Below are 72,089 nucleotides of genomic sequence, written 5' to 3'. Positions count from 1 at the left end.
CCAAGTTCAATCGATCGTACTAAAGGTGCGATTGATCGTAAGGTTACACAAATGATGGAGCTTCCAAGAAGAGCCCAGGTGTGATTGATCGCACTAAGGGTACGATCGATCGTAAGGTGTACGAACGATGGAAATGCCAAAATAACTCAGGTGCGATCGATCGCACCCCAGGTGCGATTGCTATCGATCGTAGACACCTGCGAATGATCACCTGAACCTGAAAATTTTGAAACTCTTTGGGAAGATGAGACTTTTTGGAAAAATTTTGTGAAGAAACCACCCCCCTCTCAAATTTGATCCTTAGATCCCCTATGGTCAATACCAAGAGTGATAAGTTAAATAAAAAGACAAAAATTGTGACGGCCCTGGTTTTTCAAGCCAGTGCATCCTGTGAAGAACTGAAGATTGACCGGATAATAGATCCAGATACGGAAGCAAGAAACAAGACAACGGTCTCCTAAGGCACAACATACCTCTAAGACCCTAAGATGACCTTCCATGAGATCACGGAACCCAAAGGAATAAAGTGCGTACGCAAGACATAAACAAGTCAATAGAGATGTACTTCATCCTTAAGACACAAGAGTGGTCTTTCGAGGAGTCCCGTGACTCAACGGAAGCAAGACCGAAGACAGGCTTTCAAAACCCTCTAAGGAATGGACCAAGGGCAAATGATCATTCCAAACTGAAATGGGTGCCACCGTGCACACCATTAGAAAGACAACGAAAAATGAATGAAGTTAGACTCGAGAATCACCTGATTCAGAGTCCGAAAGAAGATGATAAAGGCAAAAGAAAGAAAGATTCTAAGGCATGGACGAGCGCTTGTCCAATGCCAAAGCACCGAGTGCTCATTCGGCACTCATCAAGGCTGAGCACCAGTTCGGCACTCATCAAAGCTGATCACCCATTAAGAACTCATCAAGGCTGAGCGTTCTGACCTACATGGTCAAGCATTCGGACGGAAGGGTCAAGCATTTTAACCTAATATCAAGCATTCGGACGTACATGGTCAGGCACTCTGACCTACATGGTCAGGCATTCTGACTTATGGCCAAGCATTCGGACTGTCGAGCGACGAAACAGAAAACAACTATTTGCCGAACGATAAAACAAAAACAATAAACCAGCGGAACGACAAAACAGAAAGCAAGGAATCAGCCGAACGACAAGACAGAAACAAGGAAACAGCTGAACGACAAAACAAAAAGCAAGTTTAAGGCTATACATACACATTCCCAATTATCCAGAATAAGTTTAAAACATACTTGTGAACTTTAAAATTAATGGTCCTTGACCTCATGTTATACATACACATAAAATGGATGTCAAAAGGTGTGCTTAGGCACACATTACATACCCGAAATTGAAAAATGACATGTTAAACCAAACATTGCATAATAACTTTAAAAGAGCAGATGAACGTGCTAACACTTGCATGTGAACAAGAGTATAGTTAAAAGAAGTTTAATTCTACTTATCACCCAAGGCAATTGCAAATTCCCAAATCTTGAATCATGTACCTGAAAAATGACCCCGATAACTTTGGGGTGAGTAACATAAAGCTACTTGTAGGAGATGATCATGTATAGAACTAACATTTTACAAGGTTATCACATTTACATGAAGCAATTCAAAAGGATCATGCTACCAAACGTCTATGTCATAAGTGAGACTCAGGAATCATCATAAGCTACTCATGCAATTGAAAAGAACTACAGCATACAAGTATACATGCTCAAGTACACTAAACCGTTTTAAAACATGATACATGACATACAAGCATACATGTTCAACTACCTTAAATCATGTTAAACAAGATAAGCAATATCTAACCTACATACACAAGTATTCGATATATGCAGAGTACTCATAAATCAAGTATACAAGCATAAGTATACTGAGCTAAACGAAATACACATAAGATAAGTATATACGGCACAAGTATACTAAATTACATTTAAACTCATGGAGCAAGTACATAAGTTCAAGTATACTAAACAGGATTCAAATACCCAAAGTAAGCATCAATTCTCATGCGATAAGTAATCCATGATTAACAACTTGAAATTAAATGCGAAAACAAATAGTGGAAAGATTAGGACATGCGATCGCTAAACTAAACAAGTATTTTTGGGTAATTACGACCCACAGGGTACCACCTAGTGCGCACTTATGACTTAGAAGATTCTTGTCTCCGTACTAGAGCCAAACCCTAGCCATTACATAATTTATGTCCTCACAAGCTTTCCAAAATCAATAAGTTCGAAACTTATACAAAATCAAATGCAAGTTACCACATTCCATGCACAAGTAAGGTTGAATCCACACAATTCATGTCCTAGAATTCAAATCTAAATAGCATATGACATGTCATGTCCTCAATATGCAATTTATACACAAAACAAGAATATTTTACAATAATTGAGCCAAATTACCATCCTAAGCCACAAGTACTAAATAAGCTACAATTTAGTAACAAGCTTTCAAGGTAATCAATTGTAATATTCTAAACAAGCTATATACCTACACAAGATATATTTAAACAAGCTTTGCAAGACAATGATATCCTATATCATGCTAAGTCCAATTACCATTTTAAGATGCCACAAGTACTAATTCTACATCTAATTAGTAATATGCTCACAAGTTAATTTATTGTACCACATTTCATGAGATTATTACTTTAACATGAAAAGTCTCTAGATTTCAAATCAATTCCAAATAGGCTCAAATTAATATATGTTAAAGGTCATAACATGGTCTTCGCATATATCATACCCAATATCAATTTAAGTGACTACAACACTTAAAATAAAATTAATTAAGCTAATTAATTAATTTTCTCTAGATTTTCAAATAACTCCAAATGTCCTCAATCTAACATAGGTTAAAGAACATACCATGGCCTCCTTTAATATCACATTACAAGTTGATTTCATGCTTGTTACAACCATGTGAATTAATCTTTCATAAAAGATAAATATTAAATAAAATTTGCAATTCTTATTCAAATGCTCCCAATTTAATATATGTTGATAAACATATCAAGGCCTAATTTACTAGTACGCCACAATTTAATTCTGAGTTATACTCAACCATATGAATTAAATCTTAAACATATAAAATAATTAAATTAAATTCTAAAACTTGTACAAAGGTATGCTCACAAGTTATATATGCTTATAAAACAATCAATATAACTTAAATATAAACCTATGACATCCCCTACCTCAATTTGAGATGAAAATCTCAAAAACCACCAAAATGAAACCGCTCCAAATCCGACGATACTTCGGAGTTTTGTCGGGAACAACACGGTGATCATTAAACCCCAAGGAGGTCTTATCACAATCCAAACTTGGCTTCAAACCCGAACTCAAAAAATAGCCAAAAATGGATTCTAATAAGGGGGAAAGGAAGGCCTAGTCAAGGCCTTCGATAAACGTTAAGGCACGACGGCGAAATACCTAAGGGAAGAAGGTTAAAATGAGAGAAGGAGAGTGGCAGCCCCCCTTGGGCTGCCATGGCAGCTGCTAGTCATCCATGAAGAGAGGAGAAGATCAAAAATGAAATATCTCACCCCTCTTTTTATAGGAAAACCCTAAAAGTGCCCCAAAAGGGCCCCGCTGGATCCGAAAAAGTGGAATTTGAGCAAACGCACTCAAACGGTGAAACTCCATGAACAAAAAAGAACAGATATGAGAAAATAGGAATAACGGAAGAAACGGCATCAAAAAGCGAGTCCCGAGCAAAGAGATATGCCTCTAACAAATTCGGCGGCAACTAGGCCAGAAACCCTAAAACTGGGGGAAAACGACCAGAAGGAAATTCTAAGAGTACGTGACTGTACGAAAAGTGAAAATGAATCCCGTACGAGGATCCAGGCTCAAAAAGAGGCATTTTTGCAATACCTTTCATTAATTACACAATGGCTCCTCTAAAAAGGGTTAACTACACTAATGACCCAGAATGAAAATATCTTCCAAAAATATTTTTTTAAAAACCTCTAAAATAAAATATCTCCAAAAGATATTTACGAAAAACACTCCAAGAAACAAAAATATTTCTAAAGAACTTTACATCCATGCCCCTACGGACACCGGAAGCAACCAGAGTACCTTCCTACAAAAGTAAAGATACGTATTTCGTGGAAACCACTTAGGATGAAGGTACATGAAGTCAAAAACCAACTCCAAACACAGAAAGTGAGGTTGTGCCAAAAAGTGACCAACGGGGAAAAAGACGAAAAGTGAATAGTGTCAAAAAACGAAAAAAAGTGGAAATGACGCGGTCCTTTAAGGAAGTTGTCAATCCAAGGGGAAGAGTCTTAGAAACCATTTTCAAGCACTCGAGATAACACTAAGTGATGAGAAACCGAACTCAGAAAAGAAATTTCAAAGAAAAAAATTCATCCGTAAAATTCTGAGGAAAAATGAAAGGAACGAAATGACCGGGCCATTGCAACCTACCCTCCTTAAAGAGATTTCGTCCCCGAAATCAAGAACATTCCCAAAAGAACCCAACAAGGACCGTATGCAAGGTCACACCAAGGAACAGATTCTAAAGTACCCAAAGATAATTCCAAAGGTCTCAAAATCATCGAAAGGACACGATACCACGAACCGCATGACACCTCTCCAACGAATTGACATACTAACCCAATGTCAACCACCCCAAAGGAGACTAAGGCAACAAGACATCGAAACAAGGAACACAACCAGAAGCGACATGGCGGTACGAATAGTGACAAGAACCCGCCCACAACGTACCGAAGGTACGGTAGCATTGACAACATCAAGTGCCTGCCCACACTCGCATTACTAGCTAGGTAATGCAAGGTAGCATCGACAGCAACTAACACTCACCCACACACAACCTGTACGGTAGCATGACAGTATATAGCCCTAATTCGTCATCTGCACCCAACAAGCTTACCCGTAAAACTTATCGATACAAATGACATCAATGTCGAAATGATCATTACCAAAAGCACCGTAAAAATCAGGCATTCTGTGAGAGTTGCGATATAGTCTAAAATGTCCGGCTAGACCAGTCTGGCCAATCCAAAACTCTGACAATAATGTCATAGGCACCGCTATGCTTAAGGCCTTAAATCCTCAATACTGGAAAAAAAAAACTAACAATCCCAAGTCTCAAAACATCGTTGTCAACCACACCAGTCATGAATCCAAAACCGGACGAGTCTATACCCTCAAGCTAATGGATCGAACTTTAGAAAATCAAACAACATCATCATTGTAATACCCCTAGTTTTATAAAGGATAAAATTGGAATTTAAATTTTATTTTGTGTGAAATTTTAATTTGTTTTTGTGGCTAGGTGCTTATATGTCAAATTGGTTATTTGTTTAATTTTATTTTAATTAATTGTTGGTTTTATTTTATTGGTTGATTTAAATAGATTGTTTTCTTTACTTGTATATTTTTTAATTAAATTAATTGGCTTGTGTGTTTAAATGGATTAATTTAGTAATTATTAATTTTGATATAAATAAGTTAAATGAGTTTTTGGTTATTACATTAGTTAACTAGGGTCTCTAGGAAGACAGTGTGTTTAACCGACATGGATACATCTTGGTTGCTTTATAGGCCGACTTGGGGTAACATTAGGGCTCTGTCTCTATTATTACAAGGATTAGGATTTTAGAATTTAAGTCTATAAATACAACCATTATGCTGTAGTCTATGGTTTACGCTCATAACTCATAGCACAAAAACGGGGAGATAATGCTGTAAAAACAGAGGGTAGAAGGAACAGAACACTGTATGGGTGGCAAAGAGAATAACAGAGGGGACCAAGGTAGGATTTTGGAGGACTATTCCAGAGCACTAGGAGGCTTTACAGAGGTTCGTGTTTCTGGAACAGTGGACACGACGCCGAGATTTTATAATTGAAATCACAGGCAATTTCTATTCTCTTTCTATCCCTTTGTCCTGTGTTCTGTGCATACCTAGATGTCTCTAGGATTTTAATTGAATTTTAATCTAATCTGGCATGCGAAATATATGTCAAGTTGATTATCAGTATGTATATGGTTGTTTAAAACAACTCTTGAATGACTTGTGTTTGGTTTATTTTAAGCTTACAGATTGGTTCTGTTTTAATGAATGATTTAATTCGTATTGTTATAAACAAGGGATTAGGATGTCATGGAATATATATAGGATGGTTAAGATCAGTTTTGATTATCTGTATATGTTCTGGTATTACCTGTAGTTATGTCTGCAAATCGAAGATCAAGTTGTATATTAACGCATAAGGAATCGGTAGAGGTTTTAAATCACTGTAATAAATTTCAATTGTCGAACCAAACCATTGGGATGCTATTTGGTATTACTAAGACCCTTAGGATCAGTTTTAGAAACCAATTGAAGGGTAGAAAGTGGCCGGGGTCAAAGCAGATCATCGGAAACGAAGAAGGAAGCGGACCAGTGGGCTCCCCCTTTTTGGAGGTGGCTCCAAAATGTTTTGGAGCCGGCTCCAAAAGTTTTTGGAGCCGACTTAATGTTGGTTTGAGCCTGCTCTATTTTTTTTTAGAGCAGGCTCTTTCCATTTTGATGCGTATTGTAAGTTTTCAGCTACAGTTTAGGCTCTTGGGGTTTCTGAACAGTTTTAAAAATTTAATGGGGTTTTCAATAATTAATTTAGGATGTAATTAAGGTCTTATATTGCATAAAATACCCTCTTTGTATTAATGAAATTAACAGTGCGCTATTTAACAACTGGTGCGCGGTTAACTGCTGGAAGGAAATTAAATTGTCTAATTTTAATTTGACAATTTAGGGTGCTATAATATGATTCTAAATTAAATTTTAGATGTATGAGGGAGTCTTTTAATTAACAAATTGGACTTGTAGCATAGTTTATGTAACGACCCTGGTTTTTTGGCCAGTGTATCCTGTGATGAACTGAAGGGTGACCCGATAACGGATCCGATATACGGAAGCGAAAACAGAAAACAAGACTCTAAGAAGTCAAAATGACCTTCCATGAGGTCATGGAACTCAATGAGAACTGACGCGGAAGCAAAAGACCAAAAATATGACAAATAAGCCCCCAGGGGCAAAATAGTCATTTTTGAAAATTGTAGATTCGGGTGCCACCGAGCACACCGCTGGAAGGACAACAAAAAACTAATCAAGATGGACTCAAGAATCACATGATTCGGAGTCTGAACGAAGGAGAAACGGCATGACGAAGAAAAACGAGCACTTAAAGCAAAAAGGGTAAACTGGTAATTATCCAGGAAGAACTGGGTGCAACCGAGCACACCGTTGGAAAGACAGCGAAAAATTAGTCAAGTTCAAAAAAAAATTCACTTGAATCGGAGTCCGGACGAAGAAGAAAAGCCCAAAAGAAGAATTGACGTCGCGGCGGCCCGACGAGGGGCCATGGCGCACACGGCGCCCATGCGCGAGCCCACCGGCGTGCATGCCGGCGCCCAAACACATGGCTGGTGGCAGCCCTTGGGTGCTGCTACATTTTTTTTTTTTTGATCTGCCCAGAACTGAGGCTTGAAACGGAGGTCAAGACGAGTTTTTCTAGAAAAACACGAAGAACAAACCCCCCCCCCCCCCCCTAAAATCGAGTTTTCTACCCAACAACGTGAACGGAATCGAAAAAAAATCACTGTAAAATCCCCAAAATGCCCCTAGATCATAACTGAACAAGAGGGTCATAAAGCTGCTAAATCAAAACTGGAAGCTGAAACTTCACGAGGGATTTCCGGTACCAAGACGACAATTTCTGGAAAAACACGAAGAAGAAACCCCCCCTAAAATCATGTTTTCTAAACGACCATATCGAAAGAACAAAATAAAACTAAGGTGAAAGGTCCATAATGCCCCTAGATCAGAATATGCAAAAAAAATGCGAAATGAATTCAGAAGAGGCTCAAAACACAAACGATGAGGTTTTGCCCGGAAACGACTATGCACGCAAACGTAACTTACCTATTTAGACGTGCTACAATGGTCCATGGCTTAAAAATATAGCCGATGCAAAATCCGACCCCCCAACAGGCAAAAAGGCAAAAATGGACTTGGAATGGAAAACATGGAATCCAAAAATGCAAAACGGGATCAAATGACCGTTTGGCCCTTGGCCACACTTCATACAAGATTAATAAGACCCTATAAAAGAATGAAAATGGAATTCCCACACCCGATGTAACCGTGGTAAAGCAATGACTTGCGATTTTTCAAGTTTTTCACAATATTTCATGAAGTTAAAAAGTACATAGAATACAATATACATGTCATTGGCCTCCGGCCTCATCTCATACACATCAAATACATTGGAAGGAGTGTACTTAAGTACACATTACATACATGGAATCAAACATACATATTTTGATATATAAGTCTACAAAATGACATTTCATGCTAACATTTGCATAAAATGGAAACTTGAAAGCTACTCGACATCCAAGGAATGCTAGGCTTCACGAACCAAGTCTCGTACCTGAAATATGCCCTAGTATCGTAGGGGTGAGTAACATAAAGTTACTCGTAGGAGATGAGCATGCATCGACCTAGCATTTTACAAATTTATCACCTTAAGGTGAAACATGTTAAAGGGGCTCATGCCACCTAACGTCTATGTCCAAGTGAGACTCAGGGAGCATCCTAAGCTACCTTAGTTACTAAGCAACAAGAATCATGATCTACATACGTGTATGAAACGAATCATGGTTGGGATAATCTAAAGAACACGACAAGAAGAATGCTTGAGCATATATTAACATGAATTCATTTTCAATACAATTGAACTAGGTCTAGAGTAATCCATACAACATAACAAAAGCATATTTGAATACAAGTTAACAAGAATCACATTATCCATGTAATTCAACAACAAAAGAGCATGTTATACAATGCAACAAGGTTTAAGTTCTCAAAGCCATCAACTTAGAATCTAAAGCACAAAATAACAGTAGTGGTTCATGCCACCTAACGTCTATGTTATAAATGAATCAATATGATCAATCCTAAGCTGTATTAGAACGTCAAAACACGATTTTCAATATCAATGCAATTTAACCAACATTGGAACTTCCAATACAACGCATAAAGCACAATTTCGCAAAGTTAACATCCTGTAACTTAAAATGGAACGACAAATAAGAAACAACAAGTTACAACATCATCTAGTTATCAACTTGAAAATGAAATGCGAAATCAAACAAAGTGGATACTCGGACGTTACGCTGGATCAGACCGACAACAGAGTTACTTTAGGGTTACTAGCCCATGGGTAACCTCCCTATGTGCGCACTAGACTATATATAGAGGGACTATCCCCCGTACTAGAACCACATCCTAGCCATAGTCAAACAACAACATCCCCAAGTTTCCAAAATCAACAAGTAGTGCAACAACGCATATATCAACAGGAATATGCAAGATAATCAACTATCTACTAAGCACAACCAAATTTGGAAACCTATACAACACATGCTCCAAATCCACAACTAATATGGTATGATGAATGTCGAATCTTCAGTGTGCGATTCGTTTCACGCTATGCATGAAAGATGTTAAACATGAAGTGTGCAAATCATTACACAAGGCAACAATATATTCAATAAGGAAAACATATTCTCATGAATACAAACATAGCAACTATGTTATCCAATGTTCAAAACATAACCAAATGAATATACAACAAGTCCAAGTCCATGATTTGAATATAGAAACCACTTCTGAAACACAACTAGATCATGGAGCATATTGATAGAATTTAAATAGATAAACACAATTAAATTCTCTAGATTCTGATTCAATTTCAAATAACCTCAATTTAATACATGTTAAAGGACATGGAATGGTCATCACCTATATCCATTCTAAAACTCAATTAGGTTGTTGGAACAACAAGGTAGAACTTTAATTAAATCATGCTAATTTAATTACCAAGGTTCCAAAGCAACTTCAAATGGTCCACAATTAATATATATATACTAGTAAACAAGTCATGGCCAATACAAATATCAAGTTAAAATCTTAATTAAGCTAATGGGACCACAAAATAGATTTTAATTAATTCTTTTAATTAAAATCTCTAGATTTTCAAACTTAACCAAATGCTCTCAATTTAACATATCTTAGAGAACATGCCAAGAACTAATGTAATATCACATTACAAGCTTATTTCATTCAATTTAAGACCATGTGAATTAAACTTTCACTAAAGTTAAATATAAAACAAAAGTTGCAATTCTCATGCAATAAATCCCAATTTAATACATGTGAACAATCATACCAAAACTTAATTGTCTAGCATGCCCCAATACAACTCCAAGTTGTATATCACCATGAGGATTAAATCTTAAATATGGAATTTAATTAAATAAAAGGTTTCAAAACCTAACCGAATATTCTAAATCAAATATATGTGAAGTTATATGGCATGTAAATCAAGAATATCAAGTCGGAATTTAAATAGAGTGAATAGTGCACTCGGGGCAAATTAATTAATCAAATTAATTAATAATTACTAATTTTCAAAACACCTCCAATCACTTTTAAATTCAACTATGTTGAAGAGCATGCTAAGGCCTAATTTAATATGCTAACACATATTGATTTTAAGCTAGTTAAGGCCATGTGAATTGATCTTTCACCTAAGATAAATATTAAATAAAATCTTTAATACTTATTCAAATGTTCCAATTTTAATACACGACAATGAGCATATCAAGGAGCAATATAAAATCATGCTACATGTTTAAACCAAGTCATGAGCAATTGGAAAAATTAGATCCTGTACAAGAAAAATAAATAATAAAATCTCTAGATTTTATATTTAATCATACAAACAAGTAGTATAAGCATCATAAGCAATATATATAACAAGAATTTAAACCTAAAACATCCCCTACCTCAATTTGAGATGAAAATCTCAAATGCCATCAAAATGGAACGGCTCCGAATCCGACGAAACTACTAGGTTTTGTCGGGGACAACGCCGTGAACATAACCCCCATGAAAGCCCCATCAAAATCATAACTTGACCTCAAAACCAAACTCAAGAAATGGTCAAAACTGAATTCTACTAAGGGGGAAAGGTAGAGCACGGCAAAGGAAACAACAAACGTTAAGGCCAAAGACTTTCCATCAAGGAAAAGTGAACCAAAAGAGGAGAGAGAAGATGGCAGCACCCCTTGGGCTGCCATGGAAGCTCCAGGTCGTGCATGAAGAGGGGAGAAGATGAAAAATGAAATATCTCACCCCCCTTTTATAGAAATCTCAAAAAGTGCCCCGAACGGGCCCCGCCGGGTCCGAAAAAGTAAAATTTGAGCAGACGTGCTCAAATGGCAAAACTTTGTGAATGAAAAAGATTCAAAATGATAAAATCTGAACAACGGAAGAAACGGCATCAAAAACCAAGTCCCGAGGAAAAAGTTATGCCCCGAACAAGTTCGACTGCAATCGGGTCCAAAAACTCTGAAACTGGAGAAAAACGACCAGAACGTAATTCTATGAATTTACAAGTCAACAAAAAGTGAAAATGAATCCCGTACGAGGATCCAGGCTCCAAACAAGACATTTTGCAATAACTTTCATTAATTGCACAATGGCCCCTACAAAAAGGGTTAACTGCGAAACTTCCCCAGAATGAAAATATCTTCCAAAAGATATTTTCTTAAATGCCCCTAAAATTAAATAACTTCAAAAGATATTTATGAAAAACACCCCAAGAAATGAAATTAATTCCAAAGATTTATGCATTCATGCCCCTATGGGCACCGGGAGCAACCAGAGTACTTTCTTGCAAAAGTAAAGATACATATTTCGTGGAAACCACTCACGATAAGGATACGTGAAGTCAAAAACCAACTCCGAGCTTAAAAAGTGAGGTTGTGCCAAAAACTGACAAACAGAGATAAAACGAAATAGGGAAAAGGACGAAATAGCGCATAGTATCGAAAAACGAAAAATGTAAAAATGACTCGGTCCTCAAAGGAAGTTGTCAATTCACATGAAAGAGTCTTAGAAACCAATTCCGAGCACTCGAGATGACACTAAGCGACACGAAACAGAGCTCAAAAAGGAAAATTAAATGAAAAAAATTCATTCGTAAAATTTCAGGAAAAAGGAAAGGAAGGCAAATGACCGGGTCGTTACAGTTTATGGCTCGGTGCTAAAACAATAAAACAGTATGCAAAGATGCAACCTAGCATGCTATTGATGGATAAAAGGAACTGAATTGCTAGAATTAATTTTAGCAATTTCTTGGACAATATTATGATTTTAAAACTTACTTATATGCATGATAAAGTTATTGTTTTATTAAAACTGATATATTCATGCTCTGGATGTTAGTCGTTGAACTGTTAAACAATACATGGTTTAACTCTTGGAATATAGTTTGGACTTAGATTGCTGAACTAATACTTAGGTTCTGTAAATCTAATTGGATGTTGGCCTAGAATTAATTGAAGAATTAATTATATATATTTTCTGTCAATTACTTGGATGGATGATGGATAATTAACTTGATGAACTATTAACCTTGTCTTGTTAGTTACGTGGATGGATTCTAGATTATAGATGATGAACTGTTTAAATTCTGTTTATTATCTATTTGGATTATATGGATGTGTTTGATGTACTGCATAAAATGTTGCATCATTTACGGATCATTTACATGTATGTACCGGTATGGGACGGTGACATACGGAGGGACGGATTAGATCAAAACGCTAATTCCAACCCAATCATACATACGGAATGGATTAACTAAAATAGTTAAATCCTACATGGATGCATGTCCTGTCAACTAAAACAGTTGAACGACATAACGGATGGTTGTTTATATTTTCTGTTAGTAGAATGGATAGGGATTTAATTAAAACATTTAAATCCTAATTTTATGTCGTGTCATGGCAACGAACTGTTGAACGGCACTACATTGGTTTGGATGGAATTTATATATATAAACTATGGTACCACGGTCTGAGCTTGAGTCTCATAGTCGACGGTTAGGGAGCATATATGCAGTAGGATGCGTAGCTAGCTATGCTGGTTGAGGTATACCCTGTTAGGCTTAGGTAGTCATGCCCACTCAGGTGCATTTTTGCTTGTTGCCTTCTATTCAGGTTGAGACCCTCAGCATAGCCTAGTGAGAGTCCTGTGTTGTGGTTATATGTATATATTTATTTACGAACTATATAGATATAGTTGAGACATCTAGGATGTATCTGCGTATCGGGTCTCTGTTTGGATTGTAATTAGGATATAACTTGTTCGTGGGCCTGACCCACTATTATTTTTCAGGTAACGGACGGTATCAGGTCTTAGAGCTTGTTCTTGCTGAGCAAAGACGACTACTCACTCTACCGATGACGCAGGTGGTTCCTGTATGGTTTAGCGTTGGATTCCTTTCCGGTGGTTCATTTCTCAGTGTTGGTTTTATTAGGGGTCCACCAGATGGATTCCCGAGTTGTATTAGAATTGGAGAAATTGGATGTATCAGATTAATACTTTCTTTATAAACATTTTATTATGAGGTTTTCAGTTTTGGGTTTACTATTCTAGTTTCTTTTCAGCAATTTATTTATTCCTGTTTTCTTGATTATATTCTATATTCGTTTATTGCTAATTGTTTGATATCCTCGGGTAATCGGGCGTGGGCCTAGCCAACCCGCATCCGGAAATCCGGGGGTATCACAATCATCGTCCTAATCAGAACGACTCCCAACAAGACAATGCACTCAAAATCTCTATGCCATCTTTAAACTGACTTACATAAGGCTACGCCTAGGAATCAAGACATCGGATCAAGCTCACACACACAATCCCAACAACCAAGGTCATACAACCCCCAGTATAGTACGGAATGATAAAAATGAATGAACTAATAAAGCAATTAGTCATGAAACATATATACATATGTAAGTATACATTCACAAGTATACTAAGAAATATCGAAATGGAAACACAATATATACATGTACAAGTATACATCTACAGGTATACTAAGCAGTACTAACTCCATAGTAGACAAGTATACAGGCTCAAGTATACTAAACCAAAATGAACTGAAATATACAACGCGCAAGCACACTAAGTATAAGTATACTAAACGTAAACGAAAATCCATTCACTAAACAACTAAACACACAGTGTACAAGGGCAATCAAATATGCTACCTATCACATAAGGGTCAAGTATCAGAAACACGCTACACATCACCTATACCATCACATAACTACCAAGCAGTCACATCCCCTAACATATTTCTAAGGCATGCTCAAAACAACAAGGCATATAAACATGTAATGAACACTAAGGTCCCTGAAACTAACCGAAAGTGAATCCCAAAAACGCGGATGAGTCAAATCCCTCACCGGGAGGAAATGAATCATCTCCTAGAATGAACACTAAGGTCCCTGAAACTAAGAGTCTACAAGTCTTTCCCAAGACTGGCTCAAACACAAGGTGGAATCCTAACGCCACACAAAACAAACAACGATGTAATGGATAGTTCTAACATTAACCATTAAAAGACACCAACAAGAGAACTCAACTTAAGATGTAAATGAGTTCAATGAGAACTCTACAGGATCCTATCAGAACCCAAGGCATATAAACATGTAAGAAGGACTATGTAAATAACAATCCCACAAAAACAAAAACAAGAAAGGATGAAATGCCTCTCAAAAAGACAAACTCACCGAAAGTGAATCCCAAAAACCCGGATGAGTCAAATCCCTCACCGGGAGGAAATGAATCATCTCCTAGAATGAACACTAAGGTCCCTGAAACAAAGAGTCTACAAGTCTTTCCCAAGACTGGCTCAAACACAAGGTGGAATCCTAACGCCACACAAAACAAACAACGATGTAATGGATAGTTCTAACACTAACCATTAAGAGACACCAACAAGAGAACTCAACTCAAGATGTCAATGAGTTCGATGAGAACACTACAGGTTCCTATCAGAACCCCAAACACAAAATCCCAAGTCTCCAAGGACGAGGAAGAGTAATTAATTACACCAATGCAATTAATCACACGAAATCACTCACACCCCAACCTTAGCTTGTAACAGCTGTCCAAGGCAAGACAAGAAGAATCCTAGGTCAACGCACCTATCAAATCTCTAACCATCACTCTAAAAAGAAAAAACACGAGGACCTCACCATTGAAGCACACGAAAACAAAACTCCCAATCCCCAGGAAGGACTCGAGTCAATCCGACTCATCGTCTCATAATGCTAGAAACAAGACACCAATGACGTCACCACATCAAGGTCACCACAAAACCCCAAGAGATGATGCCCTTGCATCAATCTCAACCAACCCAATTAGGACAACACACAATGCCTAAACAAGACATAAAAGTAATGTTTTAACAAGGAATATAGCAACAGACTACATACTTAAACAAGTAAAAAAGAATCACATAAGGCATGTTAATGTATATATCATACAATCATGGTAAGAATAACAAGCATATGTAATATGCCAAAGAAAATAAGCATAACCCATATGCTAAGCAGACAAGCGTAAATCAACATGCTAAAACTGTAATGACCCGGATTTTCACGGATTTTTTTTTTTTTTTTTTCCGTTGTCTTTCCTTTCTGAGTTTAGTTCCTCTTCGCTTAGTGTCGTCTCAAGTGCTCTGGAGTGATTTCCAAGACTCTTTTATGTGGATTGACAACTTCCTTTGAGGACCGAGTCGTTTTCACATTTTTCGTTTTTTGACACTATTCACTTTTCGTCCTTTTCCCTATTTCGTCCTTTTCCCTATTTTGTCTTTTCCCCGTTTGAAACTTTGTTGGCATAACCACACTTCCTATGTTCAAAGTTGGTTTTTGACTTCATGTATCTCCATCTTGAGTGGTTTTCACGAAATACGTATCTTTACTTTTGCAAGAAAGTACTTTGGTTGCTCCTGGTGTCCATAGGGGCAAGGATGCAAAGTTCTTTGAAATTATTTTCTTTTCTTAGGGTGTTTTTCATAAATATCTTTTGAAGATATTTTATTTTAGGGGTTTTTAAGAAAAATATTTTTGGAAGATATTTTCATTCTAGGCCATTAGTGTAGTTTTCACTTTTTGGAGGGGCCATTGTGCAATTAATGAAAGTTATTGCTAAATGCCTTGTTTTGAGCCTGGATCCTCGTACGGGATTCATTTTCACTTTTCGTTGAGTCATGTACTCTTAGAAATTCCTTCTGGTCATTGTTTTCCAGTTTCAGGGTTTTTAGCCCCGGTTAGTGCCAAACTTGTTTGGGGCATAACTTTCTGGTCGGGACTCAGTTTTTGACACCATTTCTTCTGTTGTTTATATTTTCTTATTTTAAATCTTTTTTGTTCACAAAGTTTTGTCATTTGAGTGCGTCTGCTCAAATTTCACTTTTTCAGACCAGGCGGGGCCCGTTCGGGGCACTTTTTGAGATTTCTATAAAAGGGGGGTGAGATATTTTATTTTTTCATCTTCCCCACTCTCTTGCACGACCTGACGCTTCCATGGCAGCCCAAGGGAGGCTGCCACCTTCTCTCTCCTCTTGTGAGCTTCATTCCTTCGTCAGAACATAGAAGGGCCTTTGCGTTTAGTGTTCGTGTTGACTACGTGCTTCTTTCACCCTTATTAGAACCCATTTCTGACCATTCTTTGAGTTTGGGTTTGAATTCAAGTTGTGATTTTTATGGGGCTTCCTTAGGGGTTATATGCACGGCGTAGTCCTCGACAAAACCTAGAAGTTTCGTCGGATTCGAAGCGGTTTTCATTTGGTGGCTTTTGAGATTTTCATCTCAAATTGAGGTAGGAGATGTTCTAGGCTTTTGTGTGTGTTGTATTGAGTGCTTAGCATGATTATACAACTTAATTGCATGCCTTGTATCAATTCTAGAAAATTAGTATTAATTATTTCTTTGTATGAAATTTAATTATAAAGGATGTGTATAACTTAGAATGGAATTGTGGCATGCTAGAAAATCATGTTTAAATATGTTTGTTAACATATATTAAATTAAGTCTTAGCATGTTTGTTAACATACTTTAATTTGAGAGTATTTGAACAAGTATGAAAATCTAGAGATTTTAAATTAAATGATTAATTAAAATCTATTTAATGGTTCCCTTGGCCCAATTAAGTTTTTTACTTGATAATCATGATGACTAGGACTTGTGTACTAGTATATATTAAATTGGGACCATTTGAAGTTGCTTTGAAATTTAGAAATTTAATTATCATGATATAATTAAATTCTACTGTGTTGTGCCATTGGCCTAATTGAGATTTTAGTGAATGTATGTATATACTATGCTATATTGTATAATATACATTGATTATGGGCCATTTGATAATACGTTTGAAGCATAATTTTAGACTTGTAATAGATTTATAAATTATGTTTTCAATATTGGATTATATTGTTATAGCGTGTAGCAAATCGCACACTGAAGATTCGAAATGTGATGTTATTATAGCGCGTAACGAATCGCGCTCTGAAGATTCGACATTGTCATCCTATAGTTGTTATGGATTTAGAGCATGTGTTGTGTGGTTACAATCTACTTGTGCACGAAGGTAGTTTCGTGTACTATTTAATACGTATATAAGTTGTTAACTTATTTATTTTGGAGTTGCTTGGGACATTGTTAAGCTATGATGGCTAGGGTTTGGCTCTAGTACGGGGACAAGAGTCCTTTAAGTCAAAAGTTCGCGCATTGGGTAGGCTGCCTGGGGGTTAGTAGCTCCAAATTTGCCTTGTCTCGGTGAAAATCCGAGCTGTGATGTCCAAGTCTTCCACTATTTGATTTCACATTCAATTCCAAGTTGACAACCAATGTTTAATTGTGACTTGTGGTTTTGGTAATTGGCGATTTGATGTTGTTAAGTACATCCATACTAAATTGATATATTTAGTTGATTTCACACTTTTAGATTGCTAGTTGATAACCTAGAGAATCTATGTCTTGATGTGTGGTATTAGATATTCTAATTATGCTAAATTGTTATATTTAGTTGATGTTGCATTTTAGACTTCAAGTTGATAACCTTGAGAACCACTATGTCGTTGCTTTGTGTAAACATGCTCCTATGTTGTTGCTTTGTGTAAGCATGACCCTATGTTGTTAAAATTGTATGAATGAGGTGATTGATGCTAGAAATGATCTTAGATAGCTAGGATGCTCCCTGAGTCTCACCTTGACATAGACGTTAGGTGGAATGAACCACAATAATTAAATCATGCAACTTGTAAAACTTTAGGTCGATGCATGCTCATTTCCTATGAGTAGCTTTATATTACTCACCCCTACGATACTGGGGCATATTTCAAGTACAGGATACAAGATTGGAGATTGCAATTGCTTGGGTGATTTGCTGAGTTGAGCTTCTTTAGAAGCATTCTTGTTCACATGCAAGTGTTAGCATGTTCATGATTTGTCTATGAAATGTAATTTTTCTAACTTGGAGGTTTGACATGTCAAACGTTGTAAATGTATTGTAATGAGGCCATAGGCCATTGTAGCACATCTATTTTATCATATTACATACACTTGTATGCTCACTTTAGCAAACAATACCTTCCTTGATGAAACAAAAACTCTAAGTAGTATTTTTAGGGAGTTTTACCCTATTCTGTTCCAGGGGCATTTCGGGTATTTCACAATGCTTTTTTTTAATTTTTCCACACAAGTCACGTAGAAAACTCAATTTTGAGGGGGGTTTTTTCTTTGTGTTTTTTCAGAAAACATCATCTTGGCCCTCAAAAATCAATATTTTTCTAAAAAATCCTTGGTGCCAGGTTTTTCAAATTTTTAGTACAAATGTAATTGGTACTATTCATCGACTTTTTTTTGAAAATCATCACGACCGATCCGAAACTTCCGGAGGTCTTGTGGGTGAATTTTAAGATTGCATTTTCAATTTAGGCAATTTAAAAACCTCCTGAAGCCCTATTTCCAAAACTTGGGCAGTAGCTCGGATTAGTTTTTTTCCTCCTGACTTGATTTTCTTGGGGACATTCTGGGCATTTTTCAATGCATATTTTTTGTTTCCATCCATTATTGGGGTAGGAAACTTGATTTTAGGGGGGGTTTATTCTTTGAGTTTTTCCAAAAAAGTCCATTTAGATGCCCGTTTTTACTCTCAGTTGCAGCAGTGATGGGTTGTCCTCGTCAGACTGCCACGACATCATTTTTATTTTTAACCTTTCTCCCCCGTCCGAACTCCAAATTGAGTAAAAAAATTTTTGAACTTGACTAATTTGTTATTGTCTTTCCAGCGGTGTGCTCGATAGCACCTAAATCCACTTTTTGTAAAATGACCATTTTGCCCTTAGGTTCTTTTTGTCCGTTTTTGAAACGACACTTCTGCATTTGTTTCCTTTGGGTTCCGTGACCTCATTGAGGGTCACATTGGTGTCTTAGAGACGCATTGTATCTCTAGAAACCGTTGTTTCACCTTTCGCTTCCGCATTTTGGATCTATTATCGGGTCATCTTTTGGTCATCACTGACGTACCGGGTTTACAAAACTTGGGCAATCACAAAAACAGACAAGCATTTACAATGTACTAAAGCTAACAAGCATACACTGCATGCTAAAGCAAGCAAGCATATACAATACGCTAATGCAAATAGACATATACAATGTACTCAGACAGACAAGCACATACAACATGGTAAAGCAATTAAAGCAAACTCCTAAACATACATCCATATAAGCACATAAACATGTTATCAAGAAGTAACTAAACACATAGAGCATGGCAATATAAGCATAATATGCACCCAAAACCCGTCGTCCCGAGTCCATTTTTGCCTTTTCGGCCGTTGGGGGGTCGGATTTTGCATCGGCGGTATTTTTAAGCCATGGACCATTGTAGCATGTCTAAATAGGTAAGTTACGTTTGTGTGCATGGTCATTTCCGGACAAAACTTCATCGTTTGTGTTTTGAGCCTTCTACGGACTCATTTTGCACTTTTGTTGCATATTCTGATCTAGGGGCATTCTAGACTTTGCACTATAGTTTTATTTTCTTATTTCATCATGGTTGAATAGAAAAAATGATTTTAGTGGGGGTTTCTTCTTCGTGTTTTTCCAGAAAATTCCATCTTGGTATCGGAAATCGACCACAAAGTTCAGCTTCTGTTTTTCAATTTAGCAGCTTTTTGGACCTTCATGACCAGATTTCATGGAGGGGCATTTTGGGCATTTTATAGTGGGTTTTTTTCAAATTCTCTTAAAAATAATGTAGAAAACTCAATTTTGAGGGGGGTTTCTTCTTTGTGTTTTTCCAAAAAATGTCATCTAGGGCCTCAAAATCTAATTTTTTTCGGAAAAACCCCTGCTGTTAGGGTTTCTTGCTGTCCATTCTGCCTCCTTCACATCTAAACGGTTAGAAAGGGTTTCGTAACTGGTTAGATGAGTGTGGGCAGTGTCTTGGTCGAGTTTTTTGGCCTTCTAACCTGTTAGATAGGTCATCTAACCGATTAGATGTTCTTGGGTAGGTTCTTTTTTACCGTTTTGCCCCTATTTCTTCCGTTAGCTATATCTTCTTCATCCGGACTCCGAATCAAGTGATTTTTTTGTCTAAATTCATAAATTTTTCGTTTTCTTTCCAATGGTGTGCTCGGTGGCATCCATTTTTAAGCTGGAAATGATGTTTTTGCCCCTAGGTACATTCTTGTCCATTTTTGAAACGTTGTTTCCGCATTTGTTTCCTTTAGGTTCCGTGACCTCATTGAGTGTCACATTGGTGTCTTAGAGTCATGTTATATCTCTAGAGACCGTTGTTTTATCTTTTGCTTCCGCATTCTGGATCCAGTTCGGGTCATCATAGGAGAAACTGGATTGAAAAATCTAGGGTCGTTACAATTTCATCCTTGTATAGTTGCATAGATATTATGCCTTATTCTTGACTTCATGTAAAAATTATTTTCGTGTTTCATAGAATGTCCCATCCTCGTTTAATCGCATAGATTATATGCCTTGTCCTTGATTTCAAGTATACTTCACGTCGTGTTAATTGAAATATCCCAATCTTGTCTACTTGCATAGACATTATGCCTTGTTCTTGATCCCATGCATTATTCTTGTCGTGTTCATTTGAATGTACCCATCTTGTCGTTTGTATAGATATTATGCCTCATTCGTGATTTCAAGTATCCTTCTCATCCTATTTTTGGATTATCCCAATCTTGACTTGTTTCATATATGTATATGTATCATGATTCTTGTTGCTTATGCTCCATGGTAGCTTAGGATGCTCCCTGAGTCTAACCTTTGACATAGACGTTAGGTGACATGATCCCTTTTAGAAATGATTCATGTTGTCTAAAAATCTTAAAGAAATAGAGTCATGCATGCTCATCCCCTACGAATAAACTTGTTAGACTTATTTATTCACCCTGAAGTTACTGGGTGTTTTGCAGGTAAAGAAGCTTTATTGTGGGATACACAACACTCTTAGACATGCTAGAAGTCTTGAAATATTTTTGATGACATTGAATATGCACATGTTAACATATCATGTTTACTTTTGTTTATTTTGATAAAACTTGTATTCTTTAATTCCATATATGTAAAGTGTGCATAAGCACACTCTTTTCATTGTATTCAACATGTATAAGATGAGGTCGGAGGCCAATGTCATATATTATGTATTCATTGCACTCTTTAACTTCAAGAACATTGTGAAAACCTTGAAAAATCAATAGTCTTTGTTTCATAACTTTTGCATCGGGCATGGGAATTGTATTCTTTCTTTTTCACAGGGTTTCTATGATCATGTACGAGGTGTGACCAATGGCCAAACACTATTTCACTCTAGGTCTTGCATAGTAGTTTCATTTATTCAATTTTTAGGCATTTTTGGCCTTTGAGAGGCCATATTTTGCATTCTTGACATTTTGAGGTCGCGGACCATTGGGACGCGTCTTAAATGTCTTTTTACGTTCGCGTGCATGTCCACATTTCACAAAACCCTTAAGTTTCAACTTTTGACCTATTTTTAGGCAATTTTCATCAATTTTCATGAAAATTCATGCATGAGAGTGTCATTTGAAGTTCCACCTTGCCTTGGCATGTCTTAGGTGCTTGAACATGGCTAAAAAGTGTTTTCAATCATGTTTGGATCATGTAGGATGCATGTAGAACCTTAAAAATGGCCCAAGCACCTTGCACACACCTTGTAGCAGCTTTCATAGCAGCAGCAGAGGTGTCGGTCGGCTGATGGAGCTCCATCAGTCGGCTGGCGTTTGTCTCGAGACCATTCCAGTAGCCTTTTTGGTGAAAAAGGGTGTTTCAGTCAGCTGACCACGGGGGTTCGGCCAGCTGACGACGGGGTTTCTGCCGACTGACCATTGCCTTCGGTCGACCGATCCTCCCTGGGACCTTCTCTTCTCAGTTTCTCTTGGGCAACTTTGTTGCATTGACTTCAGAGGGTCATAACTCTCTCATTTCAGATCCAAATTTGATTATTCTTGATTCTAAGTTCAAGAGCTCGAAGTCAACTTTCCAATGGTGCCAACCATTCATCAAAACTCCATTTATTATGAGAGTTATTCCTATTTTAGTAAGATAGGTTCGTGGTAACCTTTAAATGGAGAAGGCCTCTTTGTTTTAAATTCATATCTTTTTAGTCCGGATTCTGAATTAGGCTATTCTTGAGTCTAACTTGGTTCATTTTTTGTTGTCTTTTCAGTGGTGTGCTCAGTGGCACCCATTTTAGTTTGAAATGACCATTTTGTCATTGGTTCATTTCTTTTCGAGTTGGCCTTCTTGCTTCATTTGTTTGGTTCATTGGTGTTCCATGACCTCATGGAAGGTTGTCAAAGTGTCTTATAGGTGGGTTGTGCCTTGAAAGACTGTTGTCTTATTTCTTTTGCTTTCGCATCTTGGATCCAGTTCGGGTCGTCACAAGACACACTGGCTTAAAAAACCAGGGTTGTCATAGGTGGTATCAGATCGTCCGGGTTCGAATACCTTGGATGACGGGTTTTGGGTGCATATCATGCTCATAATGTTTTACTTTGATATATTATTTGTATCTTAATAACATGTTTTGATTTGATAACATGTCTATTTGCTTATGTGGCACCTTGAGTAGATAGTCCATTGCTAGGTTACATGCTAGATGTTTCCTTTCATGTCTAGCCTAAACGTTGTCTTATAGGATCTATCGTATCCCTTGGATGCAGTCTTGTTTTACGAGTTTCTTCCTTGGATAGGAGGAATTCATTCCGTGAGGACCCATGTAGGGAACTTTCTTGTCTATTTTCTTTGGTTGGGTGTTTCGCGACCTTAGTCTGACGGTTGATGCGAGTAAGGCTCATGTGAGTATAGAATCGCAATCCTTGTCTGGTGGAGTGAGACGTGGGCCAGGGAGGCACCGTTTCGATTCCTTTTCCTTCGTGGCTTCTAGATCTAACGCCTTAAGCATACCGGTGCCTATGACATTATTGTTAGAGTTTTGGGATTAGCTACCCCAACTCTCGCAGATGCCTGGTTCCCGTGGTGCTTTTGGTAATGATCATTTTTGACATTGATGTCATCCGTATCAATAAGTTTTTCAGAGTTGACCTGGTTCGGGGCATATTATGAACTAGTGCCTTATACTGTCATGCTACCTTGCTAACGAGTAAGTGTAGGCGGGCTTTGGTTACTGTTCGTACTGCCTTGTCACTCGCTTCTTCTATCATGTTTCAACCTTTCGTTGTCTTAGGATTCTCTCGGTGGTTGACGTTGAGTTAACGTGCCGATTCGTATGAGGTGTTGCCTCAGTCCGTAGTTCCGTATTCCTTCAGTTGATCTTGGACTTCAGGAGTTGTCCTTCAGTGCTTTATGAGCTGTCTTTGGTTCAACCTTTTGTTCGGTCCTTATTTTGTTCTCTTTTCGGTATGTTCCAAATTTCGGGGATGAAATTTCTTTAAGGAGGGTAGGTTGTAAAGACCCAGTCATTTGACTCCATTTCCCTTTTTCTTGAAATTTTTTGGATGGATTTTTTTCCGTTTAGTTCTCTTTTTTGAGATCTGTTTCTCGTCGTTTAGTGTCATCTCGAGTGCTCAGAATTGGCTTCTAAGACTCTTTCGTGTGGATTGACAACTTCCTTCGAGGACCGAGTCATTTTCGCATTTTCACTTTTCGGGATACTATTCACTTTCGTCCTTTTCCCTATTCTATCTTTTCCCCGTTTGCTAATTTTTGGCACAACCTCACTTTTCGTGCTCGGAGTTGGTTTTTGACTTCACATGTCTTCATCTTTTGTGGTTTCCTCGAAATACGTATCTTCACTTTTGCAAGAAAGTACTCTGGTTGCTCCCGGTGTCCATAGGGGCATGGATGCACAATTCTTCAAAATCTTTTTCTTTTCTTGGGGTGTTTTTCATAAATATCTTTTGAAAATATTTTATTTTAGGGGTATCTAAGAAAATAGCTTTTGGAAGATATTTTCATTCTAGGGCAGTTTCGCAGTTAACACTTTTTGTAGGGGCTTTTGTGCAATTAACGAAAGTTATTGCAAAATATCTCGTCTGGAGCCTGGGTCCTCATACAGGATTCATTTTCACTTTTCGTTGACTTGTAAATTCATAGAATTTCCTTCTGGTCGTTTTTCTCCAGTTTCAGAGTTTCTAGACCCGTTGCCGCCGAACTTGTTCGGGGCATAACTTTCTGCTCGGGACTCAGTTTTAGACGCCATTTCTTCCGTTGTTCATATTTTCTCATTTTGAATCTTTTTTGTTCACAAAGTTTTTTCGTTTGAGCATGTTTACTCAAATTCCACTTTTCCGAACCCGGCGGGGCCCATTCGGGGCACTTTTTGAGATTTCTATAAAAGGGGGATGAGATATTTCATTCTTCATCTTCCCACTCCCCTTGCACGACCTGAAGCAGCCATGGATGCCCATGGAGCTGCCACCTTCTCTCTCCTCCTTTGATTTACTTTTCCTAAGTGAAAAGTCTTCGGCTTTCATGTTTTTTGTTCACCTTGATGTGTTCTACCATTCCCCCTTATTAGAATTCATTTTTGACCATTTCTTGAGTTTGGGTTTGAAGTCAAGTTGTGATTTTCATGGGGCTTCCTTCGGATTCATATAGATCGTGTTGTCCCCGACAAAACCCTTCGGTTTCGGCGGATTTGGAACACTTTTTTTTCGGTGGGGATTTGAGATTTCCATCTCAAATTGAGGTAAGGGGTGTTATAATTTACTTTCTTTCTTACTATATTACATGCTTGTGATACTTATACAACTTGATTACATGCTTGGATATAAAATCTAGAGATTTTATTATTTATTTTTCTTGTGAAGGATTTAATTTTCCCGGTTATCCATAACTTTGTTTAATGATATGGCATGATAGAATATTACCCCTTGATATGTTGATTGACATATATTAAATCTAGATCATTTGGACAAGTATTGAAGATTTTATTTAATATTTATCTTGAATAAAATATTAAATCATGTGACCTTAACTAGCTTGAAATCACTATGTTTTAGCATATTATATTAGGCCTAAATACACTCTTCAACATATGTAAATTTGAGAGTAAACGGTGATGTTTTAAAATCTAGAGAATAATTAATTATTTGATTAGTTAATTTATTCCGGGTGTACTATTCAACCCATTGGAATTCTGACTTGACATTCATGATTTACATGTCATATAGTTTCACATATATTAAATCTAGAATATTTGATTAGGTTTTGGAACTTTTCAATTATTATATTTCTAGTATTAAAGTTTAATACTCAAGGTAGTATCTTGCTTAGAACTTGCTTGTATCATGGTTTTAAAATAAGTCTTGACATGTTGTATAGCATACTTTAAATTGAGGTCATTTGGATGACTTTCAAAATCTAAAGATTTTAATTAAATGAAATAATTAAAATCCATTTAATGGTTCTATGCACTTGATTAAGTTTCTAACCTCGTATTCATGATTTTCTTGATAAGTTCCTTCACGTATATTACATTGAGCATAATCGGATAAGTTTTGAAACTTATTTTGAAACTTATATTTATTCATTTCTCTTGTATGGAACTTAACTCACATGGTTGTGTCGTGTATGAAATGAACTTGAAACTTGACATTGAACTTGGCCTTGACATGATCCTTGACATAACTTATTCGTAGAACATTTGGACTTGCCATGTAACCTTGATAATTTAATCCCTTAAGTAGATTAAATTTCCTTTTATGTCTCCCTAGAGTTAATCATGCCTTGATATCATGTATCTAGACTTCTTGTATCTTGGTTTCATTAATGTGCTTAATGAACATGCTCATTTGTTTCGGAATGGTTTATTCACACATGCGTTGTTTAGTATACAATTGAATCATGTATCTTATACTTATGGTATATTTGCTTCGATAGATTCCATGTGCTATTTATCTTGGTTGTGGTCTATATAAATGCACGCGTTGATTTCTTGACATTTCACATGCCATCATAGTTGAGAACTTAGGGCATGACTTATGTATTCCAAAATCTTGGTTGTGCATGATATGTGGTTAATGCATTTCTTGTATTTTGATACAATCTTGACTTGCACAACTTGTTGATTTTGGGACTTGGGATATCAATCAAGAATTGTCATGGCTAGGACTTGGTTCTAGTACCGGGGATTGTCCTCCTACACTATAGTGCGCACTAGGGGAAAGGTACCTATGAGTTAGTAGCCCTAAAGTGATCTCAAGAGTACGGTTTTAATCCGGGCGATATCTGAGTTTCCACGTTGGTTGATTTCACTCTTTAAATTTCAAGTTGTTATTTCTTGAAGATTTAAACTTGTCGTGTATGTGAAATGCTCCAATCTTGTTAAACTGCTAAGATATTATGCCTTGTTCATAGATTCATGTGTTTTCCTTATCGTGTTACTTGGAATGTTCCAATCATGTTAAATTGCATAGATATTATGCCTTGTTCTTGATTTCATGTATAACCTCTTTTCCTGTTATATGAAATATTTCATCCTTGTATAATTGCATAAATATTATGCCTTGTTCTTGACTTCATGTATAATCTCTTTTCGTGTTTCATAGAATGTCCCATCCTCGTTTAATAGCATAAATCATATGCCTTGTCCTTGATTTCAAGTATACTTCACGTCGTGTTAATTGGAATATCCCAATCTTGTTTACTTGCATAGACATTATGCCTTGTTCTTAATCCCATGCGTTATTCTTGTCGTGTTCATTTGAATGTACCCATCTTATCGTTTGTATAGATATTATGCCTCATTCGTGATTTCAAGTATCCTTCTCATCGTGTTTTTGGATTATCTCAATCTTGACTTGTTTCGTATATGTATATGTATCATGATTCTTGTTGCTTATGCTCTATGGTAGCTTAGGATGCTCCCTGAGTCTAACCTTTGACATAGACATTAGGTGACATGATCCCTTTTTGAAATGATTCATGTTGTCTAAAAATCTTAAAGAAATCGAGTCATGCATGCTCATCCCCTACGAATAAACTTGTTAGACTTGTTTATTCACCCCGAAGTTACTGGGTGTTTTGCAGGTAAAAAAGCTTTGTTGTGGGATACACAACACTCTTAGACATGCTAGAAGTCTTGAAATATTTTTGATGACATTGAATATGCACATGTTAACATATCATGTTTACTTTTGTTTATTTTGATAAAACTTGTATTCTTTGATTCCATATATGTAAAGTGTGCATAAGCACACTCTTTTCATTGTATTTAACATGTATAAGATGAGGCCGGAGGACAATGTCATGTATTATGTATTCATTGCACTCTTTAACTTCAAGAACATTGTGAAAACCTTGAAAAATCAATAGTCTTTGTTTTATAACTTTTGCATCGAGCATGGAAATTGCATTCTTTCTTTTTCACAAGGTTTCTATGATCATGTACGAGGTGTGGCCAAGGGCCAAACACCATTTCACTCTAGGTCTTGCATAGTAGTTTCATTTATTCCATTTTTAGGCATTTTTGGCCGTTGAGAGGTCATATTTTGCATTCTTGACATTTTGAGGTCGCGACCCATTGGGAGGCATCTTAAATGTTTTTTTACGTTCGCATGTAATGGCCCGGTCATTTACCTTCCTTTCCTTTTTCTTGAAATTTTACGAATAAATTTTTTTCCATTTAATTCTCTTTTCTAAGATCTGTTTCTCGTCGTTTTGTGCCATCTCGAGTGCTCAGAATTGGCTTCTGAGACTCTTTCGTGTGGATTAACAACTTCCTTTGAGGACCGAGTCATTTCTGCATTTTCAATTTTCGGGACACTATTCTTTTTTGTCCTTTTCCCTATTTCATCCTTTTCCCTATTCTGTCTTTTCACCGTTAGTCATTTTTGGCATAACCTCACTTTTCATGCTCGGAGTTGGTTTTTGACTTCACGTGCCTTCATCTTCAGTGGTTTCCTCGAAATACGTATCCTTACTTTTGCAATAAAGTACTCTGGTTGCTCCCGGTGTCCAAAGGGGTATGGATGCACAATTCGTTATAATTATTTTCTTTTCTTGGGGTGTTTTTTGTAAATATCTTTTAAAGATATTTTATTTCAGGGGCATCTAAGGAAATATCTCTTGGAAGATATTTTCATTCTGGGGCAGTTTCGCAGTTAACCCTTTTTGTAGGGGCTATTGTGCAATTAACAAAAGTTATTGCAAAATATCTCGTCTGGAGCCTGGATCCTCATATGGGATTCATTTTCACTTTTTGTTGACTCGTAAATTCATAGAATTTCCTTCTGGTCGTTTTTCTCCAGTTTCAGAATTTTTGGACCCAATTGCCGCCGAACTTGTTCGGGGCATAACTTTCTGCTCGGGACTCTTTTTTTGACGTCGTTTCTTCCGTTATTCATATTTTCTCATTTTGAATCTTTTTTGTTCACGGAGTTTTGCCATTTGAGCGTGTTTGCTCAAAATCCACTTTTTCGGACCTGGCAGGGCCCGTTCGGGGCACTTTTTGAGATTTCTATAAAAGGGGGATGAGATATTTCATTTTTCATCTCCCCCACTCTCCTTGCACGACCTGAAGCAGCCATGGATGCCCATGGAGCTGCCACCTTCTCTCTCCTCCTTTGATCTACTTTTCCCAACTGAAAAGTCTTCGGCCTTCACATTTTTTGTTCCCCTCGACGTGTTCTACCATTCTCCCTTATTAGAATTCATTTTTGACCATTTCTTGAGTTTGGGTTTGAAGTCAAGTTGTGATTTTCATGGGGCTTCCTTCGGATTCATATAGATCGTGTTGTCCCGGACAAAACCCTTCGGTTTCGGCGGATTCGGAACACTTTTTTTTCGGTGGGGATTTGAGATTTCCATCTCAAATTGAGGTAAGGGGTGTTATAATTTACTTTCTTGCTATATTACATGCTTGTGATACTTATACAACTTGATTACATGCTTGGATATAAAATCTAGAGATTTTATTATTTATTTTTCTTGTGAAAGATTTAATTTTCCTGGTTATCCATAACTTTGTTTAATGATGTGGCATGATAGAATATTACCCCTTGATATGTTGATTGACATATATTAAATCTAGATCATTTGGACAAGTATTGAAGATTTTATTTAATATTTATCTTGAATAAAATATTAAATCATGTGACCTTAACTAGCTTAAAATCAATATGTTTTAGCATATTATATTAGGCCTAAATACACTCTTCAACATATGTAAATTTGAGAGTAAACGGTGATGTTTTAAAATCTAGAGAATAATCAATTATTTGATTAATTAATTTATTCCGGGTGTACTATTCAACCCATTAGAATTCTGACTTGACATTCATAATTTACATGCCATATAGTTTCACATATATTAAATCTAGAATATTTGATTAGGTTTTGGAACTTTTCAATTATTATATTTCTAGTATTAAAGTTTAATACTCAAGGTAGTATCTTGCTTAAAACTTTCTTGTATCATGGTTTTAAAACAAGTCTTGACATGTTGTATAATATACTTTAAATTAAGGTCATTTGGATGACTTTCAAAATCTAGAGATTTTAATTAAATGAAATAATTAAAATCCATTTAATGGTTCTATGCACTTGATTAAGTTTCTAACCTTGTATTCATGATTTCCTTGATAAGTTCCTTCACGTGTATTACATTGACCATAACCGGATAAGTTTTGAAACTTTTATTTATTTATTTCCCTTGTATGGAACTTAGCTCTCATGGTTGCATCTTATATGTAATGGACTTGTAACTTGACATTGAACTTGGCCTTGACATGATCCTTGACATAACTTGTTCGTAGAACATTTGGACTTGCCATGTAACCTCGATAATTTAATCCCTTAAGTAGATTAAATTTCCTTTTATGCCTCCCTCGAGTTAATCATGCCTTGATATCATATATCTAGACTTCTTTTATCTTGGTTTCATCAATGTGTTTAATGAACATGCTCATTTGTTTCGGAATGGTTTATTCACACATGTGTTGTTTAGTATATAATTGAATCATGTATCTTGTACTTATGGTATATTTGCTTCGATAGATTCCATGTGCTATTTATCTTGGTTGTGGTCTATATAAATTCACACATTGATTCCTTGACATTTCACATGCCATCATATTTGAGAAATTAGGGCATGACTTGTGTGTTCCAAAATCTTGGTTGTGCATGATATATGGTTAATGCATTTCTTGTATTTTAATACAATCTTGACTTGCACAACTTGTTGATTTTAGGACTTGGGATATCAATCAAGAATTGTCATGGCTAGGACTTGGTTTTAGTACGAGGAATTGTCCTCCTACACTATAGTGCGCACTAGGGGAAAGGTACCCATGGGTTAGTAGCCCTAAAGTGATCTCAAGAGTACGGTTTTAATCCGGGCAATATCCGAGTTTCCACATTGGTTGATTTCGCTCTTTAAATTTCAAGTTGCTATTCCTTGAGGATTTAAACTTGTCGTGTTATGTGAAATGCACCAATCTTGTTAAATCGCATAGATTTTATGCCTTGTTCTTGATTCTATGTATAATTCATATCTTGTAAGTTGGAATGTTCCAATCTTATTTAATCACATAGATATTATGTCTCGTTCTTGACTTCATGTATTATTCTTATCGTGTTAATTGGAATGCTCCAATCATGTTGAATTGCATAGATATTATGTCTTATTCTTGATCTCATGTATAAATCTTGTCATGTTAATTGGAATGCTCCAATCGTATTACTTGCATTGATAATGTAATTCATGTTAACTTGTATTCAAGCATCCCCCGTGTCGTGTTCTTTGAATTATCCAAATCTTGATTTATTTCATGTGTGTTCAAATATCATGATTCTTGTTGCTTATACTCCATGGTAGCTTAGGGTGATCCCTGAGTCTAATCTTTGACATAGAAGTTAGGTGGCATGATCCATTTTGAATTATATCATGTTAGTCCTAAAAATCTCTAAAAAAATCGAGTCGATGCATGCTCATTCCCTACGAATAAACTTGTTAGACTTGTTTATTCACCCCAAAGTTACTGGGTGTTTTGTAGGTAAAAAAGCTTTGTTGTGGGATACACAACACTCTTAGACATGCTAGAAGTCTTGAAGTATTTTTGATGGCATTGAATATGCACATGTTAGCATATCATGTTTACCTTTGTTTATTTTGATAAAACTTGTATTCTTTGATTCCATATATGTAAAGTGTGCATAAGTACACTCTTTTCATTGTATTCAACATGTATAAGATGAGGCTGGAGGCCAATGTCATGTATTATGTAATCATTGCACCCTTTAACTTCATGAACATTGTGAAAACCTTGAAAAATCAATAGTCTTTGTTTCATAACTTTTGCATCGGGCGTGGGAATTCCATTCTTTCTTTTTCATAGGGTTTCTGTGATCGTGTATGAGGTGTGGCCAAGGGCCAAACACCATTTCATTCTAAGTTTCGCATTATGGTTTCATTTATACCATTTTTAGGCATTTTTGGCCATTGAGAGGTCATATTTTGCATTCTTGGCATTTTAAAGCCACGGGCCATTGGGACGCGTCTTAAATATCTTTTTACGTTTGCGTGCATGTCTACTTTTCACAAAACCCTTAAGTTTCAACTTTTGACTTATTTTTGGATGATTTTTATGAATTTTAATGGAAAATTCCTTCTTAGAGTGTCATTTTAAGTTCCTCCTTGTCTTGGCATGTCTTAGGTGCTTGAACGGGGCTAGAAAGTGTTTTCAATCATGTTCGGATCATGTAGGATGCATGTAGAACCCTAGAATTGGCCTAAGTACCATTTTCACACATTGCAGCAGCTTTTCATAGCTACAGCAGATGTGTCGGCCAGCTGATGGAGCACTATCGGTCAACCGACGATTCTCAGGACTCCATTCCAGTAGGTTTTTTGTTGAAACCTTGTTTTAGCTGGCTGATGATTGAGTTTCGGCCGACCAACGATGGGGTTTCGTCTGGCTGACCATTGCCTTCGGTCGACCGATCCTCCCTGGAACTTCCCATTTCAGTTTTTCCTTGGACAGCCTTGTTATTCCAACTTTGGGAGATCATATCTCTTTCATTTCAAATCCGATTTGGGTCATTCTTGACTTTAAATTCGAGAGCTCGGAGTTAGCTATCCAAAGTTACCAACCACTCATCATAACTCCACCTATAGTGAGAGTTATTCCAGTTTTAATCAGATAGGTTCGTGGTAACCTTTAAACGGAGAAGGCCTCTTTGTTTTAAATTCATATCTTTCTGTCCGGACTCCGAATCAGATGATTCTTAAGTCTAACTTCATTCATTTTTCATTGTCTTTCTAATGGTGTGCACGGTGGCACCCATTTCAGTGTGAAATGACCATTTTGCCCTTGGTTCATTTCTTTTCGAGTTAAGTATTCTTGCTTCATTTCTTAGTCCATTGTGTTCTATAACCCCATGGAAGGTCATCAAAGTGTCCTTGAGGTGTGTTTGTGCCTCGGAAGACCATTGTCTTGTTTCTTTTGCTTCCGTATCTTGGATCCAGTTCGGGTCGTCACAGGACACACTGGCTTAAAAACTAGGGTCATCACACGCGTGCATGTCCACATTTCACAAAACCCTTAAGTTTCAACTTTTGACCTATTTTTAGGTAATTTTCATCAATTTTCATGAAAATTCATGCATGAGAGTGTCATTTGAAGTTCCACCTTGCCTTAGCATGTCTTAGGTACTTGAACGGGGCTAAAAAGTGTTTTCAATCATGTTTGGATCATGTAGGATACATGTAGAACCTTAGAAATGGCCCAAGCACCTTGCACACACCTTGCAGCAGCTTTCATAGCAGCAGCAGAGGTGTCGGTCGGCTGATGGAGCTCCATCAGTTGGCTGACGTTTGTCTCGAGACCATTCCAGTAGCCTTTTTGGTGAAAAAAGGTGTTTCGGTTGGCTAACCATAGGGGTTTGACCGGCTGACGATAGGGTTTAGGCCGGCTGACCATTGCCTTCGGTCGACCGATCCTCCCTGGGACCTTCTCTTCTCAGTTTCTCTTAGGCAGCTTTGTTGCATTAACTTCAGAGGGTCATAACTCTCTCATTTCAGATCCAAATTTGGTCATTCTTGATTCTAAATTCAAGAGCTCGAAGTCAGATTTCCAATGGTGCCAACCATTCATCAAAACTCCACTTATTGTGAGAGTTATTCCAGTTTTAGTAAGATAGGTTCGTGATAACCTTTAAACGAAGAAGGCCTCTTTGTTTTAAATTCATATCTTTTTCGTCCGGACTCTGAATCAGACGATTCTTGAGTCTAACTTGGTTCATTTTTTGTTATCTTTCCAGTGGTGTGCTCAGTGGCACCCATTTCAGTTTGAAATGACCATTTTGTCCTTGGTTCATTTCTTTTTGAGTTGTCATTCTTGCTTCATTTGTTTGGTTCATTGGTGTTCTATGACCTCGTGGAAGGTCATCAAAGTGTCTTATAGGTGGGTTGTGCCTTGAAAAACTGTTCTCTTATTTCTTTTGCTTCTTTATCTTGGATCCAGTTCGGGTCTGTAACGACCCGGATTTCTCAACCCGGTACGTTAGTGATGAACCGGAAGTTAACCCGATAACGGACCCGAAATGCGGAAGCGAAAAAAGCCAAATGACTTCAAGAGATGTACGTCATCCCTGAGGCCCCAAAATGACTCTCCATAAAGCCACAGAACTCAAATAAGCCAAGCAAATGAAGCAAGAATGCCTAACCCGAAAAAAGATGAACTAAGGGCAAAATGGTCATTTCTCACTGAAAAGGGTGCCACCGTGTACACCATTGGAAGGACAACGAAAAATGAACAAAATTAGACTCAAGAATCGTCTGATTCTGAGTCCGGGAAGAAAAGATATGAAATTCCAACACCTGATGCGAAAGTTATGAAGTAATGACTTAACATTTTCCAATATTTTCATAATAAACTTTGAAAACAAAAGTGCATAGAAAACGAGATACATGTCATTGGCCTCCGGCCTCATCTTATACATGTTAAATACATTGAAAAGAGTGCACTTACGTACACTTTACATATACAAATCAACGAATACAAGTTTAAACAAATAGGGCTACAAAGAGGCATCTTATGCTAACACTTGCATAAAATAGAAACTTAGAAAGTGTAAGCCATCCAAGGAGCAATGGAATCTTCAAATCCTGAGTCCTGTACCTGAAATATGCCCCAGTATCGTAGGGGTGAGTAACATAAAGCTACTCGTAGGAGATGAGCATGCATCGACCTAACATTTTACAATTTTATCAGCTTATGGTGAAACATGTTGAAGGGGCTTCCAATACAACGCATGAAGCATGCTTTCACAAAGCTACATCTTAAGCTCAAAATAGGAAATCAAATAAGGAACAACAAGTTACGATATCATCTAGTTATCAACTTGAAATGAAATACGAAATCAAACAAAGTGGATACTTGGACATCACGCCGGATCAGACCGACAACATAGTTACTTTAGGGTTACTAGCCCATGGGTAACCTCCCTATGTGCGCACTAGACTATATAGAGGGACAATCTCCCGTACTAGAACCAAGTCCTAGCCGTAGCCAAACAACGACATCCCAAAGTTTCCAAAATCAACAAATTGTGCAACAACGTATATATATCAACATGTATATACAAGATATCAACTATTTACCAAGCACAATCCAAATTTTGGAAACTTATACAATACATGCTCAAAATTCACAACTACTATGGCATGTAAGATGTCAAATACAAAGTGTGCAATTCCTTACACATAGCAACAATATATTCAATAAGGAAAAACATATTCTCATGAATATAAAAGTAACAACTATGTTATCCAATGCTCAAAAGTAATCAAGTGAACATACATCAAATCCAATTCCATTATTTAAATATAGAAACAACTTCCAAAATGCAATTAAATCCATGGAGTAATAAAGTAGAATTTAATTAAACATAAATAGTTAAATTCTCTAAATTCCAAGTTAATCCAAATAACCTCAATTTAATATATATTGAAAGACATGTCATGGTCATCATATGTATAACATCAAATGACAAGTTAAGTGATTAAAACACTTAAAACAAAATTAATCAAACTAATTAATTAATTTCCTCTAGATTTTTAAACAATTCCAAATGCCCTCAATTTAATCTATATTAGAGAACATGCCAAGGCTTATTTAAATACCACATTACAACTTAATTTAATACTTAATGCAACCATGTTAATTAAACTTTCACTAAAGATAAATATTAAATAAAAGTTGTAATTCTTAATTAAATGATCCAAATTTAATATATGTTAACCAACATATCTAAGCATAATTTCCTAGTATGTTACAATACAAATTAAAGTTATACATCATCATAAATTTTAAATCTTATACAAAGAAAAAAAATTACTAACTTTCTAGATTTGATACAAGGCATACATATATGTTGTATAATCATGACAAACACATAATACAACACACAAATAATCCTAAAACATTCCCTACCTCAATTGGAATGAAAATCCCAATTACCACCGAAATGAAATCGCCCCAAATTTTTGGTCCGCAAAACAGATTTTTCAGCTTGCTACCTTCGACTTGTAAAATTCATAAAAAATTCAATTCTAACCCAAATTGAATGAATCCAAAGCCCAATGAAAGGTTAAACACTGTAATTTGATAATATCAATTTAGTTTAACAAAATATTTTCCCAATTGAAACAGTTTTGACCCACAACTTTGAAACAAATTCTACCCAGAAAGGACATTTTCAGCCTGTAGCTTCCAACTTTGAAAATTCATGAAAAATTCATTTGACATCCAAATTGGGCAAACCTAATTTATTTTGGAAGTAAACATATGAGAGTGTAAAACTGAAAATTTAAGCCATGATCCAATGTCAAAAGGTTAGTGAAATAAATCATCTAAAAATATGTTTTCCAACTACAATAAAAACATGGACAGCAGATAGTTTTGAATTTTTAAAAAAATTTAGAAATTCTTTAAAATAGTAAAAAAATTCTGGGTAGTGTAAAACCCATGGAGGAAGTTCCAGTAAAAATTTCAAGGCAATTGAAGCACCACAGCTCCATATAAAAATTCATTTCCGGACCAAAAAGAAAAAGCTTCAAATTTCCGGCAACTAGCTTACAACTTCAAAAATTCATAACTAATTCATTTTAAATCCAAATTACATGAAACCAAAACTAAATGAAATCTAATTGAGTATATTTTCATATTCTATATTTAATTTGACAAGATTAATTTTAAGTTAAAATAGTTTAAGGGCAAAATACAAGTCATTCTCTTCCATGCATGTAAAACACTCAATAATGATATAAAAATACTTCAAAATAATAGATCAATACCTCACTAGAGAATTGAATCTCTAGATACCAAAGTAAAACTAGGAGTTAGGCTAGATCCTTCAAGGGTTTTGAAGAGGAGGATGAGCGGAACAAAAAAGTATTCCAAACTTTATGGTCTAAAGTAAGTGGAAGGGCCTCAAAGATCAAGGTCAATGCCTAAGGCTTCAAGCTCCATTCATGGAGGCTAGGGTTTTCTTGTAAGGAAGAGAATGAAATAATGTGGTTAAGTGTGAGTGGAGGAAATAGAAATCCTCCACTCACTATGTGCTCTTACACCATGGTCAACACACATTTATGGCCAATTGCATAAAAACCCTCCTTTAAAACCATAATCCCAAAGTGACCCAAAGATATTTGCAAGACTAAATTGTGAACCTACACTTGTCACCAATCTATGGCTCCTTCTTAGGCTTAATCCCACACCTACATTTGTCAACCATCCAAATCAACAAGTGCACCAATCCTAAGCCAACAAGTGGGTGAATTCTCACCCTCTAAATGTCATCATCCAATGCATTAAAGTGTTTCCACACAAATGTCAACAAGTGGACCAATGAGAGTGGGACACTTGTCACACTTTTCAAAAATTGCAAAAAGTCCTTTTTAAAAATATCTTCCAAATTTAATTACAAAATGGTTCCCAAGATGAAAAATAATTACTTTATCTAATTACACTAAAATCCCACAAGTTAAGAATAATTACACTAAAGTATACATTAATGCCCCTTTATGAAAGAAGTAAGCAATCAACATGCTTTTTTAGAAAAGTAAAAATACCACTATCATGAAAATCAAATATCATAAATACATGCAAAACCGGAATCAAATCCGATCACAAAAAGTGAGGTTGTGCAAGGAAAAAGGATAAACGAGAAAAAGACAAAATGTGAATAGTGTTCGGAAAAAATAAAATATGGAAATGACACAATCCCCAAAGGAAGTTGTCAATCCAAGGAAAAGAGTCTCGGAAATCATTCCAGAGCACTCGAGACGATATCAATTGATGAAAAACCGAACCCAAAAAGGAAAAGACAATGGAAAAAAAATATCCGTTAAAATCTGAGAAAAAGAAAAGGAAGAAAAATGACCGGGTCATTACAGGGTCGTCACATGACACACTGGCTTAAAAAACCAGGGTCGTCACACTCAACATGTTATAATCGTGAATATAACATATATAATATATTACCTATTTAAACCCAAATACTATAAATAGTTATGTTATTTCAACATAAATCTTGTCTATGCCTTATGATTTTTCTTTTTATTTTAAATATTTGGGTTAATTATGACAATTTTTTCTATTATTATTATTTGATTAAATATTAAATGTCTCATTTTGATAAACATGTCATTAAACGGGTTAACGCGTTTACCTGTTTAATAAATGGGTTGGCTTAGTGTTGAGGATTCTTGACACGATTATTAAATGGGTTGGATTTGGATTTACCTATTTAGTATAATACTCTTACAACGACACGAACACGATCCATGAACACGAATTGCCACCCCTAATCAAAAGGTATAATGTTTCTTTCATTCTTTATTTCCTTCCTACTCAACCAAACAACATGAAGAAAAGCTCATATTTTGGTGATACATTTTGGGTAAATTATATTGTACTCCTTGATTTTAGGTCAAATTTTATATAAATGGACATTTAGTTTTAACTTTCAATTACATTTGAAAGAGTGAATCCCACCTGTCACTTTTTAATGGTATCAATGTACTTTTTACATGAAAAATGACTATATTATCATTTTGACTTCTTGTTGACTTAAAAAGGGTGTTTTAATTTTTTGATGACAAAAATACCCCCAGCAGTTCTCAAAAAGCCATCAACACCACCCATTACTACTATCCAAATCTGTTATTTAAAGTAAAATAACATAAAATAAAAATAAATTAAACTAATCAATTAAACATTTAAGGTAACACATAATTTCAAACAAATACACTATCAAATCACCTCAAACAGACACACAAATAAAACACACAATACTCATTAAACAATTAAATTATTTAAGCACATAAACACATACCCATATAAAACACATAACCACATAATCAATTAAAATAAATAATTAAATCCAAATAATCCCAAATAAATCTTTTAAAAATTAGGGATATTACAATTAGTATATTGGATTGATAAATAATAGTTATCCAAATAACTAATTATTGTGGAGGGGTCAATGTATAATATTAAGTAACAGTTGGGGCCAAATTATAATTATTCGTATCTTAACTAAGGATTAGCAGTGGACTAGAATTCTATTAAAGTTTTAGATAAAGATATGCCTATCAGATGCCACTCCTAGTCTAACATGGAATGTAAGTAGTAGATCAAAAGGTAAATTTGTGTAGAACAAGAAGATGTAAATACTTTGGGACTTTTCCAAAGTAGTATAATTGTTCCTAAGCTCCAAGATCCCAGAATTTTTATATTATAAAGAGATAATTACATTTGTTTCTGAGCAGATAGATATATTTTTATAAATCAGATTATTTTTACAAATTCTAAAGAAGATTTGAAGCCCACAATTTCAACTACTTGAAGATTTCCTAACCAGAGATAAGAGTGAAGATCTAAAAGGTACCACAGTTGATACAACATCGAAGGATTGTGGATTCCCAATCTGACAATCAATTAATTAATTGGTGGCAGATAATTATTCAATCGTCTACGAGGTATGTTGATCTAAACTTTTTCGGTAATGAGGATTGAATTATTTTGTTAAAATTGATTGAGATGATCATAGGATGCTCGTAGAGAATATTTTTATTAATATCTAAAAAAATTTCACCTATATTATTTTTATCGTTCTACGGGATAAATTCCCAACACAAACACTCAGCTCCCTTGAGATTTAATATAAATAATTAGAAAATCAAAATTTTATATTTTTTCAATAAATTCTTAAAAAAATCATTTTAAGTATTAATGATGCTAAATCTCCCGTTGCGAGAAAAAATTATTCACAAATTCACTTTTTGTACTTAGCACCCTTTTGAGCACCCAAATTTGGCTAGGTATGGAATAGTTGACTTTTCACTTTATTTGACTTTTCTATTGGAGAATGGCGGATTGGATGGCTCATTGGGCTCAAAATGCTTGTTTAGGACGACTAAGACATCCCAGAGTGTTTTGATTGAGTTGTTTGGGCATTTTAAGGTGATAAATTACAATTTTGACCATGTTTGAAGGGTTTTTGGACCTTTCGGTTGTAATGGTGACGTTAAATTTATGATTTGACCCGATCGTCAGATTGTCCTTTTTCTTGTTAAAAATGTGAAATGACTATTTTGTCATTCTCTTGATCAAATGGTCTGGGGATGCCTTATACACAAGGCATGAAGCATACCCAATGTTTTTGGGTGGTTTGGAAGTGATGGAGAAGTCTAATTTTCAATCTGAAGATCAAATTTCCTCCTGCGTGTGTGAGTTGACTTTTTTACCCTTATCTTAGGGTTTAGTCAATTTGGACTTTATAATGGGATTAAATCCCAATTTGTAGCATATCCTAATGTTCTAGGACCTTATGATTATAATGGTGAAGTACGCTTGTCATTTTAAGAACCGAATCAGTGTCATAAGGTACAAAAGTATGATTTTGTGCTTAACTAGGACTTGATGATCGGATGTCGAGAATCATTTTATGACCTTGACTCTAGGTGTATCTCAAAGTTTTGTGATGCTCTGGACACCATGGTAAAATTGGATCTTTGATCCATGCGTCGGAATTTTCTCGTGTTGTCAATTCCTACCAATTGACCTCGAAATCGAGAAAGGATAAAATGGGGTGTCTATAAAGACAATTACTTAAAAAATGTAGGGATGTCTCATCCATCATTTATTCTCTCCATTCCATTCAAATTTTTTTTTTTTCTTTCCTTCCTAAAGGAGCATAATGGTAAAAATATACTTGAAACAATGGAGGGTAATTTAAACATTTTATTTTATCAATTTAAAGAAGGGGGAGTTAGAACAAATTAAACCAAACCTCATGGGCTATTAGAGCAATTTTTGCTAAGGTTTAATATGAGAGTTATAGATCCAAACTTGAGGGGTGCTCAAGCATTTAACCCGAAATTTATTTGTATGTACTTATTTTATTTAATACCATATTACAAGAAAAACTGTTTTTTACTACAGTTTTAAAATAACAATGATAAAAAACTCTTTCTATCACGATTGATGAAAAGCCATAGTAGTAATTATATTCTACCATGGGTAAGCACCGTGGTATAGGGCCGGCCCTAGCCAAGGTAACCAGGCGGTCGCCTTGGGTCTCAAATTTTTAGGCCAAAGGGGATGGAAAAAAAAAAAAACAAAAAATTAAGTTAGGACACGTCTGTGTTGGGCCTCAAATTTTAGAGGCGTCCAAATTTGAGGCCTATAGGGGATGGGGAAAAAAATAAAGTTAGGTCAAGTTTCAGACGACACAATCCGCTTCGACACTCCGCAGTGCGCAGCCTCCGCTATCGCCTCAGGTGACAAGGTACGTTCATCATCCTCTCTCCTCTCTCCTCTCTCCTCTCTCCTTTTGCATGAATCGATCTTTTATATATGATTCTTTCTTTCGTTCATCTTATCATTTGATTTGTTCTAACTTTGGTTCGTTTGATTCGGGCCTTTACCTTTGTTCCAATAGTGAAAAGTAGCTTCCAAACTAGGGTTTTTTTTTTTTTTTTTTTTTTGTGTGTGTCACTGTGTGATGGCTATCAAAAGCTGAATGAATATATTATGGCTCTCTTAGTATTTTAATAAATGTGTGCCTTTCTACATGTGTCTTTCATGGCGATCGAGTCCATAATCTATGGCAGGTACCTTTTTTTTTCGTCTCCCTAATTCCACTTCAATCTCACAACAGCAGCAACCCCCTTTTCCTCATAATTTTTTGCATTTTCACGTTCAAGCCTACGAAAATTAAGGATCCCTTCTAGTGGGTTGAGCCTTTGAGGTAATAATTAACTTTTTCGATCTCTAAATTATGCTCATACTTAAAAGTGCCAAATTAAGGTTTTTTGTTTTATTTTTTTTTATTTTTTTTATTTTATATGAAGATACATACCACCATTATTGATGTTATTTGAAGTTGGCTCAGCTAGAATTTTAGTTAATAATACTGTCAAAACACTTGCCGTCAGAATGTACAAGCACATGGAAATCAAGAGCAGGCTTTAACAAAACAAAAGTTAACGGTTTTTCTATTAATTTGCACAGGTCTTCTGTAGCAATGATCAACCAATCACTGCTACTAAAGTTGATTCCTCATCCTGAAATCAAGAAAGGGGTAACTGGCTCCCAAAAAAAAAAAAAACATAGTTAATATAAAGAGTGAAAGACAAAACTATATATGATAGTGGATGCCACATATAACTTAAAGTCCCACTACTTCTTCAGTACTACAAGTTCAGCCTCCTATAATATATATAGTCACCTCATCTCCACATATTTTTGTCATCTGTAATCGTTAAATTTTAGTAGCTATATAAACAATGAATGTAGAAGCTACAGTTTCTGTCCTCTAGTAAACTGTTCTCTTCATTTTTTATTTTGTGCTTGTGAAAAGTTCGCACTCTTTAATTGATTGATTTATTGTTATTAGTTGGCCCAATGGTATAATCTCCTCATCTTCAAAAAAGAGGGGAGGAGTTCGAGTCCCGGCGTGGGCAAAATGTGTGTGTGTTTGCTTTACCATTCAAAAAAAAAATAAAAAAGTTAGCTGTCTTATGCACACTGCACATGCACACAATTATTTATTGGTGATGATAGATTTATAGTTATTAGTTAGTTGTCTTATCAAACTGCACAGGCGAACAATTATTTATTGGTAGTGATAAAAATTTATAGTGATTAGTTAGTTGTCTTAAGCACACTGCACAGGTGCACAATTATTTATTAGTGGTGATAGATTTATAGTTATTAGTTAGTTGTCTTATGCATACTGTACAGGCGCACAATTATTTGTCGGTGGTGATAAATTTGTAGTTATTAGTTAGTTGTCTTATGCACAATAGGCGCACAATTATATTAGCTATAGAATTTGAAAACATCGTGTGAAAATTTCGAACTCTTATAATTTTTTTTTGCACGTGTGAAACTTAAGGGCCTCACATTTAAAAGTACGCTTAGGGCCTCTCAAAATATTTGGAATCTTAGTGCCGGCCCTGCCATGGTAAAAAGTGAATTATTTTCCGTCATATTTAGGCGGGTATTATTCCCACTAGTTTCATTTTTTTAAATAAAAAAAAAAAAAATTATATACAAAAACATATATACTCACACAGAAACCACACACAACATATCTACACTATCTATAGGCGCGGCTCAATCGACTGAAAAGTTTCCCTTTCCGGCCATCAAAACCAGTGAACGGTGACGACGCCGCTTTCTTTCTTCACGCCGGCCACTTTCTTTCTTCCTCCAAATCCCCTTTCTCTCTGATTTGAAAGGGCTTGAAGCAATGTTTGTGTAACAGATCCAAGCCCTAACCCACCCTCCCTCTCTCATTCGAAGCCCCCATTATCCAAGCCCTAACCCCCTTCCTCCCATTCGAAGCCCTAATTTATATCGTGTCTGCATCGAAATTGGAGGTTTCTATTCTTTGCTACTATCAAAATTGGAGGTTTCTGTTCTTCGATACATTATCAAAATTGGAGTTTAATTTCTGTTCTTCTCTACTATATTGTCCATATTCTTTCTTCTTGATTCTTTTTTTACAGACACTCGCACACGCTGACACACACTCGCACACACACATGTGTATATTTATGCGGGTAAATATATTGAACTGAAAGTTTCGTTACAGTGAAGTATTCAATTCCATCCACCCCCCCCCCCTCTTTTGTTACACACTTTAATTGCTGAAAAAATAAGAATAATAATAAATCATATTTCCCCTGGTCCATTTATTATAATTTGATGGCACCATCTAGTTTACTTTACTAGTCTTAGTTACACTAAACAAATATACGTACTTCCTAGACCCTTTAAAATTTCTAGAATTCATATTCTTGGATCAGTCAAGCGATTTTGGTAACTGATTTTGGTTTAGAACGTATAGAGTTCTTGCTTTAATTTTATTGGAAGTAAACTTATATTAATTAAAGAGATAAGACTAAATATCATCTCAAATTACAGAAACAGGAAGCGATAGATGAAGGGACAGAATGACAAATCATTGCATTCGGTCTCAGAGGAGCTGAATGGAGATTGTGGGATGGCTGAGATGTCAGGTGATTTTGTTATTGCTTAGTATCATACTTTATTGTTTTGACTTTAATTTGCGTGTTTCTATTTGTCCTAGTTGATACTCCCCCCACCCCCGTAGTGACTTGTTTGCTCCCAAGAGGAGTTGAACCTTATCTGCATGTTTCTAAGTTGTTTTCAGTTTGGTTTGGTATGTACATAACTGATTTGGTATATGTTTGTTGTAAGAATAAGATGATTGAATTTAAACCTGTTAGGTGGTCAGGTCGTATATGTTTGTATATTGAACAATTGGGGGAAGAGTTCAATTTGGTTCTGATACATATAAATATATGCACCCTTGACGAATTTTGTATGCACATATACGTTTGAGGTCTTTGCATGTGTGTTTGTGGTGGTATGTTGTCCATTTCAGTTTTTAGACGTGTCTTAAATGGATCCTTTCATATGGTAGTATTGAGTGGTTCTTTCAGGATCTGAAAGTTTTGTAATAATGTTGTTAATTTTTTGCATAGGTTTATTCATCCCCCTGTATATGGTTAGTATCCTAGAACAATGCAAGAAATTGTTGGAGGTAGACTGCCCAAGTTCACAGAAGAAGAGGTATCAACCAACGTACTTATATAGAGAATCCAAAAAATCAAACCAAACCAAAAGAGCTGGGCTACTGACAGGACTGGAATACTGGATTTGTTTGCAAGAAATTGTCCTATTGGCATGGGCCGAAAAACTAATTCTAAACAAATTGCGCTGGAATGGGAAAAAATAAAGAAACCAATTCTTGAGAGAGTTAGTTGTGCCATTCAGCCAGAGGGTCAATCACAGAAGCAGCTGTCTAGTGTGTCTGATTTCATGAGTAGTTATGCGAATAGATTCACTGGGTTTGTAGATGATTGGAAAGCACACTTGCCACGTATAAAAGTTTTGATGGAAAGGGGGTTAGAAAGTAACACGGGCTCTGAGATGGTGAAGCATTTTATTACTGATAGGACTAAGGATTTAAAGGCTCTTTAGAAGGAGGAAAGAGATGAAGAAACAAGGATGCTTATTTTTTGTAGCACGAAATGGGAAAAAATAATGCCTGACATTGCAAGTCGAGTTGATAGTTATATGGTATCTGTGTTCACAACTAGATATATTAGAAGAATGATGGCGATTGCTGACGAATTTGGGCAGTACCTGCCACAGATAATTGAATTGATGGAAATGGAGAAGAATCTAAAAAGTGGCGATAATTGAATTGATGGAAATGGAGAAGAATCTAAAAAGTGGCGAGGGAAAGAGGTTCAAGGATGATGAGATAATTGAATTTCCATAGAGGAAAAGCAAAGGAGGAAGGGAGGATCCATGATTTGCCACCAATAGTTGAATGTACAGAAAGCGAGAAGAATATAAAAAGTGGCAAGGGGGAGGGGGAGGGGGAGGAAGAGTCACCTTTCGAGGAGCCCCGGGGAGAGAAAAGTGGGGAGGGAGAGAACCCAGGATGATGAGATAATTGAATTTCCCGAAAGGTGCAAACTGAAAAGAATCACAAGACTGGCAAGGGGGAGGAATGAGTCACTTTAAGGAGTCCAAGGAGGAAGGGAGGATCCATGATTCATCACCAATGGTTGAATGTAAAGAAAAGGAGAACAATATAAAAAGTGGCGAGGGGGAGGAAGAGTCACATTCCGAGGAGCCCCTAGGGGAGGTAAGTTTGTTTGTTTGTTTTACTTATTTATTTATTTATTTTATTTGTTCTAGTAATGTAAAGGTCCTCTTGAGACCAGTTGTGTGCTTTAATCACTTCACAGAATAGTTGTTATATATATATATATATATATATATATATATAAATCTGTACAGAGACTATATAGGATTATATCTCTAAAGACTTGTAAATTTGAGGTGCTTAATCAATCACCAGACTTCTTGTATTGTCATTACCCTCAAGAATGTGTGGTGGTATTATGTTGGCGTTGAGCTGACAAGCATTAAACTATAGAAAATATCCCTATGATCTAAGTTACCTTTTTTTTTTTCCTTTTTTCTTTTTTGATAAGTAAACAGAAACTATCATTAAAACGCTCAAATGGGGAGCGAACCCGGTACAAGCGAAGCAAAGGACACCATAGGCGCGACTACAACTTCAAGTTGTCAACAAATCAAAAAGGTTATCCGTAGATGAACAACTTTTCCTAATGACCCAAAAGAAGAGAGAATGCAAAATATTCAATTTAATAGCCCAAACAGGAGACTCCTCGCCTTCGAAGGATCTCCTATTCCTCTCACACCACAGCCCCCACCATAAACAAAGAGGAGTTACCCTCCAAGCTTCTCTAACTAGGCTGTGCCGCCCTCTCCAAGCCTCTAGCATCTCCATCGTGGTCCTTGAAGCAACCCAATCCACCCCAAAAACAATCAGGAACATGGACCAAACATCCGATGCCACTGGGCATTGCAACAAAAGATGGTTTACTGATTCATCCGTCTTCTTGCATATACAACACCAGTTAACTGGTATTTGGTGTCTTCTTCTAAGATTATCCAGAGTAAGAATGCTGCTAAGTGCTGCTGTTCACGTGAAAAAAGCCACCTTCAATGGTGCTGTAGTCCTCCAAATAGCCTTCCAGGGAAAAACATTGCTCAACAACTCCGTAAGGCTTCGATAAAACGACCTCACCTCGAACACCCCTCTGGGACCTCCCATCCACACCATCTCATCCCTGCCTTCCCCCTCCACCACTTGCCTATAAATTAATACCATTAAATCTGTAATTTCCAGAAGCTCCCAATCATTGAAGTTTCTACGGAATCTCACATCCCAACTTACTCTCCTATTATCAAGCCGATAATAGTCTGCAACCATAGCTTGCTTATCCACGACAATCCTAAAAAGGCGAGGAAACCAACGAGCCAACACAACATCCCTGCACCACAAATCCTTCCAAAACCTAACATGACGACCATTCCCAACACTAAACCGTATCCACTTGGAGACCTCATGTCCCCTCCGAATACCTTTCCATGAACCCATGCCTGCTGGTGATGTCACATCTCTAGTCTTCCAACCTCCCTACTCTTCCCCAAAACGACATGCAATAACACGCCTCCAAAGCACAGACCTCTCACACCCAAATCTCCACTGCCACTTACCCAACAAAGCTTTATTAAGTATTTGGCAACATAGAGTGATTGTTGCCCAAGAATTGCATAGCTTATTTGATACAATTAAGCTATGCAAATCAACTTTGGAAAATTCCTTGATATTGACGTTTAATTCTTTTATGTGATGGCGAGTCATTATTAGCTTTTCAAAATAGAGTGATTGTTGCCCAAGAGGAGGTGTGATCCTGTTGAGTACTTCCTATTTTCCTTTCAGAATTCTTGCAGTTATAAGTAATATCAACCTTATCTGTTATTAGATGAAAAAGTTAACTTTGACTGGAAACAACTTAGAAACTTTAAAGCTTTATGATTTCTTTTTCCTTGTGGTGGCTGCTTTATGGTCTTTCTTCAAAAGGTCAGTTGTGCTGATTCCTTGGCTGGGGATGCAAAAGTCCGCGGAATCAGTGGTGGTGATAAGAAACGTCTATTGATGGCATGTGAGCTTATTGCTAGCCCATCCGCCATTTTTGCTGATGAGCCTACTACTGGTATGAATGCTTTCTATTTCTATGGTTTGCCTAAATGTCTCTTTGTTTTCTATTAGGAAAGGTGATGAAACACTCCACATATGCACGTTTTATTTTTATTTTTATTTATATATATATATTTTCCCTTTCTCAAATTGCCGATAACAACTCTTGAGCATCTTGGTAATCATGACTGGTTAACTTTAGCTGGGATATATTTAATTAGGTACAATCGAGAGACTCATAGGATTTTGAGTTTAAAGATAATTCTTAGGCACCGATGAGAGAATCATTTGGGTGGTTATATTTGGTGAGCATTTGAGATAAAGAGAATGTTTTGGAGTTGTAACAGTGTAGAGGTTGAACTGCAGAAAAAAATAGATTAATACTTGTTGATTGTTTATCCCATTATGTTTTTTCAACACACCATAATCATAATAATGTCTTAATAATGTAAGAGACCACACCGGAGAATAAACTTGGTCTGCTTAATATACAGTAATAGATTTTATCTTCCAGTCAATCTGGCTCATATAATTTGTTGTTTCAGTAGATTTAGAATCTTATATCTATGGTCCAAATGAAATAATTTATGCTCCATTGTTATGTTCTGCATACTTGTTCAGTCAGTAAACTATTAATTGCATAGTCTTACTAACGAAAACAAGCTTGGGAAAGCCAAAAATTGTCAAACTTGAATATGCCATTTTACCTTGATTAAGCACTAGTCTTGAAAAGATGAGATTAAAACTCTCAGCTTTACTCGGCTTAATTTTCGCAACTACTTTTCAATGTCCAACATTAGGCTACTTGTGATGGAGGGTGTGGAAGGAATAAATTGACCTAATTCTATAACATGTAGTTGTTTATTAAATGAATATATAGCATATAAGACAAACATATAATTTTGATTCATTTTCATAGCTTTTATGTTAATCATTGCATAATGTGGAAAATGCAACTTGAGAAATATTTTTACATAATTATGTATATATACTACTAATCCTCTCTTATGATACATATACCATCTTATTTTCTTTCTTCTTTTCCAATTTTTTGTTAGAGCAAGGTGGATATTTTGGACCGTATTTTTCCTATTTACGAGAGTATGGAACATAGCTCTGTTCAAGTATTGATTAATGGCTGCAAAAGTGTTGTCAAGTATATGAAACTATATAATATATTTACATTATGAGCACAACCAAGAAGTGTCAGACATGTAATTATTTGTGTCCAGGACATATGCTGATGGCTGACATATGGCTCCTTTGTAGAAGTGTCATCGTGACTTAGATGTCGAGTCTCCGACTATGTAAATCAAACCAAAGTGTTGCCAAGTGTTTGAGAGCTTTCTTTGCCCAACCTTCCACTGAAGGATTTTATGTCATTTTATGTGCTTTTAATCGAAGAGGCTTCAAGAGTTAATTTTGAAACATCATCTTGGTCTTTATAGGGTGAAATAAGATCATGAAATTTCAATGTTTCTTTGAAGCATATTTTATTTTTATTTTTCGTATGTTATCCTTTAAAATTTGAAATCTTTCCTCTTTCTAGTTATCAAAACGATTTATGAGCTTCAGCTATTCCCAGTGATTTCATTTCATTATGCTCACTCATCATTGAATTATTCATAACTTCTGTAGTAGTTCGTGATAATTGTACCATTTGGGCTTGGTATAACTGAAGCAGTAAATATAAGGAGAGAAAACTGTGCGGGGAGGACCAACAGCCTAGACTCTGTTACGTCATAGTATACACAGTTCTATTCAGACCTAGAGGGGAGTATAAGTCTTAGGGATTTTAATATTCCAAGTTTTAATCTTCAATTATAATTTTTTAATTCCTAATTAAATTTAAATCACGTCTCAATGATCAAACCAATAAAAAATATGTAAGCATTCGAAAACACAAGGCATTATCACAAAGTAAAAGAGAGACTAAATTTTACATGGAAAACCCTAGAAAGGGGGAAACAAATAGGACCTTCAGTCCGGGCAGAAACAATCTTCTATTGAGAAAAAAATGTTTAAAGCCCTAGGTATCAAAGTATCAAACTCTATCCTCTAAAGTTAGCCTATTTACCTTCGATTGAGAGTTGAGACTCACACGCGTCGTTCTCCATCAAACACGTATGTTGTCAATCACAAACTTGTTTTTTTTAAATGTTCGCTCTCCTTGGTTGTTCATTTGCTCCTTGATCTTCTTTAAATCTGGTTGTTTGATGGTTGATAATCTTCATTTGACTTCATGCTTTGATTTACTTAATCACATATGGAATTTCTTGGTGTGCTATGTAAAACCCTGAATTGCATATCAAAGCTCTATTCTCTCTCTTTGTGCCTCTCAATCTCATAAGAACATTATAACCATGTATCTTTAGTCAATAGAGGAATCCTAAATAAAATTGGAAAGTAGTATCAGTCAGTTTTATGAAATTCGGAATAGTCAAAAACTTTTTGCTGGATTGATTGGGCTTCAGGTTTGATTGTTCGAGGTACTCTAGTAGCCTTCACTTGATAGATTTTATCGATTGTTATCAATCGTTCGATTCAATCTGCTTTGATTTCAAGGGTCAGTCGGGCTCTCAATCATTCCTTACTTCTTTAATTTTCAAAAATTTGCCAATAGTTGGATTAATCCACATTACGGTTCAATCAATCAGAGTCCCTGCTTCAAAAATATTTTGATTATTGTAATTTAAATATATTTTAGGCCCAAGTCTAGGTCATGGTGGTCCTTCTATCTCATAAATAATCTGACCTAGATCCCTATGTTCGTTAAGGTCTTATCTCACCTTTACCTAATTATGTGATTGAGGTTGATGAATTTCTCCATTGTCTTTGATGTCACTTCATATTCATTATCTTCAGTGATAGACATATAGACATACTAATGGACATTTTGTTCTACTAAAACCTTGTTTTGTATAGGAACTTTCAAATTCATGACTATATCTGCAGAAATTTTCGTCTCTTTTCTTTTCCCAATTCTTTGTTGATTTAGTAATTAGATAACTTATTATATGCTTTCAGGACTTGATGCCTTCCAGGCAGAGAAGGTAATGGAACCACTCTGACAACTTGCACAGGATGAACATACTGTAATTTGCTCCATACATCAGCCTAGAGGTTCAGTGTATAGTAAATTCGACGACATTGTGTTGCTAACAGATGGCGCACTTGTTATGGCTGCACTGTGTATAACTGAGTGCTATGTTTAGTTTTTAATTATTCACAATGTAGGAGTAATTTCTAACTGCTATTTCAGAAAGACTAACAGATTAATGCTTGCTCAACAGGTATCGTTGCCCAGATCATGTGAATCCTGCTGAATTTTTGGCTGACATAATATCCATAGACTATGATTCTGCCGAAAGTGTCTACTCTTCCCAGAAAAGGATAGATGGTCTTGTTGAGTCGTTCTCACAACAAACATCATCAATTCTATATGCAACTTCTCTTACTAGAAGGGAGTCCTTTAAGAAGAGCATGAACTTGAAAAAGAAAACTACTTTCAAAAGGAAAGGAGGATGGTGGAGGCAGTTCTGGTTACTTCTTAAACGTGTGTGGATGCAGGTAGTTCTTTCTAAAGTCATTCAATTCTTAGGGTTACTATACTGTTTATGTATAAAAATAAATTGACAATATATATATATATATATATATATATATATATACACACACACACATATATATATATATCCGGAAAAGACATAATTTTAGTCCTTCACTTTGCTCCATCTATAATTGCGGTTAATTTTACTATACTGTATGTTTGTTATGACTTAAGTCACTTGACAATGAGGAAACAACCAGAAAGATGCATATAGCTAGTACAGTGGATTCATATAGTACAGTAGGTTGTTATGTGACATGCTGTAGAGAAGCTCTCGTTTTCAATCTACTTCTGTAATTTTATTGCATAGAAATTGTTATTTACATGGTCAGTATTTCAATGTCTTGTCCTATTTAATTGAAGACCTGTGAATGGATGGAATGACTAGGCTTCTCGCGATGGACCAACAAACAAAGTTCGGGGAAGAATGTCAATTGCATTGGCAATAAAATTTGGTTCAGTTTTTTGGAGAATGGGAAGATCTCAGACTTCAATACAGGACAGAATGGGATTGCTCCAGGTACAAAATATTGATGATTAACTCGAAATTCTTTCATATAGTTATGATTGATTTGCGAAATATTCATTGCAGTATACAACTCTAGTTGTTTTAAGCTATGATACCCCTAAGGAGGAACAGTTGGCTTCTCTTCAATTTTGATTCTGTCCATTTCCATCACGCACTGTTTATTTTAATTGCCTCCTTTAGCATACGTTGGCTCCACATGAATTTATGGTTAATAATTGCTATAAAATAATTGGACGGAATTGAAATTGAAGAGGACCTAAGCCTGGAACACCCTCTTTATGAATAGCTCTTCTTTCACTTTTTTTTGCCCCTTTAATGAGAAAATTATGGGAATGATGAAGTTCAAAGTGGTGAAACATCATAGTAATTGTGGGATCTTTTTTTTTTTTTTTTTCGCATATTTATTTGTCCTCATTGAGGGATGAACCTCCGAGGTTGTCAATGAAACCGTTACTTGAGATTGGTACGTTTGTGTTTTAAAAAAATACACTGCAACCCCTAATAGAAGCTGTCGGCTAACGCTGTTAACCTAAACTTTGAAGTTACAGTTATACCCTTATTCTTCTAATGTTACTTTCTTAAAATGTGAAAAGACTTCAAAGCGAATGAATGAAGTCCATATTTTCTTTGGAGCACCATTTTAAAACCCTAAAGATGCACACACACACACATATAAAGATGTATATACATATACACCCATATAGAAGCTGTCGGCTAACACTGTTAACGGAAACTTTGAAGTTACGGTCATACCCTTATTCTCCTAGTGTTACTTTCTTAAATAGCATTGACAAGTCAATGAAATGTGAAAAGACTTAAAAGCCCATGAATGAAGTCCATATTTTCTTTGGAGTACCATTTTAAAACCCTAAAGATGCACACACACACACACACACACACATAAAGATGCATATACATATACACCTATATATACACAAATACAACTATAATATAGTATTATAATCCGCATATATTTATTTAAATACACTGCTTTAACTAGAATTAATGCTAATTACAACTAACTAACACCTCTTATTTAATCTCATTCTTCGACCCATCAGCTCATTCACCAAGTTTCAAATATATACATATATCTACGTATATTGTATATATAGAACCCAAACCACAGACCAACAAGCTTTAGGTCTGCTTCTGATTCTTTCGGATACATACCAAACTCGCCACGCATTTTCGAACTCACCTTTCCAGTGGCTGACATTGATTCAACACCAATTGACATGTCTTTGGTCCCTTTAATATCCACCACAGATGTTGTGGTAAATGCCATTAACAAACGATACGAAGGGTTGGTCAAGGTTTGAACCAAGGCCATCAAAGGCAAAGGAGCTTGGTATTGGGCACATCTTGAACCCATTTTCGTGGTAGGCCCAATTCCAAGTATGACGAAGCAAAAAATTGAGCCAGAAGCTAGAATTAGGGAATTTTTTTCTTTCAAGTTACTTCTTATGGGTTGAAGAGCAAGAACATAGAAAGTGGGGAAGATAATTTAACTAAGTGGAAGCTAAACTAGAATATACTCTTTTTTTTCTTTCTATAACTTTATTTATTATATACTAAAATATGTATTAGATATTTAATTCATATATTAATTATATATTCTTAATATATGTTAGATGTAAATATATGTATACACGCAATTTGTGTATATACAGATAAATCTTGAATTAATCGATCCATTAATAACCCAAACTTCTGTGGAGTAGTCAGAGAAACAAGGGTAGAATGGTCTTTAATCTGAAGGCAAAATTGTCCATATAATGAAATGTTTAAGGTGTACATTGTCCTTTTACTTGTTTAAAGGAAAAAATCGGCATTTCAAATTGTTTAGATAATCCTTTTGTAACGGGCAACCCATTTGACCACAATGGCTGGGGTCTCAATGTTACCTAAACATAAACATTAAGGGTACCATGCACAATTTTTGAAAATACAAGGGTGCCATGTGTAATTTAAGCTTTCATGAATGGGTAAGTGTAATTTTCCCTATTTTATATTTCATATGCTCCTTAATTGTTCAAAATGTATCCATTTTAACAATAATTTTGCATGGTAGCAGTGAGGAAATCCATTTCATAACAAGTACCTGGTCTTGAGCACTCTCAAAGTGTAAATCGTTGGCATCAAAACTGGATTACCTACTGTATCTCGTGCCATTCAACCATCAGTTTTGTATGTTCTTGCGCATGGTTTATATTGTCCTTCTCTCTTAATGTGCATGCATGTTTGGCATTTTCTTATTTATTATTATTTATTTCATTTTTTTCGTTTATTTATTTATTTATTTTTTTGTGGGCCGAGCTTTTTCTCTATCTTATGTACCAAAAATAACTGCAATTCAGCCAGTTAATACGAGTAGTTTACTAGAATTTGGTGGATACACTTAGTTTTTAATTGATATGGTTCATTCAAGTAGTTTACTAGAACTTCAAATCTAGTCGATGGTATTCATGTTACTGGATATTGTTCTTTAAGTTCGTTTATGGAATTACTAGGGAATTTTCATCCCCTTCTGAAGTCCTCATATGCAGTTTTCCACTCTTCTCCTGTGGCTAGTCTGTGAAATGTCCCTTGCTGAACTTTTATCCTTGTCTTATCAAAAATAAGAAAAATATTTCTGTCAATAAATTGGAAGCTATGATATTCAAGTTCCAATTTGATTGAGTTTACATATTCAAGTAAAACAATATTTGGTTGTTTATCTGGGTTTCTTTTTCTTTCTTTTCATTTTTCTCTCTCAGGTTGCTGCTATAAACACAGCAATGGCTGCACTCACAAAGACAGTGGGTGTGTTTCCCAAGGAACGTGCAATTGTAGGTAGAGAGCGTGCTAAAGGGTCTTATACGTTAGGACCGTATCTGCTGTCCAAGCTGATAGCTGAGATCCCTGTTGGAGCAGCATTTCCATTATTATTTGGCACTGTTTTGTACCCCATGGCTCGTCTCCATCCTACTTTGTCCAGGTGATTTTTCTGCGAATTTTAACATTACGAGGTTCATATTGTGATACTAAATGCAGCTGTGAATGCTACTTTATATCATCCTCAACTCCGAATGATATTTTCTTGAGCTTTCAATATTTTTTGCTTTGTGCATGTTTGCCAGTAAATGTTTAAGCTAATACATATAAGCAATTTAAACAGTTAGGTATGGGATGGTTTATCAATTGCAACATTTGATGGAACTGACTCTGAACTTTGACTTTTTAGATTTGGAAAGTTCTGTGGAATTGTGAAAGTGGAGTCCATTGCTGCATCTGCAATGGGCCTAACTGTTGGGGCGATGGTTCCAACCACCGAAGCAGCAATGGCAGTTTTCATTGTATTTGGAGGCTATTATGTTAATGCAGACAATACACCTATAATCTTTCGATGGATTCCTCGTGCTTCACTTATAAGATGGTAAATTTATTCTTAATTACCAGTGAGAGAAATCTCATCGAATTGATACAAAATGACTGGTTGATATTTTCTTTCTTTCCCGACCATTGATATCTCTAATATTTCTTGGGGTACTTTCAGGGCATTTCAAGGGCTTTGCATCAATGAATTTACTGGTCTTCATTTTGATCATCAGCATTCATTTGATACACAATCTGGAGAACGGGTAAGGGAATAAATTTAAACACTATTTGATTATTTTATATGAAGATCTCAAAAGGGATGGCTGTAATGGGATCAGACCTGAATCTGAGTGGACAAAACTAATTTTTGATCGTAATTACTGGATTATGGTTCAGGCCATAGGGCTGGTATATGTGGAGCTTCAGGCTTGTTGAGCATGAGATCTTAGGATTTTGGAAGTTGCTGTTTTACTTATAAAAAAAATTATATTATTTGATATGCTTTGAACTTTTTGTTTCAAGATTATTCTTCTGCTAATATGTCATTATGTGGGTAAAGATAAGAAAGACAAGCCTTCGTGAGCAGATCTTGCTTAAGGCAGCTGCAAGATCTGCAAAAAGTAGTTTTTGTCATCCACACCGTGTGGTTATCCAAAATGATAAAGCTCTCATGTCGAGAATCTCAAGCTTCATATGCATGATGAATGTCTTGCACCGAAATTTAGAACTTCATGAGTCATCGTGATGGACTGACCTCCTGTAGAGATGCGATAACTGCTTGTTGCTGACCTTGTAGCTTATGCTTTTGAGAGGTCCTTGTAGAGCCTTGTTCTTTCTTGCCCTTCTAGTTATACCACCATTATATATATGGTTTACATTTCATTGAAATGGTTTCTCATAAGATTGAGTTGAGTCGATGTTGGGGCATTAATTTAAATTGCAGATCTTGAACACAGCTGCTATACCAAAATTATAGATGCCTCACTACACATGCCTCAACGCTGATTTATTGTTTGTTTATATAAATGTGGTGGGACAAAAGGTTCCAAATTGACTGATGAAAGAACTGAGCTATTTTGATTTTCTTTTTTTCCTTTTGATTTCTGCAGGCACTTGACTGCCTTTCCTTTGGAGGCAGTCGCATTAGAGATACAGTTATGGCTCAAAGTAGAATACTGTTGTTTTGGTACTGCACCACTTGTCTTCTCCTCGATAAAAACAAGCCCCAATACCAGCGCCTTGAGCAGCCGCTTCTTAACCAAATCCAAACAGAGCCAAAGCTTGAGCCTTCTAAGAGTGACCAGGAGGAGGAACCATACGAGCAACTTGAACCTCCTCTGCTTGACCAAGGTAAACCAACCGAGAAGCTTGAATCTCTACCCATTGACCAAATGAACCTCTATAACCTAGAAGGTTTGTAAATTAATTTGGCATTGATGATGTTGACATGAGATGTGCTCCTATTTGATGCTTTATCTCATACAGGTGCTATGTAAAGAAGATGCCTATGCAATAAAGGAAGGGGCCTCGTGCCTTTTCTGAGTTAATGAGCTGTTGAGAGGTCCTTGTAGAGCCTTGTTCTTTCTTGCCCTTCTAGTTATACCACCATTATATATATGGTTTACATTTCATTGAAATGGTTTCTCATAAGATTGAGTTGAGTCGATGTTGGGGCATTAATTTAAATTGCAGATCTTGAACACAGCTGCTATACCAAAATTATAGATGCCTCACTACACATGCCTCAACGCTGATTTATTGTTTGTTTATATAAATGTGGTGGGACAAAAGGTTCCAAATTGACTGATGAAAGAACTGAGCTATTTTGATTTTCTTTTTTTCCTTTTGATTTCTGCAGGCACTTGACTGCCTTTCCTTTGGAGGCAGTCGCATTAGAGATACAGTTATGGCTCAAAGTAGAATACTGTTGTTTTGGTACTGCACCACTTGTCTTCTCCTCGATAAAAACAAGCCCCAATACCAGCGCCTTGAGCAGCCGCTTCTTAACCAAATCCAAACAGAGCCAAAGCTTGAGCCTTCTAAGAGTGACCAGGAGGAGGAACCATACGAGCAACTTGAACCTCCTCTGCTTGACCAAGGTAAACCAACCGAGAAGCTTGAATCTCTACCCATTGACCAAATGAACCTCTATAACCTAGAAGGTTTGTAAATTAATTTGGCATTGATGATGTTGACATGAGATGTGCTCCTATTTGATGCTTTATCTCATACGGGTGCTATGTAAAGAAGATGCCTATGCAATAAAGGAAGGGGCCTCGTGCCTTTTCTGAGTTAATGAGCTGTTCTAGTGAAACACTGATGATTTATTGTATCATTACAACTCTTGACTCAGCTAAAAGATTCTTATTATTTGGAGCTGCTTGTAATATGGATGGCTTGCCAGGACAGCACCAAGTTTCAGTAAATTTGATTTAGTTTACAGTTTCAGGATAATCTTGTTTGTTTGTTTTTTTATTTTTTGTTTACTTGTTGGTTTTTTAATTTTTATTTTTTCGTTGTGTTGTTTTGAATGGTTTGTTTCTGTAGTAATGTACTATAATGGTTGTTTAGTTTATTGATACTTGAGAGTCCGTTTGATATGAGGAAAGCGTTGAGGAACAATGACTGAGGATTTTAGATGGAACGCCCATCTAGGAGAAAAGGATGGGTTTAGGAAGAGAGGAAATAAATCATTTTCGCTGGACTCATCATAAACCTTCCTCTCAATGGTCCTTGCTCTGGGGAAAAAAGGAGCCCCAACCCCCCCACCCCCCCCCCCCCCCCCCCCCCCGCGCCCGCCCGCCCGCCCGCGGGAAGATAGAGCAGATGCATTACACTGCCTTTGGTAGGAGGAAGGTTCTTTCATCAGTTTCATTTTTGCTCTTCTAAAATACTTCTTTCAAATCATGGTCAAAAGGTATAATGTCCCTTTCCTTCTTTATTTCCTTCCTACTCAACCAAACAGCATGAAGAAAAGCTCCTATTTTGGGATATATTACATTGACATTGCTTGACGTTAGGTCAAATTTTACATAGATGGACATTTTAGTTTTAACTTTTAATTACATTTGATAGTGTGAATCTAAGTCACACAGAGCGGGAGCCAGAGCGAGAGCGGCATATTCCTAAAAATCTTAGAGTGGGAGCGTCGCTCTAGCGACGCATTATAAATATATAAAATATTAATTTATAATAGTAAATATATATTTTAAATAAATTTCATATAAATAAACCGACAAAATAGTGAATCAAATATGAGTCTATTATAACCAATATAATTTGCTTTATAAAAATGTATAAATTAACAAACATGACAATCAAACAAGAACAATAGGGCATAATAGAAAAAGCAATGTTCAAAAACATTGTCTTTTATACATTTAACCTATTTTAAACTCTCAAGATGACAATCATTATCTTTGAAATAGTAATGTTCAAAAACATATGAAATAGCATAGAGAATATGAAATGATGGAACGAGAATAAGACTATAAGAGTGAATCAAGAGTCAATTACTAGTGAAAGAAATTCAAGAATCACGAACCCAACACTTTATAACCGAAAGAAAATTACGAAATCATAATCAGAATATGAAAAGTTATTAATTTATTTATTTCTTTACTAATAAATAAGTATTATTAAATATTAAGTATATAGTTATATTATTTGATTTTTACTTATAAATGACATAGTTTACTTAATTAAATTAAATTGATTACTTTTTGACATAATTAACCTTATTTGGTCTATTTAAGTTGGGGGTAAAATTAAAATTTTTCAAAATTCACACTAAATTCGTGAATTTATTGTCAAAAGTCGTCGAATTCTTGAACAAAATACGCGATTTTATCTTACATAATTCGTCGAATTGAACTTTAAAAATCAGTGAATTCTTAAATTGAATTCGCGAATTCAAAAACATGAGAGGGTGAATTTTTGATGAATTCACTCTCAAAACTTCAATTCACGCGCGGAGCAATAGTGCGCTAGTGATTTGAGCGAATTATGTGACTTAAATGTAAATCCGTATTTTACTTACACCCAAATGTCACTTTTTAGTGGTGGCAATGTACTTTTGGCTTATTCACCTCAAAAAGGTTGTTTTATATATTTTTTTATGACAAAAAAACCCCAACAGTTCTCACTAGCCATCAGCACCACCCATGCACCCCTATCCCAACACCTCCATGAGGCGAAGAGGTGAGGTGGCGCGTGTGGGGCACGCGTTATGGAGGAAGAAGACGATTGGCACTGCATGAGGCGCGCGTCTACACGCGACTTGCATATCAATAGCGCGTGGATGCTCCAAACTGTGCGTGTGAGAGCGTGAAATCATGTTGCCACCATAGATTGCTACCACTGCTGCCGATCGTTGCCGCTACTGCAGATCGATTCGCTGATGATGAAGTTCTGCCAAACTAAACCCAATCCTCCACCTATTTCTATCAACCTATAACCACCGTCGAAAATCACGTGTCGTCACCAGATGATTCACTGCTATAGATTGATTCAGAGAAGGTGACGACCTCCAAACGCTCCTCACCATCAAACTTGAAGAAGACGATTAACTCGTTCTATTGTTTTTCCCTATTTATTTATTTTCCCCTTTTGTTTCTTGAATTTTAGAGAGTTGGAGATAGAGAGAATAATAAAGAGGGGCACTTTTGTCATTTGGTTTTATAGATATTTTGCATTAATTTGAATTAAAAAAATAGGGGTATACGGGTCAATTCTAATATGTCAGAGCTCAAAAAATAATTAGAAATGCAATTGAAAATTAAAACTAAAATTTCATCCATACGAGATTTGAAATAATATAAAAACAATGTGAGTGTAATTTATCCTACATTTTACATTTTTTTTTTTTTTTTTTTTTTTTTTTTTTCTATCTTCCTTACTTGGCCTTTTACTCCGGGCCAAATTAAACATCAGGTTGGGCTAAGTTCTAATAACCCAAGCCCAACTATAAAGTTTAGAACCTCAATCTAAAATAGGGGCAAGGATTCTCTCCTGCGGTGGAGAGGTCCCACACCAAATCTAATTATTAATTTTGAAATTTTGGGTAAGGCCCACTGGCGAAGAGTGTTTGGATTTGGTGCAGGACCTCTTCAGTGCAGAAGCGAATCCTTGTCCCTAAAATAGCAGTAGCTTTTATTTCCTTTACCTTCACCTATATTTTTAAGTCAACTCGTTAAAAATAATTTAAAAATGGCACAATAAAGTAGGTCTTGTTGAACTCCCCCCACCCCCAAAAAAATATAAAATAAATAATAATAATAATAATGTAGATCCAGCTTAAAATTCGATCCCAAACTCCCTTGATTTTCGATTTCTTTAACACTATTTTATGTATACTAGTACATCTGACTCTCTGACCTCCCAAAGTATCATCCACCTTTTTCTATGATTAATATACTATCAAGTTATAAAAAATAGAAGATACAGAGAACTAGAATAAACAAATCGCCGTCCAAGGAAAAAGTCAAGCCGACCAAAAATGCCACATCCCATGGGAAGAAGAACCTTTCATCAACCCAATTGGGTAAAATACTATCCTACAATGAGGAACACTACTAGTGTGATATTCAACCACAATTTTTTTGCCATTTTGAATTTTAATTCTTTCTACAAAAGATCTTTAAGCTCAGGACGACAATATAGATCATAGAATTATATTTGAGTAATGATGCTTGACATTTTTCTTAAGTCGAATAGTTCGATTTAATTAATTATTAATATCAGAGCATGGTTCGTCATATAAGTTGATTTATAATTTTTTTTTTAAGAGTTTGATATCATTATACATCTTTATAAATCGGTCGATTCGATTAATTTATATCGATATTCGTCTAACTCTATTAAATCGCGAATATGTTGAAGTGTTTCATATTAAAAGTCATTTTTTTTCTGAAACACACAATTCTAGCCTAAGAGGGTCACCACCACGTGTCACTATCAGGATGTGTAACGTGTCCCTTTCTTGAATTTGCTCCAAAATAATATGAACAACGCGCAAAAGTAGGCTGGTGTCTGCTAGCACACGGTTTGAACATACACATGCATAAATAATTGAGTCATCACATGCCACCATCCCTCCACACACACATATTATACACACAGAATAAACATATATTTCTTTCTCTCTGTAGTCTATATATACAGTATCATATTGGATTCACAGATATTTTCAAAACCATTCTAGTTTCTCACATTTATATCCAAAATTAACAATGGCACCAACATTTCTTTGCTCACCTGATCATCTTCTGCTTCTTCCTCCATTTAGGCCACTTTCGGGTACTCGAAAAATGGCTCTCGACCAGCGAAACAGAGCTTGCACAACCATTTACGCATCAAGAAGAGACACCCACGACCAGAATTATTATTGCAATGGTCGCAGTGTGAATGAGAACCTGGTTGTTCTTCGAAAGCGAATCCACGAGATGAAGATGATGGAGAGGAACTACGAGCCGCCCTCGGGTTGGATGGATTGGGAGAAGCATTTCTACACGAGCTACGATGAGATTATATGTCAAGCAATGGGGTTGTTGCAATCCCAGCTGATGAACACTAGGCCAAGCATGGCTCTTGCTATGGTGGCACTAGTCACATTAAGTGTGCCAACTTCAATGTCTTTGTTATTAGTCCATTTGATGGAGATGGTTAATGGGGGTTTAGCTGGGATCCATCTTAGCTAGTTATATGTATATATAGACGCATCATACACAGTTGACGGTGCTACGAGAAAATTATTGTTTTATTTTTTATATATACATATATACATTTGTAATTTGTATAAGAAAGTTGTTTGATATCTTTTGATTTTTTTTTTTTTTTTTGAATAAAATTATGTGTACATACCACAATTATTTACATATTATGTGGTTGATTTTTTTCTCTCCATGAAGTATAATTTCCTCAATGAGGTGCAACGGAAAAGGAAAAAAGCAGTTCCTTGAATTTCTCATTAATTTATAAATGGTTTTTTTTTCTTGAAAAGTGTCCTTAAAAAGTATATATTTAGTGCACCATGAAATTAATTTCTTAGATTGTTTTCCTTGGTAAACTCACAGAATTAATTTGTCCGCATGAGAATGTGAATCTCACCTTTAAAAAATGGGTAAAAGAGATACCGTCAAGATTTTTGTATAGCACACCTTCACCTACCCAGTTATTATATAAAGATTACTTTTACATAACTGACCTACGTCCAAACATTCTCCTATATGTAGGATCATTATGTACTATTTTTTATTAATTCAATTCAATATCATATATTTTAACATGGTACGAGAGCTTGTGTTATAAATCATTTCTTTTCTTTACAGGTTCATTCTTTTTTCATTGGCTTTGGTCCTCTAGCACCACCACTTTCCTAAAGGCGGCATCTTATCACTATTCGTCTCAAGAAACACGTCTTCCAGATACTATTTTGAGTTTCAAATCACATCACTCGAAAGAGCAGACGTGTATTTTTAGATATTGTCGTTGTGATACGCTCCGTAAAAAAATAATTTATTTTCCTACAATCACTTTATTAAAACTGTACAGTGATAAGCAAGGTCGAACCTAAGGGAATGCGTTGATAAAAAACTAATACGAATCCAAGTTAATTTAAATCTTAACACAGTGAAAATTTGGTGGATTTAAAAATGAATTTAAACTAAATAAATAAAAATAATAAAAGATAAAAGATATGGAATTAAATTCACCACAAATCTCATAATAATGCCTAATTATATCTAACATAGGAAAATTCATCGTATGCATAACTATGATATGTAGAGATACATGATAACTACAATATCGTTGATAAGCGCTGAAAAGTGCGCATTTAAAACCCTTAAGCTTGAGTATTGTAGAATCTTATTTTATCTTATTTTTCCGTTTTAGTCTAATTTCATGTTTTTGTCTATTTCAGGTCAATAAGATTAAAACGGGCTAATTTGGGTCCATTAAGGCCTTTTTGGAGTCAAACTAAGTTTTTGTGAGAATTGTAACGACCCGGGTTTTTCAACCCCGGTGCGTCAGTGATGACCCGAAAGTTGACCAGATAATGGACCCAGATGCGGAAGCAAAAGGAACAAGACAATGGTCTCTCGAGGCATAACACACCTCTAAGATCCTAAAATGACCTTCCAAGAGGTCATGGAACCCAAAGGAATAACCGAAAGCGAAAGATAAAATGAAAAGGTCACTTGGTACCCTATGGCACCAATGACAACCAAAGGAGCAAGATCTAGTTCAAACTAGACCATGTACGCCATAAAATGGCTCAAGTAAGATCAACAAGGTCAAGTGGAAGTAAATCAATTAGTACAAGCTTGAAGGAGCAACAACCAAACAAAATCAACAAAACAGTTGAAAGTGGGCTATTTCGGTTGACCGAAGTAGAGTTTTGGTATCGAAACTCACAGAAACATTTCTGAAGTCTAAATTTTAAGGCAAGGCTGGTTCGGTAGACCGACTTGAGCCATCGGTCGACCGAAATGGAGTTTCGGTTGACCGAAACTCCTCGAAGGGTTGCTGGAATTGGCAAAAACATGGTTCAACTAAAACCACAAGAGAATCGGTCGACTGAACCAAGCCATCGGTCGACCGAACTGGGCCAAACATCAAAAATGGCTACTGGAATGGGGGATTTTGATGTTCAAACAATTTGAACCAAGAATTGGTCGACTGAAACAGGCCATTGGTCAATCGAAACAGGTCGAAAATGAGGAAAATGAACCTGCTATGCACCAAAATGAAGAAAAGTCCCTAAGTCTTATTTGAATCCCCCATGGCATGATTAAAATACATTATATGCTATTGTGTGATGATGTGAACATACACGCAAGTGTAAAATAGTGTTTTAAACATGCTACAATGGCTTACGGCTTCATTACATTTCATTTACAAAATTTTGCATGTCAAACCTCCAAAGTTGGAGAAATTACATTTTAAAACAAAATGTAGCGCCAAATGAGTTCAAGTGCAAATATAAGCATGTTTGACCCTTGGCCTCATGTTATACATGTCAAATACATTACAAAAAGTGTATCTATGTACACATTACACATTTAGAACAAAAATACAAGTTTTGACATATAAACTACAAAAAGGCACTTCATGCTAACATCTTCGTAAGAATGATACTCCAAGTCTACGAAACTTCCATGACATAGTATGCATCCCAAATCAAAGTCCTTGTACGTGAAAAATGTCCCCACTACGTGGGTGAGTAACATAAAGCTACTCGTAGGAGATGAGCATGCATCAACCTAGCATTTTACAATTTTATCACCTTAAGGTGAAACATGTTAACGGGGCTCATGCCACCTAACGTCTATGTCAAAGTGAGACTCAGGGATCATCCTAAACTACTCATGCAATTGAAATGAACTTCGGCATACAAGTATACATGCTTAAGTATACTAAATAATGTTAAACATGTTATACAATATACAAACATACATTTCCAAGTATACTAAACCACATTAGGACAAGTCATGCAATGTCTAAGCATATTTACACAAGTATGCATTTTATAAGCAAATCTCGTAAATCAAGTATACCGACACAAGTATACTAAGCTAAGAGAGATACGCCTAAAACAAGTATACACGGCACAAGCATACTAAATGAAATCTAAACTCACAGAGCAAGCATACAAGTTCAAGTACACTAAATGAGATCTAAATACACAAAAGAAGTATACAGTTTCAAGTATACTAAATAAGATCTAAATACACAAAACAAGTATACAGTTTCAAGTATACTAAGTAGGATTCAAATATCCAAAGCAAACATTAATTCTAAAGCTACAAGTAATCCATGATTAACAACTTGAAATTAAATGCGAAATCAAATAGTGGAAAGAATAGGATCCTTGGCTACAAACCAATAGAGCTGTTCTGGGTTACTAGCCCGCAAGGTACTACCTAGTGCGCACGTGTATAAGTTATTCCGGGTAATTACGACCCACAAGGTACTACCTACTGCGTACTTCATATGACTTAGAAAACTCATAAATCCATACTAGGACCAAACCCTAGCCATCACATGAACATGATCCTTACAAGCTTCCAAAAACAATAAGTTCAAAACTTATGCAAAATCAATAAGTTAAACCAAACTTATACATTTCAAATAATGTCTAGGAATCAATTTACATGCACAAGTAAGGTTGAATCCACACAAACCATGTCCTAGAGTTCAAGTCTAAATAGCATATGACATGTCATGTTCTCAATATGCAATTTACATACAAGGCAAGAATATTTTAGAATAATTGGACCACGTTACCATCCTAAGCCACAAGTACTAAATAAGTTCCAATTTGGCAACAAGCTTTTAAGGTAAACAATTGTAATATTCTAACAAGCTATATACCTACCCAAGATATATTTACACAAGCAATGCAAGACAATGATATTACATATCATGCTACGTCAAATTACTATCTTTAGAGACCACAAGTACTAATTCTACAATAAGTTAGTAGCATGCTCACAAGGTAATTAAACATACTACATTTCAAGATATTTTCAACCTAACATGGAAAGTCTTTAGATTTCAATTCAATTCCAATTAAGCTCAAATTAATACATGTGAAAGGACATAGCACAGTCTTAACATATATTGCCTCCAACATCAATTCAAGTGACTAAAACATTTAAAGTAAAATTAATTAAGCTAATTAATTAATTTTCTCTAGATTTTCAAACATATCCAAATGTCCTCAATTTAATATATGTTGAAGAACTCACCAAGGCCTACTTTAATATCACATTACAAGTTGATTTCATGCTTATTTCAACTATGTGAATTAATTTTTTACAAAGATAAATATTAAATAAGTTTTGCAATTCTTATTCAAATGCCCCAAATTTAATATATGTTACACAACTCACCAAGGCCTAATTTACTAGCATGCCACAATTTAATTTTAAACTACATACCATCATTAGAATTAAATCCTAAACAAAGAAAATAAATAAATTAAATTCTAAAAAATTGAATAAGGCATGCTCACAAGTTGTATATGCTTATAGAACAATCAATACAACAATATCATAAACCTAAGACATCCCCTACCTTAATTTGAGATGAAAATCTCAAAAGCCCATCGAAAAAAAAGTGCTCCGAATCCGATGATACCGAAGGGTTTTGTCGGGGACAACACGATCTACATGAACCCCCAAAGAAGCCCCATCAAAATCAGAACTTGACTTCAAACTCGAACACAAGAAATGGTTAGAAATGAATTCTAATAAGGGGGAAAGGTAGAGCACGTCGAGGGGAACGATAAACGTTAAGGCCGAAGAGTTTCCACTAAGGAAATCAAGTGGAGGAGAAGAAAGAATAAAGGCAGCCCCTTGGGCTCCCATGGCTGCAGGCCAAGAGGGTGAAGAAGATGATGGAAATCTGACTTTTTGACTTAAGACCCCCTATTTATAGAAAATCTCAAAAAGTGCCCCGAAAGGGTCCCGCCGGGTCAGGAAAAGTGGATTTTGAGCAAACGCGCTCAAATGACAAAACTCTGTGAATGAAAAAGATTTTAAATAAAAAAAATATGAACAACGGAAGAAACGGTGTCAAAAACTGAGTCCCGAGCAGAGAGATATGTCCCAAACAAGTTCCGAGGATCTAGGCTCCAGACGAGATATTTTGCAATAACTTTCGTTAATTGCACAATGGCCCCTACAAAAAGGGTTAATTGCGAAACTGCCCCAGAATGAAAATATATTCCAAAAGATATTTTCTTAGATACCCCTGAAATAAAATATCTTCAAAAGATATTTATGAAAAACACCCCAAGAAAAGAAAAAGATTCTAAAAAATTATGCATCCATGCCCCTATGGACACCGGGAGCAACCAGAGTACTTTTATGCAAAAGTAAGGATATGTATTTCTTGGAAACTACTTAGAATGAAGATACGTGAAGTCAAAAACCAACTCTGAACATAAGGAGTGAGGTTATGCCAACAAAGTGACAAATGGGGAAAAGACAAAATAGGGAAAAAGACAAAACAGGGAAAATGACGAAAAGTGAATAGTGTCAAAAAACGAAAAATGTGGATATGACTCGGTCCTCGAAGGAAGTTGTCAATCCAAAGGAAAAGTCTCAGAAACCATTTTTGAGCACTCGAGATGACACTAAGTGACGAGAAACTGAACTCAGAAAAAAAATTTCAACGAAAAAAATTCATCCGTAAAATTTTGAGGAAAAAGGAAAGGAAGGAAATGACCGGGTCATTACAAGAATCTAGAGCAAAAGGAGGCTGATCTGGAGCAAAAAGGAGGCTGATGCTGAAAACTACCAAGTTGGATCGATCACACTATACCTCTGATTAATCACACTGTTTGTTGGATCGATCGAACTGTTCGCAGAGGTTATAAAAAAGCAGATCTAAAACTCATTTCAAACCAACTCGGGCTGTGCTTGAAAGGGGAGATCCTAGGGCCGAGTTCTCACATTTTTGGGCTCTAAAAGCCTTGTATATAAGAGGGATTGAACCATTTTTTGTTGGGAGATTCATATTTTTACATTGTAATTTCTACATTGTTGTAGTTTCTCTCTCTAGAAAGTTAGAGATTAGGGTTAGAAAAAAAGAGGAAAGTGGAGGCACATCTCAAGAACACATCTCTAGATCCACATACTCTTTATCTCTAGAGCTTCAAAGAAGAAGAAGAAGAAGAGGAAGAAGAAGATGGAGCCATAATTGGAGCTTGCCCTTGAGGGTTTCATGACCACATCCATCTCCTCCATAATTGGCTAGATGTACACTTAGGGCTTGGATAAGCCCTAAGTCTTGTGTAATCTAAACCCTTGTATTTCTATTTTTGGGGATTTATATATATTGTTGTGATTAGTGGTTAGCCTTGTGATTGTTGATTTAATTCTTTCTTATGATTCTCTATTTTAATTACATGCTGTCTTATATGTGATTATTTGGGAATTGATATCTACACTAGATTCTCTATGTTGGTTGCATGTCTATGTGTGATTAATTAAGGATTTAGTGATGGCTAAGCATGGTTTTCATTGAATTGGTTTGTCAATTAATTTAATGAATTATACTTATGCTTGATGGGTTGTTCTACAATTTAATTCATATTTGTAGGTAGGTAGATAATCTATTCTTGGTTTGATACTTCACACTTATTATTGCAAATTCCATGATTCTCTAGATTGATGTGTGCTCTCATTAGACCCATTTGTTAGCTAATTGATGGATCACGTTTTTGTCTCGGTGGGTTGTTCTACACTTAGTTTACTTGTTGGTTAGGTAGACAATTCACTCTTGCATCAGATAGTTCACACTTTTACATGCAAATTGTGTTTATGTTTATGGCCACATCTTGATTGCAACAATGTATTCCCTATTATTGGAAAACAAGTGGTTAATTACATGAGCTTAGTGGTGATTCCAACACTCTAAGACCTCTCTTCATATCTCTTAAATCCCTATCTCAACTTAGTTTTATTTTAATTGCATTTTCATTAATTGAAGTAGTTTAATCATCTCATCAAATCTCTGTGCAATCTTGTGATATATTAGAGTCGAAGTTAAATTCCAACACGTATAATCTCTGTAGACGATCCCTACTCGCTATACTTCATTAGTTGTAGTAGTGGTTTTATAAATGTAAATTTGATTAGAAAGGCTTCTGAAACCACATTCATATTTTGACTTTGAGAAGCGACCTCTCGCATTAAAAAGTCCGTTTTCTTAATCACTTAGAGGAAGGGGCGAGGCTTGTCAATTTTTAGCGCCGTTGTCGGGGATTAACAGTTTTGTTGGAGTTAGACTAGACAATAGTGTTAATTTGATTGCTTATATTTTTATTTTATTTTATTTTGTATATTCTTTTCTCATTGTTGATATTATTTATCAATTAGGTACTTGACTACAAGGAAGGCAAACATTGGATCTTAAAACATTCATTGGAGTTTAAAGCTAGCATTGGAATTTGAAGTTGCTTAAGGACCTTTGTGAGCAATTCTTGGAACTCTTGTATTTTAATTGTGCACTTCTTTGCATGCTTGTGATAGCCTTTGTTGAGGCTCATTATATTATTTAAATTTTTGTCTAAGCATCGGCCTATGTGGAGGCCAAATTTTTTTCTTGCATTTGGATTTTTAATGTGAATGGAGCCAATGTTTGATTCAAGTTTGGGGGGAAATTATATCCCTTCACCTTATGCCTCTCCATCATATTTTAATCCTTATGAGATTGAGTCCAATGTTCAACTTACATCATTTTATCATGGACTTGATCACACTTATAATCCTTCTTATGACTATTACCCTCCCCCACCATTTTATGAAGAACCACCTTCATCACCTTATTCACCAGAGTTTCAAGAAAAAGTGTTAGCTCTACTTGATGGACTTAATTCACAAACCCAACTTATTCTTTCACATTCTCAAATCTTAGCCAAACTTGAAGCTCAAGTTAAGCAAATTGCAAGTACTCTTTCTCGTCAAGAAAAGAACGAATAGGCAAATGAAAAAATGGCAAGAACTTCAATTTATATAGATGAGGATGATGAGAGTGAAGAGGAAGAAGTAACAAGTGAGTAAATTGAGGAATTAATGAGTCCACCAATGGCTAGTCCGATAGAGCACAACATGACTTATGAGGATTTTCCTTATTTTGATCATGATTTAATTCCGGCCTTTGATACTTTAGAGAGTAAGGAGATGTTGACCACAATAGAGGTAAAAGAGGAGGAGGAGGAACTTGTTGAAGAGGGCCTTCCTTTTATTCTCTCCAAGGACCCTCTTGAGGAGTGCCTTTTGCAAATGTATGAAAGATATGGTTTTGACATAGAAAGCTCCATAAATGAAGTCAACTCTCTAATGGACTCCATGGCTAGTTTAGAGGGTGAAGAGATGGTTATTTTTGAGGAAGAGAAGAGGGATAAAGAGAAGGTGTTTCTTGATATTCCAAATGAGTCTTCGAAAGACATTGCCTTACCAATTCATAAAGAAAGTGATTCTTTGAATACACTTCAAGAGCACAAAATTGAGGTAAGGCCAACCATGATTGATTTTGTTTTCAAGACCGTGGATGAAAGGAATGAAATAACCTTCTTCATTTCTTTTCAAGTCATTTTTTTGGAGGATGATTTCATTGTTGTAAGTGAGGCATTAAATGAGAAAATGAAAAAGATGATCAATAAGGATATTTCATATTCGGTTTTTGATTCTTTTGAGTAGTGAGTCGACCCAACGTCTTGTTAGAGACGTTAAACACTAATATTCGTAGAGTTTTAAAACTCTATTCCTCTCTCATTTCTTTTTATTTTTGTTCTTGTGTATATTCTTCCATCCATTTTTCAATCTCCATTATTGTTACCATTATTGGGGCTTAGCACAATATTTTCTGCACTTTCATCTCAAAATTAGGTATTTGGTGCCAGTTCGATCGATCACAACTGTACCTTGGATCAATCGAACCTCTCTGCAATCGATTCTCTGCAGATTTTCAGGTCTCTGTCCATCGTTCGAACTTTCTGTTTGATCGTTCCAAGTGCACTTCGATCAATCCGGTTGTCCCTGTGATCAATCTCACTTTCATAAAAATTTCGAAGCTCTGCTAATTTCATGCCCTCTGTCCCATCATGCGAGCATAGAGATCGATCATGATATGATCGATCCAAGTCCGGATCGATCACAACTTTGCCCCTTTGACTTTTTGACTTTTTCCTCTTTCTATTTTTATTTTATTTTATTTTTCATCTTTTTTTACTTTTGTCATTTTATTTTATTTTATTTAGTTACCTTTCTCTAGTGGTTAAAAAAAATAAAAAATAAAAAATTATTTCTTTGCATTCTTTATTTCCTTGTATTTTTACTTCTTACATTTTTATTTACTTGCCTTTTTATCTTTGTTTGTGTACATATTTGTTTTCTCTAAAATAATAATTAAAAAAAAAACAACAAAAAAATAATTTTTCAAAGTAGTATTCCGTCTTGCTAGAGACGTTAAACTTAGCACCCACATGACACATTGTGTCTTTTATCTCTTGTATCATACATGTTCATTTTCATTTTTATTTCTTTATTTTTCTTGTATTTTGTTTCATTATACATACTTTCATAAAAAGAAAAATATAAAAACTTTTCACTATTGTGCCCTTATGTGTAGTTATGCTACTTTTATATTTTCTATTGGGCTTGATCTCATATCTCCCTTTCATCTTTTGTTATATTGCCTTAGAATGCACGATTTGATTATTCTTATCCCATTTGATATTTGATGTGAGTTTGCTAGTGTGGTTATTCAAGTAGGTTGTTGATTCCAAGTTTGGGGGTGCATTTTTTCCCAATGGATCATTGCCGAACTTCATGTCTTTGCCACCACGGTATATTCTTTCCATCTTTTCCACTGTTCTCATTGCACATTGAGGACAATGTGTGGTTTAAGTTTCGGGGTAAGATGACTTTGTTGCATTCTACTTAAGTTTGAGACTTTGTTGCATTCTACTTAAGTTTGAGACTTAATTGCATGATTGAGATTAGATATCCATGTTAGCTATGATTTTGATCTTTTGAGGACTATATTGCTTAGAATTTAAAAATTGCATGACTTGAGAGTCCAATACTCCTTGTATGCCTTGTGGATGCCACTTCTGAGTAAATTTTTCGAAAGATTGATATCTTGCTTGCACTTGTGGTCCACATCATCTTGATTTTGTGATTGTTTTGAGATTCACTCTAGGATTCTACACTAGCACAGGCGTACACTAACATTCATTTGTGGGGTACATGATTTGTTGATTATTGATTTGGTTATATCCCAATTGAGCTAATAGTGCATTGAAAGCTTTCATTCTTGTTAGCGGTGGATAACAACTTCTTTTCACTAAGTAGCTGGGATTCTAGCCTCATCAAGCACTGAATTTCTCGCGCCGAAAGGTGGAAGACCCAAACTCTAGGTTAATAACTTGATCCAAAAAAAAAAAAAAAAA

At 35.8% G+C, this 72,089-nt stretch overlaps 2 protein-coding genes across 16 annotated transcripts; both read left to right on the top strand.

Moving 5' to 3' along the window:
• The first annotated feature begins 41,088 nt into the window (after positions 1-41,088).
• LOC132295375 (ABC transporter G family member 7-like) lies at positions 41,089-57,577 on the top strand. Of its 15 annotated transcripts, none has more exons than XM_059793611.1 (12): positions 41,091-41,291; positions 43,937-44,031; positions 44,521-45,695; positions 47,513-47,640; positions 50,652-50,677; positions 50,918-51,194; positions 51,623-51,754; positions 54,523-54,743; positions 54,990-55,181; positions 55,302-55,386; positions 56,233-56,536; positions 56,609-56,975. In XM_059793611.1, the coding sequence occupies exons 4-12, from the start codon at positions 47,626-47,628 to the stop codon at positions 56,617-56,619; spliced, it is 1,263 nt and encodes a 420-aa protein (XP_059649594.1). In that variant the 5' UTR covers positions 41,091-41,291; positions 43,937-44,031; positions 44,521-45,695; positions 47,513-47,625; the 3' UTR covers positions 56,620-56,975. The 15 variants fall into 15 exon arrangements, with proteins under 15 accessions (XP_059649592.1, XP_059649600.1, XP_059649590.1 ...); XM_059793610.1 differs by having other exon boundaries at positions 47,508-47,640; XM_059793619.1 differs by having other exon boundaries at positions 41,175-41,291; positions 47,508-47,640; positions 50,652-50,816.
• Positions 57,578-61,288: 3,711 nt separating this feature from the next.
• Positions 61,289-62,083, top strand: LOC132287850 (uncharacterized). Its single transcript, XM_059789828.1, has one exon. The coding sequence runs from the start codon at positions 61,354-61,356 to the stop codon at positions 61,819-61,821; it is 468 nt and encodes a 155-aa protein (XP_059645811.1). The 5' UTR covers positions 61,289-61,353; the 3' UTR covers positions 61,822-62,083.
• Positions 62,084-72,089: the final 10,006 nt, after the last annotated feature.

The sequence above is a fragment of the Cornus florida genome, unplaced genomic scaffold (assembly GCF_030987335.1).
Source record: "Cornus florida cultivar Cherokee Brave unplaced genomic scaffold, ASM3098733v1 CherokeeBrave_3.0.0_Hap2_Chr02, whole genome shotgun sequence".
Classification (NCBI taxonomy): Eukaryota; Viridiplantae; Streptophyta; class Magnoliopsida; order Cornales; family Cornaceae; genus Cornus; species Cornus florida.
Note: the sequence above shows the minus strand (reverse complement) of the source record. Positions and strands in the feature narration are given on the sequence as shown.

What these genes read in the sequence shown, in the direction of transcription:
- LOC132295375 (XM_059793607.1), top strand. Translation starts at nt 44,002, where the DNA reads ATGGAGATTGTGGGATGGCTGAGATGTCAG. An exon ending in CTCCATCCTACTTTGTCCAG is followed by an intron (nt 54,744 to 54,989) that starts GTGATTTTTCTG and finishes TTGACTTTTTAG; the next exon opens with ATTTGGAAAGTTCTGTGGAA. An exon ending in ATACACAATCTGGAGAACGG is followed by an intron (nt 55,387 to 56,232) that starts GTAAGGGAATAA and finishes TGATTTCTGCAG; the next exon opens with GCACTTGACTGCCTTTCCTT.
- LOC132287850 (XM_059789828.1), top strand. Translation starts at nt 61,354, where the DNA reads ATGGCACCAACATTTCTTTGCTCACCTGATCATCTTCTGCTTCTTCCT.